We start from the raw sequence: 57,876 nt of genomic DNA on the forward strand, positions 1-57,876 counted from the left end.
CTTTGAATTATGACTACAACGTGACGACACGTAACTTTAGGCAACTCTTTGATGTTAAACGACCGGAACGTAATACTAGAAAAACGTATTTGGTTATTTTTATTATTATTTACTTTTTTGTTCCGTTATACTCTTCTGTTCCGATCTTTTAAGGATCAATTTTTAAAACTAGCAACTTTTATTTAGATAATTTATTTAGGTGTCCACTGGGCTTCATGCTAATATTCTGGATTCCAATCTTAAGTAACTGTTTTAATCCATAAAAATCACAAGATTATTGACGTCAGAAGGCAGCGATTGCCAATTTGCAACGTGGGCAAGGTTGCATCATCTCCGCTTTGCGCAACTGCTTATAAAAGAACAAACACATTTTCCTTTTTTCTTTCGCTCTTATGTGTATCACGTGTTTGAAGTTGAACTTCGTGCGATCCTTTCGTTTCACGACTCGTTGGCAAGTGGTTGCTTTATTTTTGTATCTGTCATAATCGGGCTTTTGTCGAGTAAAACTTGGTGTTGTTCTGTGTTGCACGTCGAATTTATTATTTCATAAATGCGTAGTTATAAACAACTTTGGTGAATAATCACCAAATCGCCATTTGGCGACTTAAGAACCTCGCTTCATACGTAGTTATTCTTAACTTCTTACAATTGTTGTAGCCAAAACCAGTTCAACTTCAGCCAAGCAGTTGATTAAAATTCGACACAATGGCAAAAGAAATAGCACATATTAACATTGTTGTCATTGGACATGTCGATTCCGGAAAATCGACCACCACTGGTCGTTTAATTCACAAATGTGGAGGAATTGATAAAAGAGCAATTGAAAAATTTGAGAAGGAAGCCCAGGAGGTGAGTTAATATTAAGTAGCAATAATGTGTTCACAGTGGCCAAAGTTTTAAGGATAAATTGTTCAACTTTCTACAAAGTTATATGTTATTTTTACAATCCCGGTATTTTTTGACTTAAAAGGATAGTTCAGTGGCATTACTGGTTGATAGGAAGTACCATTTACTCCAAACAGCATTAAATTAAGATTTAAAAAACTACTGTAGCCCATTCTTATTACATCAACATCTTACAACATTTATTGAACTTGCACATAACAATTAGCTGCCATACGTTGGTAATTGATCATTGTGCAACTACCGCATACCAAACCCTCAGTTTCTTTGACATATTGACATTCGAAAAACAGAGAATATGAAACGCAAGCTAACTGTAGTAAGACAGCTGTAAGTTTTTGCTGTCGAGAAAGAGCATAATTTTCAAAAAAAAAACATTTTTTTTAGAAATGATTCTCTTAAATATGATTAAATACTGTTTTTAGATGGGCAAAGGTTCTTTCAAGTATGCTTGGACAAACTGAAGGCAGAAAGAGAACGTGGTGTACTATAGCGGTTGCGGTATAATTTGTGCAAATTTCGAAATTGTAGCTTATGTAATTAACTCGTTTTAACTTGCAAGCTCAAAATTCGCAAGGAGGTCAAAGATTGCAAAGGTTTTATTCAACTGTATTGTTTGAACTTTGAAATATTTCCTCTCGCAGTAAATTAGGATGTAGATGCGACTTTTTAATATGGTGGTTACGCAATTTAACTTGTGGTTGGACACTGCTTTGTGTGGTAATTGTGCAAGAGCACGTGTATGCGATTTAACGCCTTTACCCGGAGTATATGTATAACACCGCACTGGTTCATCTCTATCTGTCCCTCTATTTCTTCTTGGTGTCTTTCAGAAGTAATAAACAAACGAACCGAAGTGCAAGACATTTGTGTGGAGTTTCCTGGACTCCGGTCCTGACAAGCTCTGGAGCTTGGGAGGTTAAGGACGGTGGTATACCTCTTTAATTTGTAGTGACGTGGTTACAACATTGAGACACATTAGACCTTAAAATAGGATTGAATTATCCGGATAACTGGTTAACCGTTTAACCGAAGAGCTTTTTTACTATCCGATATCCGTATTTTTTTGTCGGTTAAACGGATAAGAAAAAAAAGTGCTGCGTATGCGTTTAAAGCATTTTCACACGATTTTAGCAACGACGCAGTTAATGTGGAGTGATAGATTATACCAATGTTTATCCTAATTATTACGAATAATAAAATTCACGATAGAATTGAAGTCATATTATTTCACACATAAACACTAATAAATGTATGCATTGTAAGGTGGTTCATTTGAAAAGATAAATTAATAGATTCTGAACTTGAATTTATACGAATTTTAAAAAAACTTTCAAAGACAAAACAAATGTTGGGACCCATTTTTGTTCAAAAAAATGGCTGGAAGGCAAAATCAGAAAAAAGTGATGTATTATGCTTCATTAGAAATACACTACTGCAGAAGCAGTGAATGTTATTAATGCGTAACTTTGATATATGTTTGATTTTTGTAAACACTAAAATAAAAAATATGTGCCACAGTTTGCCGATGTTTTAATAGACTTTCTATTAACCGTTTAACTGCATATCTAAATTCAAAATACCCGTTTTCCGGATAGTAGAAATTATTGATATCCGAACCAAACCTACAATATAAATCGATCACTACATTACAGTTGATATAGCTTACAGTTGACATGTGGAAACTTAACACTGAAAAATATCAGGTCACAATCATTGATGACCCTGGACATAGAGATTTCATCAAAAACGTGATTACAGGAACCTCACAGCAAATGTACTCATGCTGATAGTGTATGTATAATGTTGCAATATTTTGATGTAGAAAAACTGTTACTAAACAGGCGGAATGTGCTGCGCTTATTGTGGCTGCTGGTGTTGGAGAATTTGAAGCTAGTATTTCCAAGAATGGGCAAACAAGAGACCTGCGCTACTGTAGGACTGTTATCAAATAAAGGTTTTTAAATATTCAAATGATCAAATATTTTTTTTCCTTTTAAATCAAATAGTCAAATAATTCAAATAAATCAAATAATTCAAATAAACATGTTTGATTCAACTTGTTGCATTTTACGTTCTCTTTGGGCAGATGAACACTAATTTGTACTGGAAGTTCTTTTGTGAACATGGTAATGTCGACACATTTAAGGAAGTTTTATAATTTTAAATCGGCTTTATTTATAACATTACGGACAATGTGTGATTTTGTCCGTCGAAATGAGAATGGCCAGATGAAAAGTTTTATAAAACATACTAAACTATTCGACCGAAAGTATCGTGTTCTCCTACAGATCAGCAAGTTCGGGCTATTTTTAGGGTATGTGCATGTAGGAAATATTTGGGTTGTCATATTTCCACATCATTATTGTTAGTGTCGGGTTAATAATTTGTTGCACTTTTCTGTTTTATGTATAGGCTACTCTGGGAGCTAATACCAGTTATAATTTACTTTAGTCCGAAGGCCATCAAATTACAACTTTTTCACCTGGCCCTCGACAATACGTATGAAACACAGTTGTTAGTTAGGTTTGTAAAGCAATAAAATTTGTTTATTTCTTTCCGGTTCCGATATTTTTATTTCGTTGCAGTTTATCCGAAACAACGTTTTTTGGCTTTTGCTCTGAAGAAAAAAATATCTCTTCGAGGTGTTTACAACTCTTAACCAAACAACAATTATTTTCGGCTATTACGTCGCATAGCATTTGTCATTTGTCAAATTAAACAGATGACACAAGCAGGAAGTGGAACAGAAACTGAACTCTAACCAGTGAACTGGTTTAAGCGCTTTAATTCAGAGAAACAAAAATTAAGCAAACGGAATCTTAATTAAGCGGTTTAAAAACTGAAAACCGGTTCCTACCGGATGATTTGCCCGAATCGAAACAAAACCAGAAAATGTACTTTTAAAAAAAAAACTGAAACGAACCCAAACATTTAAAGACAATAAATAGTGAACCCGTAGCGAACCAAACCTTAAACGCATATGACAAATGCGGTTTATACTTCCTGGGCACAACATCGTGGGAGCCATAGGCGCCTAGTAGGCGGTGGCTTTGAGTTTGTCTTGTAGTTGCCGTGTCAGTGACGTCTCATCAAGTGACGTCATATTTTACGGCCGCCACCTTGCATTTTTTGTGAAACTCGGCGCCTATTGGAGCTTTGAATTATGACTACAACGTGACGACACGTAACTTTAGGCAACTCTTTGATGTTAAACGACCGGAACGTAATACTAGAAAAGTGTATTTGGTTATTTTTATTATTATTTACTTTTTTGTTCCGTTATACTCTTCTGTTCCGATCTTTTAAGGATCAATTTTTAAAACTAGCAACTTTTATTTAGATAATTTATTTAGGTGTCCACTGGGCTTCATGCTAATATTCTGGATTCCGATCGTGAGTAACTGTTTTAATCCATAAAAATCACAAGATTATTGACGTCAGAAGGCAGCGATTGCCAATTTGCAACGTGGGCAAGGTTGCATCATCTCCACTTTGCGCAACTGCTTATAAAAGAACAAACACATTTTCCTTTTTTCTTTCGCTCTTATGTGTATCACGTGTTTGAAGTTGAACTTCGTGCGATCCTTTCGTTTCACGACTCGTTGGCAAGTGGTTGCTTTATTTTTGTATCTGTCATAATCGGGCTTTTGTCGAGTAAAACTTGGTGTTGTTCTGTGTTGCACGTCGAATTTATTATTTCATAAATGCGTAGTTATAAACAACTTTGGTGAATAATCACCAAATCGCCATTTGGCGACTTAAGAACCTCGCTTCATACGTAGTTATTCTTAACTTATTACAATTGTTGTAGCCAAAACCAGTTCAACTTCAGCCAAGCAGTTGATTAAAATTCGACACAATGGCAAAAGAAATAGCACATATTAACATTGTTGTCATTGGACATGTCGATTCCGGAAAATCGACCACCACTGGTCGTTTAATTCACAAATGTGGAGGAATTGATAAAAGAGCAATTGAAAAATTTGAGAAGGAAGCCCAGGAGGTGAGTTAATATTAAGTAGCAATAATGTGTTCACAGTGGCCAAAGTTTTAAGGATAAATTGTTCAACTTTCTACAAAGTTATATGTTATTTTTACAATCCCGGTATTTTTTGACTTAAAAGGATAGTTCAGTGGCATTACTGGTTGATAGGAAGTACCATTTACTCCAAACAGCATTAAATTAAGATTTAAAAAACTACTGTAGCCTATTCTTATTACATCAACATCTTACAACATTTATTGAACTTGCGCATAACAATTAGCTGCCATACGTTGGTAATTGATCATTGTGCAACTACCGCATACCAAACCCTCAGTTTCTTTGACATATTGACTTTCGAAAAAAAGAGAATATGAAACGCAAGCTAATTGTATAAGACAGCTGTAAGTTTTTGCTGTCCAGAAAGAGCATAATTTTCAAAAAAAAACATTTTTTTTTAGAAATGATTCTCTTAAATATGATTAAATACTGTTTTTAGATGGGCAAAGGTTCTTTCAAGTATGCTTGGACAAACTGAAGGCAGAAAGAGAACGTGGTGTACTATAGCGGATGCGGTATAATTTGTGCAAATTTCGAAATTGTAGCTTATGTAATTAACTCGTTTTAACTTGCAAGCTCAAAATTCGCAAGGAGGTCAAAGATTGCAAAGGTTTTATTCAACTGTATTGTTTAAACTTTGAAATATTTCCTGTCGCAGTTAATTAGGATGTAGATGCGACTTTGTAATATGGTGGTTACGCAATTTAACTTTGTGCTTTGTCCTGTGCTGTGGTTGGACGCTGCTTTGTGTGGTAATTGTGCAAGAGCACCTGTATGCGATTTACGCCTTTACTTGGGGTATATGTATAACACCGCACTGGTTCATCTCTATCTATCCCTCTATTTCTTCTTGGTGCCTTTCAGAAGTAATAAACAAACGAACCGAAGTGCAAGACATTTGTGTGGAGTTTCCTGGACTCCGGTCCTGACAAGCTCTGGAGCTTGGGAGGTTAAGGACGGTGGTATACCTCTTTAATTTGTAGTGACGTGGTTACCAGTGGCGGCTCGTGCCTAAAATTTCTGGGTGTGCTGCTCCAATTTTTAGCCTTTATTGAACAAATATAAGTTGGCAATATATAGAAAAGCCACATTTCTAGTTTTCTAGTCATTGTTTTGAGTAGAAAAACAAGTAATACAAATCTTAATTAGCAACTCCATTGTGACGTAATTTTTGTTACGCAATAATGTACACGAGTGTAAACAGCAGACGGTATCATTCGGGAATTTTGTTTACTTGCACAGCGACGGGCCAAACTCAATAACATGCACTAATAATGTGGCACAAAAACACACGTGACACAGACTCGAAACCAAGCGGTCGTAAATACGGTAAAACACACAAAAAATAGTAAACGAATAAGTTATAAATGAGTCGAAAAAGGTCGAAGTATTTCAGTTGGACAACATTAAAAAAATGGTCATGTTTCACTGAAGTAGCTTATAGTCACAGTCAGCGTTTTCAACACAGTCTAAGACACTTCACAGATTATTGCCACTAAAAAAAACTAGCCATACAGCTTTTTATTGGTATCATAACTGACAAATTTAACAACCACATTAAATAATTTTTGTGTACAACTATTAACTGTTTGTAAGTTTCTTAACTGCTAAACTTGCTGCTTTATTTGGTGGCATATAGCTTATAATTCCTTTTTTAAGTACAAAACTCTGCAAGCTTTGAAAATTACAACACTCACACTTAAATCATATTATTAAACCTTGTGCTCAGGGCTAGAAAAAAATGCAAATTTCCCGGGAAGCCACCAAAATTTTCCGCCATTTTTCGGTAAATCCCCCAAATTGTTATACGCAACCGGAATACTAAACCAACGCAGCTTATTTCACCTTTCCAACGTTTCAATTTTCGCACACAAAGAGTCATCCAACCTTATTTATGCGCTTTCGTTGCTTTCTACTACGCTATTCGTAAGTGTTCAAAAAAACGAAACACTGAGATGCAGTATATTTTTAAACTCAATAATTAGTCTGTCAAGTTCTAAAAAAAATTCCAGCTGATTTGTAAAGATTAAAATTCGTAACAACGATGTGTACTATTACTACTGTGCGTCTGGATTTAACTTTGTTTTTTCATTCATGTTGCTGCTTGTTTTTGTTTCGCGTCATTACTAGTATAGGCCTACTTGTCGTAAAACAAATGCGTATTGTTGTGCTCGTGCACATACACACACGCAATGCGAACAAAGACACTCAGCACCTTGTGTGTTGATCTATGTGTCGTAGCGGCTTACTTACGTCACGTTCGTTGCATCGCCGGTTGTAACCAGTAACCCCGTTTACATGATCGAATCCAAATATATCTTCAATGCGCATTCTATGACGTCACATGCGAATTGTACTTCAATGCGCTAAAGCATTGTGTTTACATGGTGTTTCTTTGCGCAAGTGGCATAGTACGTTAGGTAGCAAAAAATGTATGAAGCAGCTATTTATCTGTTAATGAAATTAGTTATGGAAGCATGTTTCCAAATGCTGGAATTTGAAACTCGCGCACAAAGTAGGCGAATTCAACTGCTCTGTAACACCCTGCAATTCATTAAATGCAAGCCTGATGGCCGAAGTGGACGGATTTGGATGTATGCAAGGTATACCAACATTAAAAATAGTTTAGAAACTGCTTGTTATGTGTTTGAAAAACAAACTTTCGTAGATTTGGCCAGTACTGGGAACAGGACGTTCTGAAGTACAATGATGCCAAGTGGGTGGAAAATTTTAGAATAAACAAAAATACCTTCAAAAAATTATGCGAAACAGTAGACACAGACATGAAGCCAGGTAAGATTTTTCGTTCTCGTTAAACAATAAAGCACTTAAGACTATATTCGTTCGTTAGATGATATTGTAGTGAGACCTTCCATACCTTCGGACAAGCGCGTGGCCATAGCGTTATACAAATTGGCATCCTCCGCCGAATACAGGTCGGTGGCCAACCTTTTTGGAGTAAGTAAGCCTACAGTCTGCAACTGTCTGCATCGGTAAGCTGCATGTATAGTGGGATTTATTAACTTTTTCTAAAGTTAATCACTCATTCAGTTTTTGCAAAGCAATCAACAAAAGATTGCACATTTTTATACACATGCCATCGGATAGTGAAGCGACAGAAATTGCACATAGAATAGAAACAAAACTTCATTTTCCACAGGTATGTAATTTTTGGTTGGTTTCTTTTTTGTTATGTTGACTACAAATTATTGGTATCTTAAGGTGTACGGGTGTATAGATGGTAGCCATATTCCTATAACTGCACCAAAAGATGGAAAAAAAGACTATACAAACCGCAAGGGTTGGGATTCTTTGGTTTTGCAGGCTATAGTAGACGACAAATATATGTAAGCTTAAACAGTTGTTTCAAAGCGCTAGGTAGAAGTGATTTTGCTTAATATTTTTTAAATAACACACAGGTTTCGCGATATAAACATACGCCAGCCCGGATGTGTCCACGATGCCACAGTCTTTAAGCAATCCGGAATTTACAGATACTCACAATACTTGCCGAAGGTAGCTTAGCTTGTTTTGTTAAAGATACTGGTTAACCTAATCACCGCCCGTTACTTTGCAGGGTTCAATATTTCTGGAAGAAACAGAAATACCACTTTTACTACTTGGCGATCCAGCATACCCCCTTTTGCCCTGGATAATCAAACCATTTATTGGCTCTGGGCTAACGTCCGACCAGGAATCTTTTAATTGTTATCATAGTGGCGTTCGCATTTTCGTCGAAAATGCATTCGGTCGTTTGAAGGCACGTTGGCGGATTCTTTCGAAAAAGATCGAGGCTGACATCGACTTTGCACCTTACATTATTTCAACTTGCTGTGCATTACACAACTTCTGCGAATTGCACAACACACAAGTGCCAGAGCAGTTGTTTAGTGCCCAAAATCATACTACGTTCTCTCAACCATCCACACGCCCATGTGACATGTCATTAGGCCACGGTGCTGAAGTTCGACTGGCAATTATGAGACATCTCTCCTCCACACAGCCGCGACGAACCTCTTCGCGATTTTTGTAGTTTAACTTGTACCAAACATACGAAAATAAAGGATACAAATAAACGTTGGAGTATACTTTTATTCATGATTGGGTTGAAAGGAACCACTTTCCATTTGAAATACAATGGGTTCTGCCTGTTGGTGCTGTAAAAGCATCTGCAAACCGCTGGTAAATGTTTGGGCCATCTCTGTCATAATTTCACGACGAGATTGTCGGTCCTTTTCACACTGGGTCTCGAAAACGTTTGCAAGAATCTGAATTCCATTTTCCCAATCTGGTTAAAAATGCACTAAAAGTAATGACATTTCACTAAGTCCTAGCAGTATTTATACCTCTCCTCTTCTTGCTTGTAGTTTCAGAATCTAAGTGACATCAAAATTATTACATCTAAGGGTTGCATTCTCATGCACAGATAAAACAACACTCATACAAACTAACATATTCTTGTGTTAAGTTCTACAAGACTTTTCACCATACCTTTTGCTTTACGTTTTCGGCCATGGTCAGGATTATCTGCAACAGAACAGAAAAACCAACAAAGATGCTTTCGTTATGTACCAATGGCAGTATTTAAGTAATACATGAAAACTTACCTAACTCTCCTTCTTCATTTTCCAAATTTTCATTTCCCTCTGTAAAATAGTAAATAATGAATGCAATAAACATTTCTAGTTATTTGGCGGTTGCTTACCATTATGACTCGTGTCAGCTGTACTGCCTGGTGTTTCTAAAAGGTTAAGAAATAAAAAAACACATATAAGACTGCATAACATTTAGCTGCACCTACTCAACATAGTTGTGTATCACCAGTTTTTAGAACTTACCAATACCATCTTCAGAAATGCTGCTGTTGCTGGTGTCTTGTATGTCATCTAAAAATAACTGCATACATTTATACTACTGCATACCATTCGACTACTATCACTTCTTGACTTGTCATTCCTAACTATTTTTGACTTAATGTTTTGATTTGTATTTCATCTTCAAAGTAAAACCACCTTATGACTGACCTTTCTGAAATTGCTGCGAAAAAGTATCTATGCCCTCTCCTTCCATTGCCTGCATAATAATTTTTCAAAAGCAAGCAGCTAAAAGAGTTTAATACATAATACAAGAGATTTAAAAATAGCTTTTCACATCCTCATATTTGTTTGGTGGCAAGACAGTCTGACAGGCATGGACCATACAAAAGCTTGTACCTGTGAACGTGGACGACTTTTCAAAAGGTTATACATATCTTGGTATAAGGGCCAATTAATGGCACCTGCGCCTGACTTCAAACTTTCTTTATACACCTGAAAGTATTGGGCCTTCAGGTTTTTCCACTTGTTTCTGATTTGTTTCCTGCACACGAAAAGTAAGTCTAACTGGTCACTACAAACTATTACAATGAGTGCAAAATATATACCAATCATAACTCATTCCACGTTCCCGAAATTCCTTTTCCAACTGTAAAAAGATCTGCTGATTTCGTTGTGTTTTTCCGTCTATTTTTTCTAATATTTTTTTTTCATTAATTAGCTGGACCAAAAGGGAACATTCTGAGATGCTCCAAGAACCCCGCCTAAGTCTTTTATTATCCATTCCAAACTGTAGTTAAAAGTAGTGTTTTTAAAGGTATATGACAACACGTGCTAGCAACAGCTAGACTAGTAGCCCTCTACCAGCAGCCTTTACCAACTCAGCCTTCGTTGCCAGCAGCCTACAAGCTCAACGCGCATCGCTCAAACCAACCGATACGAGCGAATTGAACATCCGACAGGTTCAATTCGCATTGCTTTTTTCTAAAATTTCAAAACGAGAGAAGCGAATTGAAATAGCGAATCCGAATGCGCATTAAGTCGTCATGTAAACGGGCTTAGTGATAAAGACTGGCGCTGTTGCGTTATTTCACCGCCAAACCTATATTCGACTTTTGTGTTTGCTTTTACACAAAGAGCTAAAAATTTCCCGCGAGTGGGACTGATTTCCCGGGATGGAGCATCCCCATTTCCCCACTTTTTCCCGCCATGCTTGTGCTTCTATTTTACAACCAAAATGAATCATAAAGCTATAGTTTAAGCAAAATAATTGATAACTTCTTCCTTGATTTCCAAATGACAACCAAGAAACTGTTTTTTTCTATGCTATCACTGCAAGTGCAAGTCTTTTTGGAAATATTGGTGTTCCTTAGAAAAGTTTGCAACCTTTTCAGTGTTGACAAGAACCGTTTTGCCTTTGAGAGACTCATGGAAATTGCTGGCTAACTGGCTTTTCCTATAAAAGTTTCAGTAACTTTTCTGACAACATGATATGTTTGGTGGTCACTACTATCTCCCCTGTAGAATGTTCATTCTTAAGAAACATTTCCTGTGAAGCAATTTAGCAGCTACTGTTTACAGAAACATAACATGTCCATTATATCAATACACAAGATTGCACTTGGTTGCAAATACTGTCCACATGGTGTGATAAGAAACCAAAACTTGAAATTGTCATCACTAAGGTATTTCAAAATTCCTGTTGCTTGTGTTGTCATCACTAAGGTATTTCAAAATTCCTGTTGCTTGTGCAATTGCTTGTTCTGCATTTAATATTGCCTGAATTTCAGTGAGGCATTTAACTTCACAGTCACAAAGCTATTTTTTCTTTGTCAGCATTAAAAACTAAAACTGAGTAGTTCTTGTGGTTGCTTATTCCTGCATGACATATTTGGAATAGCAGATGTTTTATTCCAGTTTTCTTAACTTTTTATTCAGGTTTTATTATAAAGGTTAATCGTGACTTTTCAAAGTGTTAGATGACCTTTTTCTTTTTCAAGGTGGTAGATACACTGTATAACTCAATGATAACCGCAAAAACTGAAGCCCACTTACAGTAATCTTAAAAATTCACGACTAACCTTCAAACAAATAAATTCAAAGACGGCAAAATAATTATTTACCTGTACTCACTGTCGAACCATAGATACTACATACCCAAGATATAAAGCAAATTTCTATGTTTCTCTGTGAACCAATTAGATATTGAGTTGTCACTATGCGCCGCTAGTGGTAGCGGTACACTTGTCGAGATTTTTGCGGTAGAGCTATTAACACCAACCGTTTCTCCTGATCCAAAAGTGCTTAATTTTCGATAGGTGACGTAAAGAGCTGAATTATTTATTTAGCGGCTATAAATGGGTTGGGCTGGGAAATATTTACATAAAATTTTTGCATTAGTAACTAATTTTTTGGATTAGTTTTATTGAATTTTGAGTACTAATACCTTACCCCAACCCTAATAGCCCTAACCGTTAGCATTTTTTGAGATATACCGTTTTAAATGAAAAAAGTGCTCTTTGCGCCACCTGTCGAAAATTAAGCACTTTTGGATCAGGAGAAACGGTTGGTGTTAGTAGCTCTACCAGATTTTGCAGACAGCTTAGTGTAGCTTTAGTTAAATAAAGTTTGTTTCAGTCAAATTTTATGCTTATTGTATCGTGTAATGTAGTATAACACAGTGACAACAACTATAGCGCGGTAATAACCAACTAAAACTGTTTCAAATTCTTCATTGCAGTGAATAAAAAGTCTATATTCCTAAAACAGATTTCCATTTGCGAGAGGATTAGAGATTTTTTTCACGACGTTTTGCGTAAATTATCAGTTTTTAACTTATTAAATTGTGTGCATTCAGTTGTGAAATAACTGACAAATATATTTTCTACATGTTGTTTTGCAGCATTCTTTATTTTGTCAAGAATTGCTTTTTTTCTGATAAGAAGATGTAAATTTTTGTGTTTAGCATAATGTTAAATTATTGTATAAATTACCTATCTGTTTAAATTACTATTTTTAGAAAAACATCTGTTTAAAAATTGCTGTGTTTCTTGTAAAAGTTTGACAAGGCTGCAACAAGCTGACCATAAACCACCATGATTTCTCTCTTGATATTTTGCAGGAAGCTTGCCACTGCTCAGTGTCTTAATGAATTGCCTTCAACGTGTACTAATGGAAAAATATGGTTATATAAATTGGATTTAAAACAAATCTTTCAGTTGAATATTGGTTTGGTGATAAAGTTTTCTCAAAATTCTTCCACCAATGTAAGAAATTATGTCAATTTGTTGTTTGCCGACAGATTTAGAGATTTTGTCATATTGTTAAACTTGTAGGTTGCACATTGTTTAACGGTAACCTATGTTGCCTATTGTTAAACCTATGCTGCACTTTAATAAAGTAATGTTACACATAATGTGCCATACACAGATTTACTTAAGAAAAACATGGGTTGCACATAGATTGGGTTTTTATGGGACAACATTATTTGATGTATATATTGCTAATTAGACTATATGTTTTTCAATTGACTATGTAAACAATTTTGACAATTTTTGACCTTTTCTAAAAATTTCGACAAATTTTGAATTTTTTTTAAAGAAACCAAAAAATAATCACCCTAATGATAATCTGCAAAAAAGTTATTAACAATCTATAAGAAGTGTGTCATTTGTCAACCCTGGAACTTTCCAACAAAATAAAGAGCTAAATTTCCATGACTTGATGAACCATTTGATGAAGTCTTCCCCTTGATATTGTGGAATTAAGAGGTAAGATATTTACACAAAACAAAGTGTATTGCAGGTGCCCCGAAGTTCAATGCTGTCATTAATTATGTTGTTTCAGATTGCTGAATGTTTGAATTAAAGCCACAAAGTTGGATTCTAGCAAGCCAATGGAAATGTACTTTCCAAGTATTTCGTGGAGCCTGCAAATAGCAAGAAGATGCTTTTACAAAACATTCTAAATAATCAAGGTATTTTTTAAAGGCGTGTCATTGCCATTAATAATTGCTAACAACTTGACATCTGTAAGATAAACTTGAGCGTATTTTTACACATATATATGTAAGGTTAAAAAACTACATTACTGCCATCATCACCACTACTTGGAGGTGTTATAAGTACAATGTAATGATCATCAATATATTGAAAACTGTCAGTAACCAGACATTATTATTATTAGTTTCTTGGGGTCAGGTACTGGATATACATGTAACCAATGTGCTTATTTTTAAAAATTATAGTAAGTGTGTACCACTTTTTGCAGTGTGGATGTGACAGATGCTGGAGATGATATCATACAAGTTGCACTGGGATCCCAGAAAGTTTTGCTGCTTCTGTATGCTGGCCAAATCCTGTTTGATTTAAAGAGCTTTTTTATTGTTTACTTCCATTTCTCATTCTGTGTAATAAACAAAATAGCATATTACTGTTTTTGTCACACATAGGTTAACATGCAGAAGCGAGAAGCAAAAATGACTAAAAATCTAATTTTACTAAATTTGTTTAGCAATAATAAGGATAATTTTGTGTGTTTAAAGGGAATGCCAAAAAAACTATGCATACTTTGTAAGCTGTAATTTTCACAAAAATTGCACTGTCGGTGTGTTCCCGTTTTTTGTCAATTTCCACCTTGTTTTAAAACTGATCCTTACTCTGAGTTGCTGTGTCTTCAAACTCTGAAATGAATTTACTTAGTATTTCAATACAAAGATTACTTTCCTTAGATCTTCTGGTAAAAAAATAAATATAAAACAAAAATTACCAGCAGGTCCAGTAATATGATAATATCCAGTTTTGTTGTGTCTTGCATGTATTGCTGATCTGTCATGAAATGTAAAACGTTTTTTCCTTGCTGTTCAAACACTAACTAAAACTTGACTAAGTATTACAGGAAACAGCAGCAAAAGTATTTTTTTCCAAGTGTGGAGCTGTAATTCTTGACTAAGATTAAAATCAGTTCATTCTGGGTGATTACTTTCTCTAAGTATTACTTATATAAGATATAAAACACGTCTTTGATGCTTCATAAAGGTTAGTTTCAAACAAATTAAGATTCACAAAAGCGGCAGATGAAGTGGTTGACATTTTATAGCCGAATTAAAACAGTTGCGACCGATCTATATCAATCTACTCAGTAGCCAGGAGGAACAGACAACGCTAAACTGTACCGCTACCACTAGCGGCGCTACGTGCCAACTCAATATCAATGCGCTTGCCATCTTGGGTAAGCACTTTTTTCCAAGGAATGCAGCCTGACTACCATGAATAAACATGTACGCATTATGACGTCACATACCGTTGTAAACAAACTGGCGCCAGTTTGTGTTCTTGGTTTTAGGTAGGTAAGTTATAGTGTGTACGCTCTTAAAAGGAGTTTATGGTACTTTTTAACTTTAAATGCGTAAAAACGCTCCCATATAAAAGTTCACTGTCCTGTTTAGTTTTAATATATATACTCGAACTATTTTTTCAACATCAATTTTTTAACACAGTTTGGAGACCCAGCCTTACTGCGACTTAAATTACTCCCAAAACGAAACTCTTCTCCCTTTTTAAATGGAAACGTTTTCTGAGAAATGAAGACCACAAAGCTGTGCAAATGCCTTTTTATTTTTGGTATAAACTCCACCCAGAACCTACTACACGATACACAATGTTTTGATCATGCATTAATATCCTAACATAAAACAGTTTACTGACTAGTTTGAAGCGAACATGTTTGCGATTTTCTTAAAAAAGCATTTAATCATACAATTGTAATTACTGAAGCCATATTTTTGTTTTAAACAAAAAAATCAATTTTTCACATTTCTGTTTTGTAACATTTTAGTGTTTGTGCCAGTGCATTGCAAAAGGCTGTTTCATTCATAAATTAAACACACATAAAATAAGAGTCTTGAGTTATATAGAGTACAAGCTGTCATTAAAAAGGCAAATTAGGTAATCAAGTTGATTCTGAAATTGTATTGTAAAATGAATCAATAAACAATCATCAGTTTTTCACAAACTTCAGAAAGAAAATAAGGAATATTCATTTTTATTACAATATTAAACTGAAAGTATACAATTTGATTGAAATAGGTACAGTAAAATGCGACCGTTGTGAGAAGGTTTTCACCAACAAAAATACCAAAAACACATTTGCTGAAAGGTGTGGCAGGTTCCTCAATTAGAATAAAAACCTCAAGTTCATGGTATATTTAGCTCCTGATGTTAATTCCACCTTAACTGAGTCTTCCTCACAACATGGAAAAATAACCCAATAGTACCAAGAAAAAAATCTGCACTCAGCATGCATAAAAATAGCTCAAACTATCTTCAAATGTCATTTGTGGTAAATATCATACAAGGACAAAAAAAACTGTTTGTATTACTGTATTTGACAACCAAGTTCTAATTGGCTGGAGGAATGAATAATTTATCAATGGGTAATAACCAACACCCAGACAACATGTAATCTTTATTCTGACTGCCTGTAGAATGTACACCAGTGGTTCTTAACCTTTTTTTCGCACCCCCCTGGGTTTTTTAATTATATAGAATAGATCTAACCAACCTTAATGATTCAGCATCCCCGCACCCCCTAGGAACAGTTCTCACACCCCTTGGGGGTACGAGAACCCTTGGTTAAGAACCCCTGATGTAGACATTGCTAAAGAAATACTAAACCTTTTCAACAAAAATAAAACTACCATGGCAACAGATTTACATATTGTATGAGCAATAAATTTTGTACATTGGAAGAAAATTTAGTATAGCCATATACACTGCAAAAATACCTGCGCACAATTATCAGCCCGATAACACAGGCGTGCATGCTGGAGATTTTATGTGAGAGTGGGTTGCACAGAAAGAAAGTGTACTGCAAGTCTGCAACCAACAAAATCTGTATTAGAAAATAGAAAAAAAATGTTTTTAAGTATTTCTAGAAGTTGCACTTTTTTCAGTCATAAACACCATGCACTCACTGGATGACAATAGTAACTGACCAAATTTCTTGTTGATGCTATCATCTTGTGTAAACATCACCTCATTGCAAGAAGCATGAGTATTCATTTTTTAAGGCAAGGGTCTTTGGTTAACTGGACATTTTTAATGAAGCCAAATCCTTTCAAAAATTAGGGTTTTTTTCTGTTAACTTGTTAAGTTTCTGTTATTTATGTCTGTTCTTAATCTGACACAAAAAATATGTTTGTGTTCTGCCATCTGATACCTACCTCACACTTATTGGTTGATTTCTTGCCCCTGATTTCAACACCATTTTGTTGCTTTTGTAATTGGCAGACAAAATTGTTAAAGTTGAGCAATATGTTCCCAATGGTGATGGCCATGGCATGTCAGTCAGGAAAAAAGGTTTCGCCCATCAGAACCAAATGCTTTCACCAGTGGCTGACTTGATGACTTTAATGCTGTAGACTTAAAGGGCACATGACCTGTATTATACTATTTCAGTATACTATAAAATATTTTAAAATTTTAGTAAACTATAGTACAGTGTAGCTGTTCTTTATACAGTCTTTCTAAAAAAAAAAAAAAAAATACATTGTGTGATATTAAACAGGTTGCAGACGATGTTCGCGACTTTGCGCAAAATAAATTATAATTCAAAATGTTATCCGTAAAGTTCTTTTAACAAAAATAGTTGGTGCAGACTGCAGACTACATATCACATTATAACAAGAAGCCACAAAACCGGTATCACCACGCGCCAAATTGAAACCAACTACCATGACGGAAACAATCACCTGGCTATAGTTACCGTAGTCAGGCTGCATTCCTTGAAAAAAAGTGCTTACCGCCATCTTGTGTATGTAGTATCTATGGTCGAACTTAGAATATAGCAAACGGGTTTGGTTTTGGAGCACAATATAAACCCGGAACAGACAACACAACTACAGCGGCCGGTTCACACGCTACGTGATTGTTGGAGCTGCGCGAGCAGCAGCAACCTGTCGCCTATTTCACCCGGCATGTAGCTTTTCCAAGTGCGCATGCGCACAAGTGCAAAACGTCATGAAACGTCACGATTCGTCATGAAACTGGAGCTGCAGTTCCACCATAGATAACATATTAATGTCATAATTTTTTTTATGAATGAAAAAAATGCCGATCAAGGCGAAAATTATACTTATAAAGATTATACTTAAGAAAAAAAAATAAGTATCATGAAAGTTATCTGTATTGTTGTGGTAAGAATATTAGGTGAAAATATCTAGGGGGTGCTGCAGCTCCGCAGCACCCTAGCACGAGCCGCCCCTGGTGGTTACAACATTGAGACACATTAGACACCATTAAAATAGGATTGAATTATCCGGATAACTGGTTAACCGATTAACCGAAAAGCTTTTTTACTATCCGATATCCGTATTTTTTTGTCGGTTAAACGGATAACAAAAAAATAGTGCTGCGTAGCCTATGCGTTTAAACTTTAAAGCATTTTCACACAATTTTAACAACGACGCAGTTAATGTGCAGTGATAGATTAAACGAATGTTTATCCCAATTATTATGAATTTTCACTTCATTGTACGTATTTCCAACTGCGGTTAAAATTCACGATAGGATTGAAGTCATATTATTTCACACATAAACACTAATAAATGTATGTATTGTAATCTGGTTCATTTGAAAAGATAAATTAAGATATGTTTAATTTTTGTAAACACTTTTTGTAAAACAATAAAATATGTGCCACAGTTTGCCGATGTTTTAATAGACTTTCGGTTAACAGAAAAGGCCGTTAACAGGCGAATAATTTGTCAAATGTCAAAATAAGCAACAGCCATGTTTGATTGCAAACAAACTTTCCGGAATAAAATTGATTTGAAATCTGACTGATTTTAAATTAAATATAATATATCCCAATAATGTGTGGCAATATTTGTTACTCACTAATTTTAAAAATAAGTAGGTACAGACTTTGTCCACCAAATAACTTGAGATACACTTCGTAAAAACTTCTACTATACGACACAATTCGTTTTAAAGCCGTAACAATTTGCACTTCCAATTAAAGATGATATTTAGTCTTTCAAATTTTTTGACTTGATTCAAAATTTAAGTATTGGTCATGGGGCGCCTTTCCTGACTTTTAACGTAAAGAAAAATTGGCACACTTCGCTTACATGCAAATTTTCTGGTCACAGGCTGCACAAACGGACCAGCAAGACAAGACAAGCCCAAGGCGAAGTAGGACCGTCAGCAAAGGGGCAGAAAGTGACCAAAAATCAGAAGATCCTCAAGAAGACTTAAAACCAGACGAGACTCTGGACGAAATCGAAACAAAACCAGCAGAAACCAGCGACGAAAGAGCACAGACTCCTGACAAAGAAGTGGTTTCGCCTGAAGACGATGATTTGCCTCCGAAGGATGACGACTATCAGCAGGATCCAGGCGCAGATGCTCCTCCTGAGGATAATTCTGAGACTCCGAAACCTTTGGATGATGACGCTAATAACGAAGATGATGGTCATTCCACGGATGACGAGAATGTTCGAGATGAACTCACTGTCGGTGACTCAGAAGACGGCCAAGCTGACAAGGTATCACGTGATCCTGATGACTTGAACTTGCTCACACCGTCGTCTCCTCTACCGGGTGGAAAGCAAAAGTCAGAGACAGACAATGCTGACAAAGAGGAAGATGAGGATTTATCCCGATCTGCCGCAGATGGTGAGGCTTTTGCAGGATCGCCGCGTCCTGATAAGATACCAGGGGCGGAAGACGACGCAGCTTTAGGCATAACGGAGAACAATAATGATGCCCAGCCCCTTGATTCGGAAAGGTCCAACCCCGGCGAAGAAGCGAGGTTTGTCATCTCTACCTGATCGCACCCATAAGCATTTATATAGCATCCATATGAGAGTACCAAAGCTAAATGCACCTGATTCATAACCAATCAGTCAAGAAGGTCTATCCTTTTTATTGAATACAAGTATATGAGTTTTAGGTCATACCAAGCCTAAATATTACTTTTGCCGTGTGATCTTGAGGACACAAAAGTGTTTGACATCATAGATTTATCTTCTTTGTACGTTTTCAGACCTTACTCGAACGCCCTGACTGTGGACGGTGACACCAAAGCACCCACTCCGAGCAGCATTCCAAACGGCACGGCACCCGGCGTACAAGAAGTACAACCATGATTTCCAACTTTATGCTATTAATCCGTAGAAGGTGTACGTCCACAGTGGCCATCTGCGGAAAAGGCGATTTTCGTCTTTTGCTTGTTCAAATGGAATCAATCGTGTCGCAATGTACCGTTTTTTTAAGTTCCGATATCACAGTATTATAACCAGTAAAGCGTTGTAAGCGTTATTTTTAACCGTCGTGCGTTCGGCTTTGCAGTTGATTGTCGTGCAAGTAACCAACAGCGAGTCAGGTATGCGTTAAATTTTGAAACTTGTTAATTGGTGTTGTGAATCGATCTGTGATCATCGAAACTGTTGTGATTTTCCCGTTGTGTGCTTTGGGACAAATAATAATTATTACACAGTTTTACAGAAAATTGGCGAGAAACATTTTCTGTTCCCAAAGGTTTAACTTACACAAGTAGTGACTCGGTATAAAACCGTCCTAATCAAACGTCTTCCAATCCGTTTAACCTCATATCGAGTTAAAAAAAGAAGCAACGAACTATTTTACAGTTTGTCATGAACGCACACACCTTTAAGCGGTTACCTGTATTGAATGGCCGTTTAAGACGCAGTACATGGTTATGTACGAAATGTGATGTCATAACTCAGGGACGACATCTAGCGATAAATACATACATCACAACTTCCCCTTGTTTAAATTGAACTTAACTGACGTCTCGAAGGGTAAGGATTCACAATAACATTCAATGGACGTAAATGAACACGATTACGCCGATACAAAACACCATCACTAGTTTTTACCAGATAAGAGCGATGTTTTTCTACAGTTCCTTGTTGATCCCATAGTTTGTTTTGGGTATTGTATAGTTTTACAGGAGTGTTGACTTGTAATTGCAGCATGATTCTTGTTCCCCTGTCATAATACTTCTTTTGTTGTTTTCTTTTTTTTCCATACGGACGGCAAGTTGAATTTTTTAACGTTACGATATCCAGGGGCATCGTGTGTCTGATTTGCCGACCCATGAGAAGTTGTGATGTATGTACCAGACTCAAGTTCTGGTCTCCGAATGGAGGCGTGGGTTCGAATCCCACTTCTGACACCATGTCATGAACGCACAAACCTTTAAGCGGTTACCTGTATTGAATGGCCGTTTAAGACGCAGTACACGGTTATATACGAAATGTGACGTCATAACTCACGACGACATCTAGCCACGACTGGCATTTATTGATGTCTTGTAACACGGCATCTCGAGTCTCCAACATGCAAACCGTCCAAGTTTCTTCCATTTGTTGTTTACTCTGCACCCGTATTTTCCGTATTTGGTATTATAGTAGCAAGCGTTTGCAATGTCAGAGCGTGTATTACGTTCTGTAAAGTGTAAATGCTGTTAACTAATTGAAATCACTGTACATGGAGATGCTGTACAACCTTCTTAAAAGTTTATGTATTTTCATAAACACCTGCTAAAACTCTTACAATATACTATGAATGTACAATACCCTCGCTGTACCAAGTGTCCCAATCGCACATGCTTGCATATATGTTGTGGGTGTCTGTTGTCGTTCCTTAAAGATTGTTACGTATTTTCGCATCTGTTTGAAGCGTTGTCTCAAAAATATCGTATTAGAGCCCCTAAATGCTTTACAAATATCTCGGTCAATGCCTGGTGGTGTTCGCGTTGCGTCGTCGGTTAACAAGCCATATATATGAACGAAAACCAACTAAACACCGTGTTGTGTAATATTCGTGTACTCGCTACCCGTCAGAAATAAAAAATATCCTGTCAACTTGATTTGGTATGTTCGGATTTAGAATAATCAAGCTCGTTTATGGTCATTCATTACTGTTTCAAAGTGATTGCAAATACAACACCATAAAACAGCTTTTTACATTAGTAATATCAAATCTATCGGCTTTATACAGCACGATTCCGGTTCGGCGAATGTGCAATATCCCGAGTGACTTCCTTCAAAAACTATTAGATAAAAAGGCATTATATACCTTTTTTTTCATTTGAAATACTGTATGCTGCGTTAGATAGATACAGTCTAGGTTTAAACGTGAAGTCAAGTGGTACTGTATGCATGCGTACAGTATTATGATTAGGCGGAGCTCAACAAACACCAGAAGTAAAAGTTTAATGGAACACCTGTTGAACCAACAGTTTGTGAAACAGCAAGGACACAAAAACAATAGGTTATCGAGTTAAGTGTCCTATTCAATTATCAGAGTGATGTTTGGAGTGTTATGGATATGTTCTGCCGTAGGATCACAACTGAACGCACGAACCTGGCGGGGTACAGCCGGTTGCATATTTAGGTAGTTGAACCCACAGGTTCTGCTAGCCAAGTGAAACGCGCCTATAAGCATAACACCCTATCGGTTCTTAGAATGTTTGCTGAGATGCGATAGGCAGACCCGGGTTTTCCGAGGCCAGTCATTGTCATTGATAGTGATGATGGAATGTTGATCCGTAGCTGTTGTCGCGCAACTTCTCTGCTTTGATAAGATCGATTGCGGAATTCTCGAATGGACTCCATTCTCTATTTGTTTTTGGTGAATTTTGGTATAAATTGTGAACACAAGAAGGACAAAATAAAGTAAGCACTGCGTAATAACTGTTTTTCCTGTAAATGCATCAGGTAAATAATAAAATAACGTAAATCTGTGTGAAAATACGGCTGTAGCAGTAATTTTGCTTTTTTTCGCGCAGTAATTGCACGCCTTTCTGGTGCGGTAACTAGTAAACGGTATTTGCGTCGCATAAGTTATCAAGACCATAACATCCCATGGAAACGCAATGTAAATAATGCACCAATAAACATGGTGTAGTACATGACAGCTGCACAGCAAATTTATGAAATAATAGGCATGTGACTGTCACCAGTATAAGAGATTTGCTGTTGCTCATAAAATCGTTTAAGCCAGTTTTTTGTCGGTTATTTTATTAGGTAGTTTATGCTAAACTGTGGTGCACTGGTATCTAAGTGTTTTTTGGGCTCGACTTGATGGAACTTGTGAAACGAAAAGTTTTGTGTTGTAGCACCTCTTGATGCGTGTTTATGTATTGATGATGTAAAAGTGAAAAAGTTAGAGATAGTCTTTTATTTATAAACTGAAACTCAAATTTTGCCAATTCCAAGTCGTGCATGGAATATAATTTTAAAATGTTAGTTTTTAGTTAACTTGTTGGTTGAGGTCCGAAAGGGGCTATTAGTTATGACGCTGTGGGGCTATCTATACGTTAAAACTTAAGGATTTTTTTTTCAACGACCGTATAGTTTTGTCGCTAAAACTATGTACCAAATGCAACTACCAGTTTGCGAAGAGGAGGACGCCATAAAACTTACTCAGGCGTTGTATGGATTTGTGGATGTCAAAGCAACTAAACTTTACGGTTATGACGATAAAAACTTTCTTATCAGAACTCCTGATCACCACGACTATGTGCTGAAAGTAGTTAATACATTTGAGGCGAAAGTACCAGGTATAAATACTAGAAGATAAAGCAATACAACACTCCCACTTTTTACTCGTTGAAAAACTACTGTTAGCGAGCATAGATTTGTTTTTTAAAACACTAATTGCTCAGCCTAAACTCGTAAATTTAAGTCTTATAAACTATTGTTTTCTGTTAATTTAAGCGGTTTAAATCTTCAGTTTTTTTCAAAAAAACATTGGCGACGGTTCAGGAAGCTAAGGCCCTGCAAAGGATGTTTTTATTTCCGATTTGCGCGCTTTCACACATATTTTGTTATAGAAAGATACACTGAAATGTGTGACACGCTGCAGGCCTTATATCAGCGCGGCTTTACTGTTCCATGTCCAATTAAAAACCGATGGAATTCTTGGATTTTACTGAAGTGCATGGGTAAGACAGTATAATCAAATAAGCAATTATACTATGCATCAAAAATTTTACAATGCGATCGTTTAAAAATGTGGAATATTATAGCAACGCATTTCAAAACAGTAGGAAACTCATGTTATTTTACTTCCTGGACCAACTAAGTTAAATCACGTTTTGATCGAATGTTATATTTGCAGGCAACACAGTGGACCCGAATCTTATCTTCATGCTGTCGTTTTTACCAGGAAAAACTACGGACGCAGTACATTTTAGCGAGAAGAACTTCCATGGACTGACCACAGATCTAGCTGAATTTGTGGCTAAAATCCATTTAGAATTGATGGTAACATATATTAACTGTCTTATGGTTAAACGGGAATTCGTAAAAGTAAAACATAGTGCACGCAAAAATCTACAACGTTTGTACATGCGCTTGACCACAAATGGTGAAGTATAGCCTTTTCCCCACGATGCTACACAGCATTGCTAAAAATTGCAAATAAAATTTAACATGTACTGAAGGATCCAAACACAACAACAAATAGTAAAGTAACACAAGATAAATGAGACACAGGATAAGTGACGTGGCAACTACAATTTCAGAAAAATTGAATTCAGAATTTTGCTAATACTTTTCTCGTGTTCAAAATGAAAAAATCTTCATGATTGTGTCTACAGAAACACAACTACAAAGGTTGGGATGTTTCAAATAACCTTTGGAGAATGGAAAGCATCACTACTCGAAATACAGCACCCATTCTCTGCCTGGTGAAAGATTTAAACCTGCGACGAATATGCAGCAGGGTAGTGGAAAAGTTCGAGTCGACAGTTTTGACCAAACTTGATCAACTGAGGTCAGGTAAGTGCAGTTTCCACAACCATCAGGGTAAAATTCGTGACAAAACCTTCGACAAACAGTCGCTTCCAATTGCGACGTACTGATGACTAAGTAGGTATAGAGCTATTAACAACACCCCTCACAGCAGCCGTACATTTAACTAAAAAAAACACGAACACTAATGTTAAACAATGTTAATCTCTAAAAACTCTGAAAGTTTGGGCTATTTCGGTCGGGATAAGGTATTATTAATAACACGTATTTCCTTCTGGACAATTTTCAAAACTTACTTCCCAGCCCTCCCCCTTTTAAGCTGCTAAATGAAAAATTAGCGCTTTGCGCTATCTGCTAATTTTGCTGAATGTGTTGCTGGCATGAGCGATATTGTAAGTAGCTCTTCCGATTAAATCAGACTAGATCGACAAACCTCCCCCAGAAAGTTTGCAATTGTAAAACCAAACTTGCGGATGAACCTTTTTTTAAATGTTATTTTCTCTAGGTGTTATTCATGACGACTTGAACCCAGCAAACGCCGTTGTGGAGAAAGTTGAAACAATCAATGGCACAGATTTTTACAAACTTTCAGGTATGCCGATAAGGTATATTCAAAAGGTAAATAAACAATGTCGATTACTTTTCTAAACTCATAAAATACATACGCGAAAACTAGGCTATATAAACAAAATTTACTAACTTATGTTGGAATTTGGCCAGGAAAAAGTGCAATACAAATTATTATCACCTTTAGGCTTGACTTATCGTAGTGAGTAACGAGTCATAAGGATAGATGCATGACCTCCTCTTATTTGCAGGTCTTATTGATTTCATAGAAATGAAAAAAAGTAAACTGGTTTTCGAGGTAGCAACAATGATTGCGTTTTGGATGTGCCTTGCACAGAAAAGAAAGTTCAATAAACAGTTGGTCATAAAGCAAGTTCTGGAAGGTTACGAACGGCACTTGTGTTTGTCGGATACCGAGAAACAATGCTTGAACTCTTCTGTGATGGCCCGTCTGGTCAGTTACATTTGCAGTGCAACAAGCAACCTGAATAACCGCGACTCTGACATTCAAGATTCAAGTTATGTTTTGCGCATGTTTGATTCAACTTGTTGCATTTTACGTTCTCTTTGGGCAGATGATGACTAATTTGTACTGGAAGTTCTTTTGTGAACATGGTAATGTCGACACATTTAAGGAAGTTTTATAATTTTAAATCGGCTTAATTTATAACATTACGGACAATGTGTGATTTTGTCTGTCGAAATGAGAATGGCCAGATGAAAAGTTTTATAAAACATATTCAATTCAATTTTTCAATTCAATGGTTTATTTGTCACGATTTCGTGTAACAGTAACAAAGAAAATTGCACAACAAGTAACTACGTGACAGGTCAACAAAAGGCCAATCATTGGCCGCCAAGTCATTGACCCATTATCGTCTATTTGGAATAACGATAAAAAAAACGAAGATCGGCAATTAGCAGTTAGCAGTCACCTGGAAAAGTGATTGCTGGGGCAAAATTACAAGGTAATGCAGTAGGACGGTAAAAAAACAAACAGTAATAATACAATACAATGTTTGCAATGTAATTCAGTACGTAAAAGAAGAAGAAGCAGAAACGCAGTAACAACACAATTATACAATAAGCGAAAATGCAAGGATATTTTTGAACGAATCGTTGTGTGCGCACGATCGAACAACTAGCTGGAGGGCAAATTAGCGACAAGAAAAGAAGGCCAGCAGCAGTGCGTAGGTTGATTGTGTGATTGGGCACAGTTAATCAGTGCAAAAACAACGTAAGGCATGTTTACAACAGCACGTGGGCGGGGGCAGCATGTAATGACGGAACCATTTTTTTTTAAATGGAGCATATCTGCTAACAAGAAACTGTTTTACTTTCTTTTTAAAAGTGTGTAAGCCCACATGTTTAATGTTTTCTGGCAGAATGTCCCACATTTTAGAACTGGCAAAGAATGGTATTTTGTGCTCGTTTGGTCGAAACGCGGTGCAAAAAGTATTGACCTCTTGATGCCAGTCTGGTTGTGTTGGTGAATGTGCTGGATTGGTGTTAAAAATTGGTGAAAAGTTTCAGGTAATGCCATGCTTTTAAAAAGAAACACAAATTTAACTACCTCTGTGAAGTGTATATCTTTCAGCTTTACAATGTTTGTTTTTTTGTACAGGGGAGCTGGTGATGTCCGATATGGGCTATGAGTAATGATTTTTAAAATCCTATTCTGAAGGGATATTAATGGCTGCAAAGTAGTTTGATTAGCAAAGCCCCAAGCTATTAATCCATGCAGGAGGTATGGGTGTACCAATGAATGGTATATAGCTCGGAGGGTTGGAAATTGCATGAGATGTCGTAGCTTTGCAAGTATGCCAGCACTGCGACTAATTTTTTTGCGAAGATATTGTATGTGGGGTTTGAAATTTAAATTCTTGTCAAAAAAAACACCAAGGTATTTCACTGCTTGCACCTCTGCAATGGAGTCATGTCCGTATGTTATTTTGAAAGCGGAATGAAGAATGTGTTTGGTTTTGGTAAATATCATAAACTTTGTTTTTTTGTAGTTTAATGACAATTTATTCGCCCGCATCCATTGGTCAACCTTGCCAAATTCATTATTTACATTTTTGCAGTACAGAGGAGTTGCTGTCTGACATCCAGAGAAATGTGTCATCGGCAAACAATCTTGTATTAAATTTTGATGCTGTCGGTAGGTCGTTGATGTACAATATAAAAAGCAAAGGACCCAAAATGGATCCTTGGGGAAGGCCACAAGTTGTATTTAGACAGCAAGATTTGTAGTTTGGATGGATGTAAGTGATTTGCTTCCGATCTGTCAGGTAACTTCTGAAAAATTCCAGTATGTGACCTCTAAAACCATAGCAACTTAACTTTTGCAGCAATATAGAATGGTCAACAGTGTCGAATGCTTTTGCCAAATCCAAAAAAATTCCACAGGTGATGTGATCATTGTCACAATTTAATACAAGTTTGTGAATTTCTGCTATAGTTAAATTTGTTGAGTGTTTGGGTCGGAAGCCATTTTGGAACTTAGTAATCAGTTTAAACTTGTTCAGGTAATTTGTCATTCTGTTGTATATTAGTCTTTCAAATACTTTTGACACAATTGGTAAGAGGGATATTGGCCTGTAGTTGGACATTTCCTGGGAATTCCCACCTTTGAAACAGGGAATGACCTTTGCCAGTTTGAGACAGGATAGACACCGGAAAAGACACATTCATTGAATATGTCACAAAGCAAGGGAGATAAGTATGGGGCTGCAAGTTTGAGTAATTTAGCAGGTATATTATATGGCCCCGGTGCCTTCCTTTCATTTAGTGCCAATATAGTATTATACACCTCATTTGTGTCTATAGATATAAATGAAAATGAATTGGATGTTGGATGGGGAAGAAATGATATTGGGGATTGTGGTGTAGACAGAATTTTGCTTGCCATGTTGCTGCCAATTGTCGAAAAGTAAGTGTTGAATGCATCAGCTATCAATGTGGGATCTGTAATGTGTTGTGAGTTATTAATAACTTTTGTGATGTTGTTGTGTTTTGTTTGTTTGTGTGAGGTGATATTGCGTATTATCTGCCAGGTTTTTTGGGGATTGTTTTGGTTAGCTGTAAAAAGGTTTGTGTAGTGAAGTTGTTTAGATTTTGTTATAACATTTTTAAGCATTTTTGCATAAAGTTTGTAAGTTGTTTTGATGTTTGTGTTGTCCGAGTGGATTGTTTTTTTGTACATTTTGTTCTTAGTGTTAATGGAGTTCAGAATTGCTCTTGTGATCCATGGGTTATGTTTGCGACGATTTTTGGGAGGCTTAGCATATGGTGCATGTTTGTTTATTACTTCTTGCAAAAGCGACATTATTTGAACCATTGTTTCTTCAACAGATGAAGGTAATATGATGTTGGCTTGGATTTGCAGTATATCTTCACAATAGCTTTCTAAATTGAAGTTTTTATAGGTTCTGAATTTCCTTGTTGTGGTCACTACTTTGTGTGGGGTGTGTTTGACAATGACAAAAATTGGAAGATGGTCGGATATATCAAATTCTACTAAACCAGGTATGAGTTGCCCTATGTCATTATTTGTATATATATGATCTATGGCAGATCTTGTGAGGGAAGGAGCTATGTGAGAGTATGTATTGATCAATGATTTTACATTTAGGCTTGTCAGCATTTCCTTGTAATTGTTGCATTGTGTATTGCTAGCACTTAGGTCAATATTGAAATCCCCAAGAATGTAAAAAACAGTTTTCTTTTTATTTAGAGTAAACAGACATTTTTCTAAATTTGTTTGAAATTCAGAAATGTTATAACTTGGATGTCGGTATACTATCCCTATGATCACATGTTTTGTATCCTGAAGTTGTAGCTCAACCCAAAGGTTTTCACATTTTGACATTGCAATGAAATATGTTTTGGTAATATTAAATGTAAATGATTCCTTTATGTACAAACCAACCCCACCAGCATGTGTTTCAGAATTATGCTGAACAAAGTTGTATCCGGATATGCTAACATTTAAAGAGGTTTGATCATTAAGTTTGGTTTCAGAGATTGCAATGATGTCGGGCTTTAAATTACAGGTATCAATGAACTCCATCAAAACATCATAGTTTTTTGTCAAGCTTCTTACATTAAAATGAATTATCACAATGTCATTACAAGAGACAGTTGAAAGTAAGGAATTATAATCAGGAAAATCATAATATGTTGCCATTCCAGTCATTTAAATGTAGTATTCATTTGAGACAGTGTAACAACAAGTAAAAAAGGAAAAAAACAATCATAATAATTTATCACCAGGACAAAAGCTGTGAATCTATACATTACTTGTCAACAATCCTTGAGGCTTCTACATCATTCCATGGAATGTTGTGAAGTCTCATGTCGTCTATATTCCGAATAGCAATGGTTGCACTTTCATCATCCTTTTTCAAGAGAATTGTTCCATTTTTTGTCCATATGTACTGAAGATTTGCCGATTTTTTGTGATGCAGACAGCAGTTAAACAGCTTTCTGTTCATTTTTGTTAAACTTTCATTAATGAAGATTTTTGATTTGTTGGCTTGTCTAACTTGTCTAAGTTTCCCCCTGTTGCTATATATTTCATCACGAACTTTTCTTGTCGTGAATTTGGCAATAATTGTTGGGGGATCTTTGCGATGATCATTCTTAACTACTCCAATTCGATGTGACACACTTATGTCAGCTTTTGTTACTTTTACACCAACTTGTTTGGACACTGCAATGATAATCTCATCAGTACTTTCTTCTTTGTTGTAATTAATTCCTTTAAATTCCAGACAGTCCCTTCTTCCGTATTGTTCCAATGCATTTGGTTCATTTTTGCTTTCATTTAGTAGTTTTTTCATTCCTTCAATATCTTTCTTCAGTGTCGCATGTTCTGTTTTTACTTTTTTTATTTCCTCCTCATTTGTTGTTACCTTTTTTAGAATGCAGTCATATTTTTCGGACAGAAATTGCTGACGTTTTTTAATGATTTGAATCTCTTCCATCATTTCGTTCATTTTTTCGCTGTTTTCCTTTGTTTGGTTTAATACAGCATCAAGTTTGCTATACTAAACTACTCGACCGAAAGTATCGTGTTCTCCTATAGATCAGCAAGTTCGAGCTATTTTTAGGGTATGTGCATGTAGGAAATATTTTGGTTGTCATGTTTCCACATCATTACTGTTAGTGTTGGGTTAATAATTTGTTGCACTTTTCTGTTTTATGTATAGGCTACTCTGGGAGCCAATACCAGTTACAGGGTTGGTTAACGAGTCCTATCAGTCGAGTCCCAAGTCAAGTAAAGTCAGTAGGGGTTCGAGTCACAAGGGGTTCGAGTCTCAAGTCGAGTCAAGTCAAATGAGGTTCGGGGCCCTGGTTAGGAACCACTGGTTTAAGGATTAGATAGTTAATATATTTGAATGAATCTTCGCGACTTTTTTCCCTAAAAACGGACACCCCTTGATCACAGTGAACATATCCCATCAACGTCCCTTTCTTAAAATAGGGTCAACTGTAATGCAACACGTTAATTGACACTCATTAAACAGCGTGGAAAAGAACGTCAATCTGTTCAAAGGAGTTTTTCAAAACCAAAAATTCATATTTTACTGCATGCGCTAGAGCGTTTGTTCGGTAATATAAGCGCGTATAAAAGCGAATACTTGGCCTTGACATGTACTGCATTCGATTACCTTAACCCAAGCAACAGGTACAACGCTTAATGCCAGCGTAAGAAAGTTTGTGCATGTAGCAGCGACTTTGTCACGTTAAAATTAGGCAAAAAATTCGCATAGCACATTAAATTGCTGCTGTTGTTTGGCTGAAGCCAACTGAACCCGTAATCCATTACAAGAAATTTCCATTTTGTTGGTGAAATAACGAGTCCGCGAGTCCAAGTCGAGTCTCTACTAAGACGAGTCCAAGTCAAGTCGAGTATTTTCACAACTGAGACTCGAGTCAAGTCAAGTCTTTTAAAAAGGTGACTCGAGTCGGACTCGAGTCGAAAAGGTGACTCGAATCGGACTCACTGACTCGAGTCTCCCCATCACTGACCAGTTACCACTTGCTTTAGTCCGAGGGCCATCGAATTACAACTCATTTCACTTGGCCCTCGACAATACGTATGAAACACAGTTGTTAGTTAGGTTTGTAAAGCAATAACATTTGTTTATTTCTTTCCGGTTCCGATATTTTTATTTCGTTGCAGTTTAACCGAAACAACGTTTTTTTGGCTTTTTGCTCTAAATAAAAATATATCTCTTCGTGGTGTTTACAACTCTTAACCAAACAACAATTATTTTCGGCTATTACGTGGCATAACATTTGTCATTTGTCAAATTAAACAGATGACACAAGCGGGAAGTGGAACAGAAACTGAACTCCAACCCGTGAACTGGTTTGAGCGCTTTAATTCAGCAAATCCGAACCAGTTACCCTTAACATTATGTTTGTATGGATTTTGGCTAAACCCTATTTTTGTTCGTTAAACCTTAACTGAAACTAGAACCTGTGTTATTTTTTGTGATCTCAACCACAAAATTGTAAATTTGAGAATAATTCAGCCTACCAAGAAACACGTGAGGTGAGATAACAGCTATGAGGGCATGTCAGAAAAGACAACGTGTAAGGCAGGGGTCTCAAACACACGGCCCCCGACTTAATTAAAAGTTTGTTTTTGGCCCTCAAAGCAGTTTGAGTTTGCGACCCCTGGTGTAAGGTGTCGCGCAGTGCACAGTCGAAATCTTTTTTTAAGATTTTTAAGGCTCCGTAAAGGGTGGAAACAAAAATTAAGCAAACGGAATCTTAATTAACCGGTTTAAAAACTGAAAACCGGTTCCTGCCGGATGATTTGCCCGAATCGAAACAAAACCAGAAAATGTACTTTAAAAAAAAAAACTGAAACGAACCCAAACATTTAAAGACAATAAATAGTGAACCCGTAGCGAACCAAACCTTAAACGCATATGACAAACGCGGTTTATACTCCCTGGGCACAACATCGTGGGAGCTATAGGCGCCTCCTATATTTTACGGCCGCCACCTTGCATTTTATGTGAAACTCGGCGCCTATTGCAGCTTTGATTTATGACTATAACGTGACGACACGTAACTTTAGGCAACTCTTTTATGTTAAATGACCGGAACGTAATACTAGAAAAACGTATTTGGTTATTTTTATTACTTTTTACTTTTTTGTTCCGTTATACCCTTCTGTTCCGTTCTTTTAAGGATCAATTTTTAAAACTAGCAACTATTTTAGATAATTTTTTATTTAGATAATTTATTTATGTGTCCACTGAGCTTCATGCAAATATTCTGGATTCCAATCGTAAATAACTGTTTTAATCCATAAAAATTACAAGATTATTGACGTCAGAAGGCAGCGATTACCAATTTGCAACGTGGGCAAGGTTGCATCATCTCCGAATTGCGCAACTGCTTCACATAAAAGAACAAACACATTTTCCTTTTTTCTTTCGCTCTTATGTGTATCACGTGTTTGAAGTTGAACTTCGTGCGATCCTTTCGTTTCACGACTCGTTGGCAAGTGGTTGCTGCATTTTTGTATCTGTCATAATCAGGCTTTTGTCGAGTAAAACTTGGTGTTGTTCTGTGTTGCACGTCGAATTTATTATTTCATAAATACGTAGTTATAAACAATTTTGGTGAATAATCACCAAATCGCCATTTGGCGACTTTGCTTAAGAACCTCGCTTTATACGTAGTTGTTCTGAACTTATTACAATTGTTGTAGCCAAAACCAGTTCAACTTCAGCCAAGCAGTTGATTATAATTCGACACAATGAAAGAAATAGCACATATTAACATTGTTGTCATTGGACATGTCGATTCCGGAAAATCGACCACCACTGGTCATTTGATTCACAAATGTGGAGGAATTGATAAAGGAGCAATTGAAAAATTTGAGAAGGAAGCCCAGGAGGTAAGTTAATATTGAGTAGCAATAATGTGTGCACAGTGGCCAAAGTTTTAAGGATAAATTGTTCAACTTTCTACAAAAATATATATTATTTTTACAATCGCGGTATTTTTTGACTTGAAAGGATAGTTCAGTGGCATTACTGGTTGATAGGAAGTACCATTTACTCCAAACAGCATTAAATTAAGATTTTAAAAACTACTGTAGCCTATTCTTATTACATCAACATCTTACAACATTTATTGAACTTGCACATAACAATTAGCTGCCATACGTTGGTAATTGATCATTGTGCAACTACCGCATACCAATCCCTCAGTTTCTTTGACATATTGACATTCGAAAAAAAAGAGAATATGAAACGCAAGCTAATTGTAGTAAGACAGCTGTAAGTTTTTGCTGTCGAGAAAGAGCATAATTTTCAAAAAAAAAACATTTTTTTTAGAAATGATTCTCTTAAATATGATTAAATACTGTTTTTAGATGGGCAAAGGTTCTTTCAAGTATGCTTGGACAAACTGAAGGCAGAAAGAGAACGTGGTGTAGCCTACTAAAGCGGTTGCGGTATAATTTGTGCAAATTTCGAAAAGATTGCAAAGGTTTTATTCAACTGTATTGTTTGAACTTTGAAATATTTCCTGTCGCAGTTAATTAGGATGTAGATGCGACTTTGTAATATGGTGGTTACGCAATTTAACTTTGTGCTTTGTCCTGTGCTGTGGTTGGACGCTGCTTTGTGTGGTAATTGTGCAAGAGCACGTGTATGCGATTTAACGTCTTTACTTGGGGTATATGTATAACACCGCACTGGTTCATCTCTATCTATCCTTCTATTTCTTCTTGGAAGTAATAAACAAACGAATCGAAGTGCAAGACATTTGTGTGGAGTTTCCTGGACTCCGGTCCTGACAAGCTTGGGAGGTTGAGGACGGTGGTATACCTTTTTAATTTGTAGTGACGTTGTTACCAGTGGCGGCTCGTGCCTAAAATTTCTGGGGGTGCTGCTCCAATTTTTAGCCTTTATTGAACAAATATAAGTTGGCAATATATAGAAAAGCCACATTTCTAGTCATTGTTTTGAGTAGAAAAACAAGTAATACAAATCTTAATTAGCAACTCCATTGTGACGTAATGGTTGTTACGCAATAATGTACACGAGTGTAAACAGCAGACGGTATCATTCGGGAATTTTGTTTACTTGCACAGCGACGGGCCAAACTCAATAACATGCAGTAATAATGTGGCACAAAAACACACGTGAAACAGACTCGAAACAAAGCGGTAGTAAATACGGTAAAACACAACGACAGTATATAGAAAAAAATATTAATAAATGAGTCGAAAAAGGTCGAAATATTTCAGTTGGACAACATTTAAGTAAAACTGGTTATAACAAGGACTACTAACTAACACACTTGCTATTCAGTCATTATTATGGTCATGTATCATTTAAGTACCTTATAGCCACAGTCAGCATTTTCAACATATTCTATGACACGTCACAGATTATAATTGCCACACAAAAAATAGTCATCAAGCTTTTTATTTGTATCATAACTGACAAATTCAACAACCACATTACATTTGTGTCAGAACTTGTTCATTAAACATTTTTTCTTAATTTTTGTGTACAACTATTAACTGTTTGTAAGTTTCTTAACTGCTAATCTTGCTGCTTTATTTGGTGGCATATAGCTTATAATTCCTTTTTTAAGTACAAAACTCTGCAAGCTTTGAAAATTACAACACTCACACTTAAATTTAAATCATATTATTAAACCTTGTGCTTCTATTTTACAACCAAAATGAATCATAAAGCTATAGTTTAAGCAAAATAATTGATAACTTCTTCCATGATTTCCAAATGACAACCAAGAAACTGTTTTTTTCTATGCTATCACTGCAAGTGCAAGTCTTTTTGGAAATATTGGTGTTCCTTAGAAAAGTTTGCAACCTTTTCAGTGTTGACAAGAACCGTTTTGCCTTTGAGAGACTTTGGCTAATTGCTGGCTAACTGGCTTTTCCTTTAAAAGTTTCAGTAACTTTTCTAACAACATGATATGTTTGGTGGTCACTACTATCTCCCCTGTAGAATGTTCATTCTTAAGAAACATTTCCTGTGAAGCAATTTAGCAGCTACTGTTTACAGAAACATAACATGTCCATTATATCAATACACAAGATTGCACTTGGTTGCAAATACTGTCCACATGGTGTGATAAGAAACCAAAACTCGAAATTGTCATCACTAAGGTATTTCAAAATTCCTGTTGCTTGTGTTGTCATCACTAAGGTATTTCAAAATTCCTGTTGCTTGTGCAATTGTTTGTTCTGCATTTAATATTGCCTGAATTTCAGTGAGGCATTTAACTTCACAGTCACAAAGCTATTTTTTCTTTGTTAGCATTAAAAACTAAAACTGAGTAGTTCTTGTGGTTGCTTATTCCTGCACGACATATTTGGAATAGCGGATGTTTTATTCCAGTTTTCTTAACTTTTTATTCAGGTTTTGTTATAAAGGTTAATCGTGACTTTTCAAAGTGTTAGATGACCTTTTTCTTTTTCAAGGTGGTAGATACACTTTATAACTCAATGATAACTGCAAAAACTGAAGCCCACTTACAGTCATCTTAAAAATTCAGGACTAACCTTCAAACAAATAAATTCAAAGACGGCAAAATAATTATTTACCTGTACTCACTGTCGAACTTAGAATATAGCAAACGGGTTAGGTTTTGGAGCACAATATAAACCCGGAACAGACAACACAACTACAGCGGCCGGTTCACACGCTACGTGATTGGTGGAGCTGCGCGAGCAGCAGCAACCTGTCGCCTATTTCGCCCACTGATCTCTATAAACCCTGGATTGCGCTACTGGCCGTGGACCCCTTTAAAACATAAAGTATCGCATGTATCGCATGTATCGCATGTATAGCATGTATAGCATGTATAGCATGTATAGCATGTATAGCATGTATAGCATGTACAGTTGTACACAGCGTCTATACTAAATCTATCGCATGTACCCGGGACTTTCCCCAACTTGTATTGTAAGTAACCGCATGTACTTTACTACGCAGTTGCAATGCTATAACTACATGAGGTACGAGTTTTTTGTCTTTTGTCTTGGTCTGCACTGCAGTTGACTGATTTATTGAGTATGGTTTAGGCTGAATGTAACAGTCTTCATGTGCTCTACTGCTGCAATTGCAACTAATATCTAAAGACTTTTGTCTTACAGGATGTCTATTACATGTGTTAGGCAAGCAAGGGTATAGAAAACTAAAGCAAGCAGTGTTTTATTTCAACATCCTTTATTGAAGAATCAGTTTACAGTTGCCGATGCAAAAACAAGCAAACAACAAAATGAATGAAATTCAAATCTCAGAACTCTAAAACATTCATTTGTGTTTTCCTGGCTTTTTATCAGCTTGTTTTGGTGGCAATTTTATGGTCATGGTTCCTTCAGAGAATGTGGAAACAAACTTGGCAAAGTTTGGTCCATTAAAGTTGGATTATACAAAGAAGTGTGATGATGACTTGCATTGGAATTTGGCTTTAAAGTTTGTTGCTTATCAGTCTCAACTTTTATCTTATTTTCTAATTGATTGTCAGCTGGCAAAGATTAGTGCATTAGAATGGAGAAGACGCAGAAGTCTGGTCATCATTGATGATAGGTTCTGGAAGTTGGTCAGTGTGATAAAATATGATTTTTTCTATCCTTGCTGGTCCACAAGCAAGAAATGGTTTGGAATGCATATGCTTTAAGCAGTACCTAGTATTGTCTATAATTACAACAAAATAGGTGCTGCTTTGTTGTGCATTTGATAAAGTCCTTTTTGATTCAGTAGTTCTGCGGCATATATATCAACCTCTATCTGCTGTGTTTCACCTTTTTCTGGTACTAATGGTTTATGATTGTCAAAAAGTATTCTTTCCTTTATCCCCACTTGTTTTACCACATTATTTTCCACGTCTGCTAACTAAATTTAGTATGTTTTTGATGTGTATTTGGTATTTTTTACTGCACCTTCTGACTAAAAATTGAATAAATTATATTATTACCTATCTGCACGTCGTTTATGATTTTAATGCACTGACATACTAGTGGACATTTTTTGGAATTTTCTCCTGTCAACTATTCTGCATTGTTATATAGTTCAAAACCCGTTCAGCATCTGTACAATACTTTCCACTTATGGACAACTGATACATTATGCAGTCATTAGCTGATGTTCTGAAATTAAATTTACCCTAGCCATCTGTGCAGTACTTGCAAACCTAATTCAAGTTTCCAACAAGTATTTTAGGTTTTTAATTTATTTTAATTACAATTTAGTCTTTGGGGTTACAATAAAAAAATACAAAGAAGCACCATAAAAAACACAAAATATTATTGATAATGTCAGCAAATGAGTAAACAGTACAATCATAATTCACAGCTGGAATCTTTGTACTGCTACTAGGACAACACTGTCAATAAACTAAAACATGATAACCAAATATGTTTTCAGAAAAACTGTTGGACTTGTCTAGCAGTAACTTTTTAAACATTTATCTTGAAAGTTAAGCTGAAAAATGGAATCATGAATTAGTTCAAAAACATATAAATCCTGCACCAGAAAGCATAGTAAAGTGTACACACTATAATTAATACAATTAAAATTAACACCACTCTGTTACGAATCTGCTGCATGAAAAACAATGAGACTAAAATACCAGACTTTTAAAATGAAGTTAATAAAATGACTGTCTGAACTTGTGCAACAAAAACAGCAACAATGAATGATTTACTATTGATCGCAAAAACTTTACCAATCTGCAATACAAAATGTAACACAGAAAGTAGTACATTTTATAAAGTAAAATTGTGCCTGCAGTGGAGCATTGATCAGTTTCGTAAAGCAAGAGGTTGCACAAAGTACTGACTTTAAACCAATTACAACCACTTCACCAGTCAAACTCCTATCAATTTTTATCTTAATTTTGTTGTTACACACCAATTAAACTAGTGACTAGTGAGCCTAGGTCTTTTAACTGCAGGCACATTTTAACAACATTACTTTGTACAGTCTACTTCTACTCACATTTAATTTTCTTACAACACAAGTTAGGGAAAGTCCCGGGTACATGCGGCAAACGATTATACATGCTATACATGCTATACATGCTATACATGCTATACATGCTATACATGCTATACATGCGATACATGCTGTACATGCGATACTTTATGTTTTAAAGGGGTCCCTGGCCGTCACGGTTGAAGCAAATTGAAGCGTAATGGCGGCTGAAAAGGAAGCCCCAAAAATGCATTGCGGGCAATGGGGAGAGAGTGGAAAAATGACGATAATTTTTGTTTTAGGCATTTGTATAGCGATTTTTGCAGATATGATTTGTAGATTAATAGGACGCATGTATTCCAGTGTGTAATAACCTATAAATATGCGTAGATTGACTGTGATGTGTATTAGTGTAGGTGTGCTGGATATACGTTATTAAGTTAGTGTTGAAATAAATCATTACTAAGTGGAAATAAATGTTTTATTATGCAATATAAGTGGTTTGCGTGCTTTTTAAGGTATTTTAGACATGAATCCAACAAGATGGCTACTTCCTTCACACAAGATGATGTAATTCTTTGTGTGACATTACCTTGTGCTATTCCAAACTGTTGTTTTTGACTGTTATCAAACTTCAGGAAATTGTGACCAACATGTGGAATAACATTTTAATTAAAATCACAAAAAACTAAAATAATATTTCAACTATTTTAACACTTTTTGACTTTTTTTCTCGATTGAGTGCATTTGGTTTTGGTCTTTATTATCTTGCCATGGTGATATTATGAAATTTTGCAATTCCATTTTACATTTATGATAAATTTGTTTCCAAACATTTCAGACATAATAGGGTTTATATTTCTTCAATAAGCAACCTTTATTGTCTCTGGTAAAATTCCACTGGAATGTTTCAGTCTCCTCCCAAACCCTCAAGCTTTATGACACTGCCAGATTACAATCCAGCCTTTTTTGACAACAAATACACTACAGAGGGATTGGAATCAGATTAAATATTTTTTGTGTGTATACTGTTCTACTTCCACTGTGTATGTTTTGTAATCATTTCTGACACTGCCTGTAACATGATATGCTGCACATTTTAAACTTAAACAACTTTGAGGTTGTTGTTTTTTTATTTTGTGAATGCACCATCTGTTATAATGGTGATCATCTAACAAAAAATACAGGATATCTGTATAAACTTGGCTGGTGTATTTGTTGCCTTCAGTCCTGTTTCGCAAGAATTTAAGTGATAACTGGTGTACAGGTGTGTTTTTGCAGAAAATTGCTTATTAAGTAGAATAAAAACAATATTTCATGATTCTGACTGAAATAGTACATAAATAGGCAACTCATTTGAGTAGTTAAACTCATCCACCCTAACTGCTATGATGTCTTAAATGCATTTATATGCACATGTATCTCTTTGAGATATGAGATTTTTATTAAGAGTTTTAGTTTGAGAATTCACAACATTAGAAAAAATTTATTCAACACATGTTGGTTGCAAACAGAAAAAGGGTAGATTAAATGAGCTAATTGTGAGCTTACTAGATTTATGGTTTGTAACATAGAAGGAAAATAATGTTAAACCTACTACAAAAAACTTTTAAACAGCCATATTTTAGCTCCAAGACCTTGCTTACAATCAAAAACAGCAGTTTGGATCAGCACAAGATGATGCTAAATAAAGTATCACATCGTCTTGTGTGAAGAAAATAGCCATTCTTGTTGGATTTGTGCCTTCAATATTAATAAATGCATGTAAACTACTTATATTGCACAATAAAACATTTAGTACCACTTAATAATGATTTATTTCAACATTAACTGAATAATGTATTCCCAGCACACCTACACTAATACACATCACAATCAATCTACGCATATTTATTGGTTAGTACACACTGGAATACATGCGTCCTATTAATCTACAAATCATATCTGCAAAAATCGCTACACAAATGCCTAAAATAAAAATTATCGTCATTTTTCCACTCTCTCCCCATTGCCCGCAATGCATTTTTGGGGCTTCCTTTTCAGCCGCCATTACGCTTCAATTTGCTTCAAAAATCACCCAACCGTTCAACGGAGTAGCGCAATCCAGTGTTTATAGAGATCAGTGATTTCGCCCGGCATGTAGCTTTTCCAAGTGCGCATGCGCACAAGTGCAAAACGTCATGAAACGTCACGATTCGTCATAAAACTGGAGCTGCAGTTCCACCATAGATAACATATTAATGTCATAATTTTTTTTTAAATGAAAAAAATGCCGATCAAGGCGAAAATTATACTTATAAAAATTATACTTAAGAATAAAAAAATAAGTATCATGAAAGTTATCTGTATTGTTGTGGTAGGAATATTAGGTGAAAATATCTAGGGGGTGCTGCAGCTCCGCAGCACCCTAGCACGAGCCGCCCCTGGTGGTTACAACATTGAGACACATTAGACACCATTAAAATAGGATTGAATTATCCGGATAACTGGTTAACCGATTAACCGAAGAGCTTTTTTACTATCCGATATCCGTATTTTTTTGTCGGTTAAACGGATAACAAAAAAAATAGTGCTGCGTAGCCTATGCGTTTAAACTTTAAAGCATTTTCACACAATTTTAACAACGACGCAGTTAATGTGCAGTGATAGATCAAACGAATGTTTATCCCAATTATTATGAATATTCACTTCATTGTACGTATTTCCAACTGCGGTTAAAATTCACGATAGGATTGAAGTCATATTATTTCACACATAAACACTAATAAATGTATGTATTGTAATCTGGTTCATTTGAAAAGATAAATTAAGATATGTTTAATTTTTGTAAACACTTTTTGTAAAACAATAAAATATGTGCCACAGTTTGCCGATGTTTTAATAGACTTTCGGTTAACAGAAAAGGCGGTTAACAGGCGAATAATTTGTCAAATGTCAAAATAAGCAACAGCCATGTTTGATTGCAAACAAACTTTCCGGAATAAAATTGATTTGAAATCTGACTGATTTTAAATTAAATATAATATATCCCAATAATGTGTGGCAATATTTGTTACTCACTAATTTTAAAAATAAGTAGGTACAGACTTTGTCCACCAAATAACTTGAGATACACTTCGTAAAAACTTCTATTATACGACACAATTTGTTTCAAAGCCGTGACAATTTGCACTTCCAATTTAAAGATGATATTTAGTCTTTCAAATTTTTTGACTTGATTCAAAATTTAAGTATTGGTCATGGGGCGCCTTTTCTGACTTTTAACGTAAAGAAAAATTGGCACACTTCGCTTACATGCAAATTTTCTGGTCACAGGCTGCGCAAAGGGACCAGCAAGACAAGACAAGCCCAAGGCGAAGTGGGACCGTCAGCAAAGGGGCAGAAAGTGACCAAAAATCAGAAGATCCTCAAGAAGACTTAAAACCAGACGAGACTCTGGACGATAGCGAAACAAAACCAGCAGAAACCAGCGACGAAAGAGCACAGACTCCTGACAAAGAAGTGGTTTCGCCTGAAGACGATGATTTGCCTCCGAAGGATGACGACTATCAGCAGGATCCAGGCGCAGATGCTCCTCCTGAGGATAATTCTGAGACTCCGAAACCTTTGGAAGATGACACTAATAACGAAGATGATGGTCATTCCACGGATGACGAGAATGTTCGAGATGAACTCACTGTCGGTGACTCAGAAGACGGCCAAGCTGACAAGGTATCACGTGATCCTGATGACTTGAACTTGCTCACACCGTCGTCTCCTCTTCCGGATGGAAAGCAAAAGTCATAGACAGGCGATGCTGACAGAGAGGAAGATGAGGATTTATCCCGATCTGCCGCAGATGGTGAGGCTTTTGCAGGATCGCCGCGTCCTGATAAGATACCAGGGGCGGAAGACGACGCAGCTTTAGGCATAACGTAGAACAATAATGATGCCCAGCCCCTTGATTCGGAAAGGTCCAACCCCGGCGAAGAAGCGAGGTTTGTCATCCCTACCTGATCGCACCCATAAGCATTTATATAGCATCCATATGAGAATACCAAAGCTAAATGCACCTGATTCATAACCAATCAGTCAAGAAGGTCTATCCTTTTTATTGATTACAAGTATATGAGCTTTAGGTCATACCAACCCTAAATATTACTTTTGCCGTGTGATCTTGAGGACACAAAAGTGTTTGACATCATAGACTTATCTTCTTTGTACGTTTTCAGACCTGACTCGAACGCCCTGACTGTGGACGGTGACACCAAAGCAACCACTCCGAGCAGCATTCCAAACGGCACGGCACCCGGCGTACAAGAAGTACAACCATGATTTCCAACTTTATGCTATTAATCCGTAGAAGGTGTACGTCCACAGTGGCCATCTGCGGAAAAGGTGATTTTTGTATTTTGCTTGTTCAAATGGAATCAATCGTGTCGCAATGTACCGTTTTTTAAGTTCCGATATCACAGTATTATAACCAGTAAAGCGTTGTAAGCGTTATTTTTAACCGTCGTGCGTTCGGCTTTGCAGTTGATTGTCGTGCAAGTAACCAACAGCGAGTCAGGTATGCGTTAAATTTTGAAACTTGTTAATTGGTGTTGTGAATCGATCTGTGATGTTCGAAACTGTTGTGATTTTCCCGTTGTGTGTTTTTGGACAAATAATAATTATTACACAGTTTAACAGAAAATTGGCGAGAAACATTTTCTGTTCCCAAAAAGGTTTAACTTACACAAGTAGTGACTTGATATAAAACCGTCCAAATCAAACGTCCTCCAATCCGTTCAACCTCATATCGAGTTAAAAAAGAAGCAAAGAACTATTTTACAGTTAACCACGACTGGCATTTATTCATGTCTTGTAACATGGCGTCTCGAGTCCCCAACATGCAAACCGTCCAAATTTCTTCCATTTGTTGTTTACTCTGCACCCGTATTTTCCGTATTTGGTATTATAATAGCAAGCGTTTGCAATGTTAAAGCGTGTATTGCGTTCTGTAAACGCTGTTCACTAATTGCAATCACTGTACATGGAGATGCTATACACCCTTCCTTAAAATTTATATATTTTCATAAACACCTGCAAAAATTCTTTACAATATACTGTGAATGGACAATACCCTCGCTGTGTACCAAATTTCCTTATCGCACACGCTTGCATATATATTGTGGGTGTCTGTTGTCGTTCCTTAAAGTTTGTTACGTATTTTCGCATCTGTTTGAAGGGTTGTCAAAAAAATATCGTATTGGTGACCCTACCATGTATACCAGGGGTGGGCAACATACGGCCCGCGGGCCGGATCCGGCCCGCGACGGGATTTTGAGCGGCCCGCGGACAGTTTCCGGTCTTACATGATAATGTGGCCCGCGGCCACAGTCTGCCGCAATCTCCCATTACTTGCTTACTACGTCAAATTACAGTTGTAACGCTCCCCAATAGCCAAAAAATTTCCCGCCGTTGTTACCATTGCACCATACGTCCATTGTTACGACATAACCACCAACCTTGTGTGTGTCCTACTTTAACGGTTTTCTTTGTTTCCACACGTATAGCCTAGTTCAGGGGTGGGGAACCTGCGGCCTAAAGGCCACATGCGGCCTTTTAGGGCACTAAGTGCGGCTTTCGATGGCAAAATACATTTTTAAGATGTTGATATAACCGACTGCACCAGGCGCTGAAAAAAAATAGACAGAAACGTATTTTTGACTTTATTGCAGATTATTTTTTGATTAGTTCCAGGGCAGCGGTTTTCAAACAAGACCCATGTGGTCCCATAGTGGTACATAAAGCGATTTCCATAGTTAGGACTACCAAAAACTCCAGGTTCAGCAATTTCTAGGTTAAATAAATCCTGAATGTTGTAGTGAAGATGAAAATGTAGTGAGGAATTTTAATTAGCTGGGACCGTAAGTCCTACAAACTACGAGGAAATAGCAAAACGACCATTCTGTAAGTCAAAAAGTTTGAACATCACTGCCCTTGGCCTGGAAAATAGTCTATGCGGCCTACACGAGTGTCGATAAATCGTTTGGTAGCCTTTATAAACAAAAAGGTTCCCCACCCCTGGTTTAGGTGGTCAAAAATCCGTTTTAAATCACTGGATAAATACGCGATTAATGTATCGATTCAGGAATCCGGCCCGCCAAGTACTTCATTTTCCCATATCAGGCCCGCCAACTGGAGAAGTTGCCCGCCCCTGATGTATACGGTAAATGCTTTACAAATATCTCGGTCAATGACTGGTGGTGTTCGCGTTGCGTCGTCGGTTAACAAGCCATATATATGAATATGGCTACCAAAACCAACTAAACACCGTGTTGTGTAATATTCGTGTACTCATCACCCGTCAGAAAAAAAAATCCTGTCAGCTTGATGTGGCATGTTTTGCTGTCAGCTTGATGTGGTATGTTTGGATTTAGAATAATCAAGCTCGTTTACTGTTTCAAAGAGATTGTAAATACTACACCATCAAACAGCTTCTGACATTATTGATATCAAATCTATCGGCTTTATACAGCAACAATACAACTCAAAATATTTGTTGACTGTTAGCAACTTTACCATAGAGCCATCGCTTATCAGACGATTCCGGTTCGGCGAATGTGCAATATCCCGAGTGACTTCCTTTGAAAACTATATTGATGAAAAGGCATTATATACTCGTTTTTTCATTTGAAATACTGTATGCTGCGTTAGATAGATACAGTGTAGGTTTAAACGTATTGTCAGGTGGGGCTCAACAAACATCAGAAGTAAAAGTTTAATGGATGGTAGGGATATGTGTGATAAACAAATCTGTTTAGAACACCTGTTGAACCTACAGTTTGTGAAACAGCAAGGACACAAAAAACATAGGTTTTCGAGCCAAGTGTCCTAAAATTATCAGAGTGATGCTTGGAGTGTTATGGGTATGTTCTGCCGTAGGATCTCGACCGACCACACAAATAACCCGATTGGTTCTCAGAATGTTTCCTCAGATCCGATAGGATAGGCAGACCCGGGTGTCCCGAGGCCAGTCATTGTCATTGTTAGTGATGGGATGTTGGTCCGGTAGCTGTCGTCGCGAAACTCCTTTGCATTGGTAATGTGATTGCGGAATTCTTGAATGGTGGTTTACGGTGGAAATTGCTGCACTATCCTATCCCTGATTTGTTGATCTGAAAATGCCAAATCCTGCAAACGTTTTTTTCTCTTGGAGTGTGACTAACTTACTTGTTAAAAAACTTTTTGGTATAGAGCAGTGGTTCCCAAACGGGGATCCGCGGCACCCTGGGGTGCCAATTGCAATGTTCAGGGGTGCCGCGAGATATTGATATTGCAATACTGAGACCCATTCTTTACTTTAACTTTCACCCGGTAAGTGCGGAATTTACTTCTAACCGAGTTTCTGTGTGTATTAAGTTTCGCGTCTCGCAGTTTTCCTGCTCCATTCTGGAGAGTCGCTTCGTGGGGAAGTCGCTGGCGGTTAAGTTTATACTTCGCGGTAAGCTTTGTTTTCTCGCCCAGGAAAAAACAGAGTGAAAGAGATTTCGACTCGTTGCGTTTCTTTCCATAAACAAGTTTGAATAGAATAACGATGGAAAATTTAAGCGTAACGATGGAAATTTTAAGCTGATGCACAAGCAGAAGTCTCTCGACGCGCATAAAAAATGAAAATGAATATCTTTGCGTTGGAATGAAAGCTATTGTGCTTTTGTTGCAGTTTTCCTCGTCATACCTATAGTGAGAGTGGATTTTCCGTATCAACGAACATAAAAACTAAAAAAACGAGAACGACTACTTATAGTCGAGGAAGAAATGCGGGTGGTTTTATGGAATGTGCCCTCACATTAAGGGACTTTGTGGAAGAAGCCAATCCCAAATTTCACACTGCTTTTGAATAAATACATTTATTTACACACGCTATACTGTACAACTCATTCTGTGTTGTTTCATACAGTTATTTGAAATACAGAAACCTCATAAAATTGGTCCAGTTTTGCCAGGGTGCCGCAAACTATTTATCTATTTGATAGGGTGCCGCAAGGTCAAAAAGGTTGGGAACCACTGGTATATAGCATAATTTTTAACAAACACGACCTTATAGTTTTGTTGCTAACATTATGTACCAAATGCAACCACCAGTTTGCGAAGAGGAAGACGCCATACAACTTACTGAGGCGTTGTATGGATTCGTAGATGTCAAAGCAACTAAACTTTACGGTTATGACGACAAAAACTTTCTTATCCGAACTCCTGATCACCACGATTATGTGTTGAAAGTTGTTAACACCTTCGAGGCCAAACTACCAGGTATGAATACTAAAGTATAAAGCAATACAACAATTCCACTTAGCAAGTAAAGATTTGTTTTTCAAAACACTAATTTCTCAGCCTAAACTCGTAAATTTAGGTCTAAAACTATTGTTTTATGTAAATATAGACGGTTTAAATCTTCAGTTGAAAAACAAACAAACATTGGCGACGGTTTAGGAAGCTACGATTCCGCAAAGGATGTTTTTATTTCCGATTCGCGCGCTTTCACATATATTTTCTTACAGAAAGATACACTGAAATGTGTGATATGCTGCAGGCCTTATATCAGCGCGGCTTTACTGTTCCATGTCCGATCAAAAACCGATGGAATTCTTGGACTGTATTGAAGTGTATGGGTAAGATGGTATAATCAAATAAGCATTTATACTACGTATCAAATATTTTACATTGCCACAAATACAATTACGTTTTTTTTGATGACTGTAAAAGGAACGTATTTCAAAACAGTAGAAAACTCACTTTATTTGCTTGCTCAACCAACCAAATCACTTTTTGGCCAAATATTATATTTGCAGGCAACACAGTGGACCCGAATCTTATATTCATGCTGTCATTTTTACCTGGAAAAACTATGGACGCAGTACATTTTAGCGAGAAGAACTTCCATGAACTGACCACAGATCTAGCTGAATTTGTGGCTAAAATCCATATCGAATCGATGGTAACATATATTGACTGTCTTATGGTTAAACGGGAATTCGTAAAAGTAAAACAAAATGTGTAACACGCCTTTTTTCTGTTCGGTATAGACCTGCAATTGTCAGTTGTTGCAATCTTCATTGACAATATAAAAACCGGCATATCAAATCCAGACAAGAATAACACGGTCTGTCTTGCATAAGGACCAAACACGACTACCACGTGCATTCCCTGCCACGTCGGGTATCGCCACGTACAGAACAAACATTGGGGACGCCACAGACCACACGTGATGTAATAATTATGTAACAAATGCACGGAAAAAGATACAGCGCTTGCACATGACCAACAATGGTGAAACATAGCCTCTTCCCTATAATGCTACACATCATCGCTAAAACTTTTGAATAAAACATGTTCCGAAGGATCCAATTAAGTTTAAAGAGCTCTTCTGGCAAATGTGATTTTATTCCGACGTTTCGACGTCCTATACAGGTCGTCTTCATCAGGGTAAACGGTGTTATTTGCCAGAAGAGCTCTTTTAAACTTAATACTTTTCTTGTGTTTAAAATGGAAAAATCTTCTACAGACACACAACTACAAAGGTTGGGATGTTTCAAATAACCTTTGGAGAATGGAAAGCATCACTACTCGAAATACAGCACCCATTCTATGCCTGGTGAAAGATTTAAACCTGCGACGAATATGCAGTAGGGTAGTGGAAAAGTTCGAGTCGACAGTTTTGACCAAACTCGATCAACTGAGGTCAGGTAAGTTCAGTTTCCACAGCCATCAGGATAAATTCGTGACAAAACCTTCGACAAACAGTCGCTTCCAATTGCGATACTGGTGACTAAGTAGGTAAAGCAACTATCACCATACCTCACGGCAGCCGCACACTTAACTATTGCGATTGGTAGAGCAAAAAGCACGAACACTAAACTGAAACAATGTTAAACTCTAAAAACTCTGACAGTTTGGGCTATTTCGGTCGGGATAAGGTGTTTTTAATGAAACGTAGTATTTCCTTCTGGACAATTTTCAAAACTTAATTCCCAACCCCACCTTTTTTAGCAGCTAAATAAAAAATTAGCTCTTTGCGCTATCTGTGAGAATTTTGCTAAATGTGTTGCTGGCACGAGTTCTAGTGCAAGTAGCTCTACCGATTAAATCAGACTCGATCGCCATACCTCACCCAGAAAGTTTGCAGTTATAAAACCGAAATTGATGCGGATGAAACTTTTTTAAATGTTATTTTCTCTAGGTGTTATTCATGACGACTTGAACCCAGCAAACGCCGTTGTGGAGAAAGTTGAAACAATCAATGGCGCAGATTTGTACAAACTTTCAGGTATGCCGATAAGATATATTCAAAAGGTAAATAAACAATGTCGAGTACTTTTCTAAACACTAAACACAATACATACGCGAAAAGTAAGCTATATGCACAAAATTTACTAACTTATGTTGGAATTTGGCCAGGAAAAAGTGCAATACAAATTTTTACCTTTAGGCTTGACTTATTGTATTGAGTAACGAGTCATAAGAATAGATGCAGGACCGCCTCTTATTTGCAGGTCTTATTGATTTCATGGAAATGAAAAAAAGTAAACTGGTTTTCGAGGTGGCAACAATGATTGCGTTTTGGATGTGTCTTGCACAGAAAAAAAAGTTCAATAGAAAGTTGGTTACAAAGCAAGTTCTGGAAGGTTACGAACGGCATTTGTGTTTGTCGGATACCGAAAAACAATGCTTGAACTCTTCTGTGATGGCCCGTCTGGTCAGTTACATTTGCAGTGCAACAAGCAACCTGAATAACCGCGACTCTGAGACTCAAGATTCAAATTATGTTTTGCGCCTGTTTGATTCAACTTGTTGCATTTTACGTTCTCTTTGGGCAGACGAAGACTAATTTGACCTAACAGGTTACAGCAAGTTCTTATGTTTACATGGTAATGTCGACAAATTTTAAGCAGTTTTATAATTTTAAATCGGCGTTATTTGAAACATAACGTACAAAGTGTGCTTTTTTTCTGTCGAATTGAAAATAGCCAGTTATTTAAATTTTTTACAAAACATACAAAACTGCTTTACTAAAAGCATCGTGTTCTTCACCAGATAAGCATATGTTCGGGCTATTTTTTGGGTATGTGAATGTAGTTTCCAATAATCTTGTCCAAAGCATTGCAATATAATAGACCGTGACTTCTCGTTTCAAACCTGTTACATGTTATTTGCCAGTAATTGCCGATTTCTTTAAATTTTTCCCAAAGGCTGGTTTAACTTTACTTCAATCGTAATATTCATCCACGAGAGAGCTTGACTTTGAACGCCTTGTTTTTGTGATCTGCAACAGTTGTTGAGTTTGCAGTCTATATAAGTCAAATTAGCCTAATTTTCTGTGTCTTTTTGTTTGTATTGAAATTAGTAATGCTAACAGCATTGGTTGAAGGGCTAAATTGTCATTTGTGGAACCTATAGCCACAGGCTAATACAGCCCTGGTTACCCAACAGTTGATACGTTTATGTTCTTATTTCATTTCTGTTTACCTTGTATTATGGTATACAAAACGTAACTGAAGATATTATCAGTAATTGGAATTGGAAATTGGAAATTTTATGTAAAATGTGACCGATTAATGAACATTTAATTGGAGACTTTCGTGAATTGTCGCCATGACGTCATAATGGTTACGTATGACTGATGAATATTATTTTGTGATTTACAGAAAAACCGTTACCGTCGCTGTTGACGTAGTCGTCTTGATATTATTCGTCAGCGTTGCCTTTAATCGCTCAACAAGAACATTCGTTGCTCATGCAAAAGTGGGTCGTCTTGGAGGACTGGCTGTAGGGCTGGCCCGTTTTACAAAATGTGTGTCTAGTGCGACGAACGGCACAGGGCCATGGGGTCGTTTTTCAACTGGGCCTTGATCACAATCTGCAGTTGAAGTCAAGTTTCAAACCTGTCGGGGTACAGCCGGTTGCATATGACAGTGGTAAACCCGTAGGTTCTACAGGCCAAATAAAATCCGCCCAAGCGTTAAAACCAATGGTGAGATTTAGCGGGTCCGGTAGCTGTCGTCGCGCCACTCATTGGCTTTGTTAAGATCGATTGCGGAATTCTCTAATGGTGAGGTACAGTGAAAATTGCTTCCTGGTCCCGATTTGTTGATCTGAAAATCCCAAAACCAAATGAAGTTTTTTGTTCTTTGAGTGTGACTAAATTGTTTGTATCTTTAGTTTAAGTGACTGAACTAAACGATAAAAGAATAAAGATAAAAATAGTAAAAATAACACACTAAGATAAAACTGGACGAAAGTAAATGAAAAAGGATCTAGTGAGAGGGAAAAACGAAGTTGTATTAAAATTAGTGTGATTGGGTCAGGGCACGGTTGCAGAGGTGTAGTTATAAGGAGCGTGAGTGAGACTTGATATCTGGTTGTAGCCTATTTCTTCCCCTACGTTTGGGCCTCGATAGGAAATCGACCTCGATATTATACTGTCAATCAATCAATTTTATTTGTTTCAGCGCCCAAGTATAATAATAAGACAGGTGACACACGGGTAAACATGTGAAATAAGCAAGCTGTTGCTGCCAGGCATAGTATCAAGTCTATAGAGCTCTTCTGGCAAACGTATTTTTATTCCGACGTTTCGCCGTCAGGTCGTCTTCATCAGGGTATACAGGTCGTCTTCATCAGGGTAAATAACACTGAATGCGACTAGAACAGTGCACGATAAACAAAGGAAAAAAGAATGAAACGCAAGCACGTCACAACGCAACGAAAACACCGCGCGATAACGAATGATTGGGCCTCTAATCTTTGAGCAGGTGCCTGTAGCACGCTGAAAGCATCACGTCTGTTTTGATGTTCATTGTGTTGCCCCGTTGGTGAATATTCCATGACTCAAGAAATAGTCTTTTCCTGTAGTCAGGCTCCCGGGCCACAACAGACGCCGCATTGAAATCAATACGGTGGCCTTGTGATACTGCGTGATTGGAAAGGGCCGACTTCTTCGCGTCGTTGTTGGCAACATCCCGTTGATGTTCTTTTCGTCGGGTGTTGAGTGACCTTCCAGTTTCCCCGATGTATATTAACGAACAATCGGCGCAGGGAATGGAATATACAACACCTCGTTGTTCAAAGGGGTTGATTGGATCTTTTGGGTGACTCAATAGCTTGCGGAGAGTATTGGCAGGTTGGACGCCAACCGCTATGCCGAAGTCACGCAACATACGCCGTAAAATATCCGTCAGTTTCGGTATGTACGGAAGTGTCACAAAACCCTCTGTTCTTTGATGGGTCACCTGTTCTGGGCAAGTTGCCTGTCGATCGCGGAGAATCCAGTTAGGGTATAGCCATTAAATTTCAAGGCTTTGCGAACATTTGCTATTTCTTGAGTCATGGAATATTCACCAACGGGGCAACACAATGAACATCAAAACAGACGTGATGCTTTCAGCGTGCTACAGGCACCTGCTCAAAGATTAGAGGCCCAATCATTCGTTATCGCGCGGTGTTTTCGTTGCGTTGTGACGTGCTTGCGTTTCATTCTTTTTTCCTTTGTTTATCGTGCACTGTTCTAGTCGCATTCAGTGTTATTTACCCTGATGAAGACGACCTGTATACCCTGATGAAGACGACCTGTATACCCTGATGAAGACGACCTGACGGCGAAACGTCGGAATAAAAATACGTTTGCCAGAAGAGCTTTATAGACTTGATGTGAAATAAGCGTTAAAACAAAAATGCAGCTGGAGCCACAAATGGCTATTTTTAAAAGCTGAATTGCGAATATAAGACGAGAGTCAGAGAAAGAAGGCAATCTGTCCGGTTCGCTGTAGTATGAAAGCACACGATAACGGTAGTGACAGAGGCCGCTACAAACGTAGGCTATATTACTGTTTTGGGTGAATTTTTGTATAAATTGTGAACACAAGAAAATGAAATAAAGTAAGCACTGCGTAAGAACAGTTTTTCCTGTAAATGCATCAAGCAAATTATATGTTAACATGATTGTGTGTGAAAATGCGGCTGTGACAACAAGTTTGCATTTCTTTGGGCAGTAATTGCACGCCTGCCTGGCAAGTCAGTGATCGGCAACCGGCAGTCCGCGAAGAGTTCGTTACCGAGCCGTTTATATTTTCAGGTTAAATGCTTTACCATATTTTTGTCAATGCATCCGGGGACGATAAACTATTTTTTGCGTTTTCATTGCTGAATATTTGAAGTTTTGTGAAGACCGGTTCGTTGTCAAATTTCAGGTTCAAAACAAATATGTTGCCGGTATAAAAGATTTGCTGTTGCTCATGAAAGCTTTTAAGCCAGTGTTTTGTTTGTATTTTATTAGGTAGTTTATTACAAACATTGGTGCACTTGCATCTAAGTTTATTTTGGGCTCGACTTGATGAAACTTTTGGAAAGAAAAAAAATTGTGTTGTAGCGCCCCTTGATGCGTGTTAATGTATTGATGACGTTTTAGTAAAGTCGGAGGTAGTCTTTTGTTTATAAACTGAAATGCAAATTATGCCAGTTTCAAGTCGTGCATGGAATATGATTTTAGAATGTTAGTTCTTATGTGTAACTTGTTGGTTGAGGGTCGAAGAGGATTATTAATTATGATGCTGTGTGGCTCACTATACGTTAAAACTTAAATTAATAACTAACTTATTTGTTAAAAACTTTTTCGTATAGGGCATAATCTTTAACGACCTAGTTTTGTTGCTAACATTATGTACCAAATGCAACTACCAGTTTGCGAGGAGGAGGATGCCATAAAACTTACTGAGGCGTTGTATGGATTCGCGGATGTCAAAGCAACAAAAGTTTACGGTTGGGACGATAAAAACTTTCTTATCAGAACTCCTGATCACCACAAATATGTGTTGAAAGTAGTTAACACCTTCGAGGCGAAAATACCAGGTATGAATACTAAAGTAAAGCCCGAATCCCACCGAAGGCTAGATTTTTCTAGCCTGTGCCATGCCATATGCGAATGCTTGTGGTAGACCGGCTGATTCGGTATAACGCCTTTAATAGGCCTGGCGTACTTTGATAAAGTATAAAGCAATACCACACTCCCTTTTTTACTTGTTCAAAAACTTTACGGTTAGCGAGCATAGATTTGGATCAAAACAATAATTTCTACGTCTAAACACGTAAAGTTAGGTCTAAAACTATTGTTTTCAGTAAATATAGGCGGTTTAAATCCTCAGTTTTTAAAAAACAAACCTTGCCGAAGGTTCAGGAAGCCATATATCTACAAAGGATGTTTTTATTACCGGTTCGTGCGCTGTAACATTTTTTTCCAGAGAGGTACACCGAAATGTGTGATATGCTGCAGGCCTTATATCAGCGCGGCTTTACTGTTCCATGTCCGATTAAAAACCGATGGAATTCTTGGATTTTATTGAAGTGTATGGGTAAGATGGCATAATCAAATACACAATTATGGTATGCATCAAAAATTTTACAATGCAACAAAGAAAGATTAAGTTCTCTTTTTTGGTGACTGGAATTAAAAATGTTTTATAGAAACGTATTTCAAAACAGTAGGAAACTCATGTTAATTTGCTTTCTGGGCCAACTAAATCACTTTTTGACCCAATATTATATTTGCAGGCAACACGGTGGACCCGAATCTCATCTTCATGCTGTCGTTTTTACCTGGAAAAACTATGGACGCAGTACATTTTAGCGAGAAGAACTTCCATGAACTGACCACAGATCTAGCTGAATTTGTGGCTAAAATCCATATAGAATCGATGGTAACATAATGACTGCCTTGTTAAACGGGAATTGATAAAAGTAAAACAATATGCACGTAAACACCTACAGCGCTTGTACATGACCAACAATGGTAAAATATAGCCTCTTCCCCATAATGCTACACATCATCGCGACACATTTCAAATAAAATTCAACATGATCTGAAGGATCCAAACACTACAAGAAATAGTGAAGTAATTAACACAAGATTAATGAGACACAGGAAAAGTGACGTGACAACTAAAATTTCAGAAAATTCACATCTGGTTTTAGAATTTTGCTAATGGAAAAATTTTCAATACCGTGTCTACAGGCACACAACTACAAAGGTTGGGATGTTTCAAAAAACCTTTGGAGAATGGAAAGCATCACTACTCGAAATACAGCACCCATTCTTTGCCTGGTGAAAGATTTAAACCTGCGACGAATATGTAGTAGGGTAGTGGAAAAGTTCGAGTCGACAGTTTTGACCAAACTTGAACAACTGAGGTCAGGTAAGTTCAGTTTCCACAGCCATCAGGATGAATTTCGTGACAAAACCTTGGTCAAACAGTCGTTTCCAATTGCGATACTGGCGACTAAGTATAGGTAGAGCTACTATAACACCATAACTCACGGCAGCCGCACATTTAACTGAATTGCGATAGGTAGCGCAAAAATCATGAACACTAATCTGAAACAATGTTAAACTCTAAAAACTCTGACAGTTTGGACTATTTGGGTCGGGATAAGGTATTATTAATGAAACGTAGTATTTCCTTCTGGACAATTTTCAAAACTTACTCCCCAACCCCACCCTTTTTTAGCAGCTAAATAAAAAATTAGCGCTTTGTGCTATCTGTGAGAATTTTGCTAAATGTGTTGCTGGCACGAGTTCTAGTGCAAGTAGCTCTACCGATTAAGTTAGACTCGATTGCCATAACTCACCGAGAAAGTTTCAATTGTTAAAAACCGAACTCGTTGCGGACTTTCTTTAAATGTTATTTTCTCTAGGTGTTATTCATGGTGACTTGAACCCAGCAAACGCCCTGGTGGAGAAAGTTGAAACAATCAATGGCGCAGATTTTTACAAACTTTCAGGTATGCCGATAATATATATTCAAAAGGTAAATAAACAATGTAGGGTAGTTTTCTAAACTCATAAAATATACACGCGAAAAGTATAGGCTACAATTCAGGGGTCACCAAACTACGGCCCGCGAGGTCATTTCATCCGGCCCGCGATCACATTTTTTGGTTTGCCAAATCGTATTGACTTTGTAACATTCAAAAATTAATCTTCTCCTTAAGAAAGTTTTCCTGTCGGGATATATAGAATTGATATTACCTAGTTACATAGGATTACAACGCCCAGAATTGATCCAAAACCAGTTTGTTACGTCACAAACAAGTGTTAATTGTGCGCAAACAATTGCCTTCTTTGGTTACTTGTGACGTAATATACAAGCTTTGCTCTGAAGATAAGACTAACTATACAGTTTAACAGTCGCAATACCAGATTTTATGGGTTTGTAAAAAGACCTTATCTTGGTGCCCCTGCCCTGTATAAATCGCCTCGCGGGTTATGTTTCGAAAGACGGCGCTAGGGCATGCAAACTATGCGGCCCGCGCGAATCATTATTAAACTTATCCGGCCCGCAGTGAAAAAAGTTTGGTGACCCCTGGGCTACATGCACAAATTCTACTAACTTATAAACTGATTGGCATTTGGCCTGGAAAAAGAGCAAAACCAATTATCACTAGTGATGTACCGAATCGGCTAAATTTTGATTCGGCCGAAACCGAATATTCGGCGGTTTTGCCGAATAAATTCGGCCGAATCAACCGAATCATTTATGACGTCACGCGAAGTCGTACGCCACGCGTTTGACGTGAAAAAATGTTTATCTACCAGGCAGCCAGTGCAAAATAGTTGTGTTTCGTCCTTATTTCAGTTCTGTGGGGTTTAAAATTGCCTTAAGCATGATTGGCACCTGCCAATAAATTACTAATTTTTTTGACTACCGTGGGAAAAACGATAATGTGTTGAAAAAGATAAACATTGACGCAATTTTCGTTATGTTTGGGCTTTTGAAAGATTGCATGGACCTTAATAAGCAGAAAAGACACGTTTAACGCTTTAAATTTGTGTTCGTAAAAGATTCGGTTTCGGCCGAATCGCAACAAATTATTCGGCCGAAACCGAATCTTTGCAAAAGTGATCGATTCGGCCGAATAAATTCGGCAAACCGAATATTCGGTACATCTCTAATTATCACCTTTAGGCTTGACTTATTGTAATGAGTAACGAGTTACAAACCTAGACACACGATCGCCTCTACATGACCGCCTCTTATTTGCAGGTCTTATTGATTTCATAGAAATGAAACAAAGCAAACTGGTTTTCGAGGTGGCAACATTGATCGCGTTTTGGATGGGTCTTGCACAGAAAAGAAAGTTCGATAAAAAGTTGGTCATAAAGCAAGTTCTGGAGGGCTACGAACGGCACTTGTGTTTGTCGGATACCGAGAAACAATGTCTGAACTTAACTGTGATGGCCCGTCTAGTCAGTTACATTTGCAGTGCAATGAGCAACCTGAATGACCGTGACTATGACACCCAAGATTCAAATTATGTTTTGCGCATGTTTGATTCAACTTGTTGCATTTTACGTTCTCTTTGGGCCGATGAAGACTAATTTTACCTAACAGGTTACAGCAAGTTCTTATGTTTACATGGTAATGTCGACAGATTTTAAGCAGTTTTATAATTTTAAATCGGCGTTATTTAAAACATAACGTACAATGTGTGATTTTGTCTGTCGAATTGAAAATAGTCAGTTACTTGGAATGCCTGGCTCTGCGCCGTTCGTCACACTATAGAGCAGTGGTTCTTAACCTGGGGTTCGCGAACCCCCAAGGGGTCCGTGAGATGGTTTCAGCGGGTCCGAGGGAAATATGTTAAGTATCATTAACCAACAGAAGAATATTTTTAAGTTTCTCAACCGTTTTTACAATCCTGCATACGAGTGCACGCTGTTTATTACACCTTAATTATGCCAAGAGCAAATACTTTTGTGATTGTCTTCCCTATTGTGACATCATAACGCACATGGACAATAGACTTTATAGGACAAGTGATTTGTGAAGTTGTACAAACCAGAAATATTATCAATTCGATGCGTTGGCCACTACAATACAGAAACGTCATTGATTTTAAAGGACTGTGAAGGCGGATTTAAATGCTTCCAAAGCATGACAGGGTATAATGCAAGAAACGTGAAACATAAAAGGACTTACGGTAAATTGCGTTGGGGGTCCGCAGACTTACAAAATTCATAAAAGGGGTCCGTGACTACAAAAAGGTTAAGAACCACTGCCATAGAGTTAGACACCCTTTTTGTGAAACGCGCCCGTCATCCAAGACGACCCACTCTTGCATGTGCAACGAATGTTCTTGTTGAACGATAAAAGGCAACGCGAATGTCTTTTTGAACAACATTATGACGTCGTGGCGACAATTCACGTCGTACAGTTTGAACAGTACACAAAAGTCGCCAATTAATTCTACACTAATCGATCGCATATTACGTCAAATGACTTCCAATTACTTAAAATAAGTTCAGTTACGGTTTAGTATACATTAATACAAGGTAAACAGAAATGAAACAAGAACATAAACGTACCAACTGTTGGGTAACCAAGACTGTACTAGCCTGCGGCTATAGTTTCCACAACTGACAATTTAGCCTTTTAACCATTGCTGTTATCATTACTAGCAGAGATTAGGCTAAATTCCCTTATCTAGACCGCAAACCTAACAACTGATGCAGCTCACAAAAACGTGGCGTTCAAAACACATGCTGGCAAATAAGATGTAACACTATTCGACCGAAAGTATCGTGTTATCCTCCAGATAAGCATGTTCGAGTTATTTTGGGGGTATGTTTTCTAAAAAATGTAAAAAGGAAATGAGTAAGTTTTTTCACATCACTTTTGTTAGTGTTGGGTTAACAATTTGTTTTGCTTTTCTGTTTTATGTACTGCGGGAGCCAATACCAGTTATCACAAGTTTTAT

At 37.1% G+C, this 57,876-nt stretch overlaps 7 protein-coding genes, 3 long non-coding RNA genes and 1 pseudogene across 32 annotated transcripts; 7 read left to right on the forward strand and 4 right to left on the reverse strand.

The window, feature by feature from the left end:
* The first annotated feature begins 652 nt into the window (after positions 1–652).
* Positions 653–1,765, forward strand: LOC145238514 (elongation factor 1-alpha 1-like). The gene is given in 3 exon segments (XM_080101708.1): positions 653–849; positions 1,329–1,356; positions 1,359–1,765. Coding segments are annotated over 3 exon segments (210 nt in total). The 5' UTR covers positions 653–705; the 3' UTR covers positions 1,397–1,765.
* Positions 1,766–4,651: 2,886 nt separating this feature from the next.
* On the forward strand, positions 4,652–5,572 carry LOC145238515 (elongation factor 1-alpha 1-like). Its single transcript, XM_080101709.1, is given in 3 exon segments — positions 4,652–4,909; positions 5,388–5,415; positions 5,418–5,572. Coding segments are annotated over 3 exon segments (210 nt in total). The 5' UTR covers positions 4,652–4,765; the 3' UTR covers positions 5,456–5,572.
* Positions 5,573–9,022: 3,450 nt separating this feature from the next.
* Positions 9,023–10,300, reverse strand: LOC145239561 (uncharacterized). The gene is made up of 6 exons (XM_080102915.1): positions 9,787–10,300; positions 9,654–9,689; positions 9,556–9,594; positions 9,440–9,475; positions 9,295–9,324; positions 9,023–9,236 (listed from the first exon to the last, which is right to left on the reverse strand). Exons 1-6 carry the CDS (start codon positions 9,848–9,850, stop codon positions 9,040–9,042), a joined length of 402 nt encoding a protein of 133 aa, XP_079959041.1. The 5' UTR covers positions 9,851–10,300; the 3' UTR covers positions 9,023–9,039.
* A 3,166-nt stretch (positions 10,301–13,466) lies between these two features.
* On the forward strand, positions 13,467–14,193 carry LOC145239493 (uncharacterized). The gene is made up of 3 exons (XR_013862320.1): positions 13,467–13,532; positions 13,609–13,738; positions 14,032–14,193. It is a non-coding gene; the product is annotated as an uncharacterized LOC145239493 (long non-coding RNA).
* On the reverse strand, positions 13,539–14,899 carry LOC145239492 (uncharacterized). Of its 3 annotated transcripts, none has more exons than XR_013862319.1 (4): positions 14,530–14,896; positions 14,331–14,443; positions 14,020–14,119; positions 13,539–13,690 (listed from the first exon to the last, which is right to left on the reverse strand). It is a non-coding gene; the product is annotated as an uncharacterized LOC145239492 (long non-coding RNA). The 3 variants fall into 3 exon arrangements; XR_013862318.1 differs by having other exon boundaries at positions 14,020–14,166; XR_013862317.1 differs by lacking the exon at positions 14,331–14,443 and having other exon boundaries at positions 14,530–14,899.
* Positions 14,900–15,711: 812 nt separating this feature from the next.
* On the reverse strand, positions 15,712–16,807 carry LOC145238634 (uncharacterized). Its single transcript, XR_013862156.1, has 2 exons — positions 16,736–16,807; positions 15,712–16,653 (listed from the first exon to the last, which is right to left on the reverse strand). It is a non-coding gene; the product is annotated as an uncharacterized LOC145238634 (long non-coding RNA).
* Positions 16,808–23,165: 6,358 nt separating this feature from the next.
* Positions 23,166–31,376, forward strand: LOC145238439 (hydroxylysine kinase-like). 19 transcript variants are annotated; one of them, XM_080101614.1, is made up of 9 exons: positions 23,635–23,739; positions 23,916–24,061; positions 24,397–24,577; positions 25,056–25,142; positions 25,369–26,650; positions 26,742–27,102; positions 27,202–28,645; positions 29,069–29,115; positions 29,173–31,376. In XM_080101614.1, the coding sequence occupies exons 1-5, from the start codon at positions 23,643–23,645 to the stop codon at positions 25,701–25,703; spliced, it is 846 nt and encodes a 281-aa protein (XP_079957740.1). In that variant the 5' UTR covers positions 23,635–23,642; the 3' UTR covers positions 25,704–26,650; positions 26,742–27,102; positions 27,202–28,645; positions 29,069–29,115; positions 29,173–31,376. The 19 variants fall into 19 exon arrangements, with proteins under 19 accessions (XP_079957745.1, XP_079957740.1, XP_079957729.1 ...); XM_080101619.1 differs by adding an exon at positions 23,166–23,355 and having other exon boundaries at positions 23,629–23,739; positions 27,202–31,376; XM_080101603.1 differs by having other exon boundaries at positions 27,202–29,266; positions 29,393–31,376.
* LOC145238440 (uncharacterized) lies at positions 29,416–30,117 on the reverse strand. Its single transcript, XM_080101620.1, has one exon. The coding sequence runs from the start codon at positions 30,115–30,117 to the stop codon at positions 29,416–29,418; it is 702 nt and encodes a 233-aa protein (XP_079957746.1).
* Positions 31,377–32,416: 1,040 nt separating the features above from the next.
* On the forward strand, positions 32,417–33,906 carry LOC145238957 (elongation factor 1-alpha 1-like; annotated as a pseudogene). The gene is made up of 2 exons (XR_013862217.1): positions 32,417–33,044; positions 33,525–33,906. The product of XR_013862217.1 is annotated as an elongation factor 1-alpha 1-like (transcript).
* Positions 33,907–44,756: 10,850 nt separating this feature from the next.
* Positions 44,757–50,059, forward strand: LOC145237400 (hydroxylysine kinase-like). Its single transcript, XM_080100247.1, has 6 exons — positions 44,757–46,383; positions 46,632–46,742; positions 46,923–47,068; positions 47,636–47,816; positions 48,311–48,397; positions 48,624–50,059. Exons 1-6 carry the CDS (start codon positions 46,194–46,196, stop codon positions 48,956–48,958), a joined length of 1,050 nt encoding a protein of 349 aa, XP_079956373.1. The 5' UTR covers positions 44,757–46,193; the 3' UTR covers positions 48,959–50,059.
* Positions 50,060–52,717: 2,658 nt separating this feature from the next.
* Positions 52,718–56,608, forward strand: LOC145237399 (hydroxylysine kinase-like). 2 transcript variants are annotated; one of them, XM_080100245.1, is made up of 6 exons: positions 52,718–52,974; positions 53,364–53,474; positions 53,674–53,819; positions 54,134–54,314; positions 54,814–54,900; positions 56,163–56,608. In XM_080100245.1, exons 1-6 carry the CDS (start codon positions 52,785–52,787, stop codon positions 56,495–56,497), a joined length of 1,050 nt encoding a protein of 349 aa, XP_079956371.1. In that variant the 5' UTR covers positions 52,718–52,784; the 3' UTR covers positions 56,498–56,608. The 2 variants fall into 2 exon arrangements, with proteins under 2 accessions (XP_079956371.1, XP_079956372.1); XM_080100246.1 differs by having other exon boundaries at positions 56,181–56,608.
* Positions 56,609–57,876: the final 1,268 nt, after the last annotated feature.

The sequence above is a fragment of the Phallusia mammillata genome, chromosome 7 (assembly GCF_965637545.1).
Source record: "Phallusia mammillata chromosome 7, kaPhaMamm4.hap1.1, whole genome shotgun sequence".
Taxonomy (NCBI): Eukaryota; Metazoa; Chordata; class Ascidiacea; order Phlebobranchia; family Ascidiidae; genus Phallusia; species Phallusia mammillata.

Bases quoted from the DNA above. Each gene is read 5' to 3' on its own strand.
- LOC145239561 (XM_080102915.1), bottom strand. From the start codon at position 9,850: ATGCAGTTATTTTTAGATGACATACAAGACACCAGCAACAGCAGCATT. The intron at 9,595-9,653 runs GTAAGCAACCGC...ACTATTTTACAG, and splicing joins AGCTGACACGAGTCATAATG to AGGGAAATGAAAATTTGGAA. The intron at 9,325-9,439 runs GTATGGTGAAAA...GATGTCACTTAG, and splicing joins CCGAAAACGTAAAGCAAAAG to ATTCTGAAACTACAAGCAAG.
- LOC145238439 (XM_080101619.1), top strand. From the start codon at position 23,166: ATGTACCAAATGCAACTACCAGTTTGCGAAGAGGAGGACGCCATAAAA. The intron at 24,062-24,396 runs GTAACATATATT...TTGTGTCTACAG, and splicing joins AAATCCATTTAGAATTGATG to AAACACAACTACAAAGGTTG. The intron at 25,143-25,368 runs GTATGCCGATAA...TCTTATTTGCAG, and splicing joins AGATTTTTACAAACTTTCAG to GTCTTATTGATTTCATAGAA.
- LOC145238440 (XM_080101620.1), bottom strand. From the start codon at position 30,117: ATGAACGAAATGATGGAAGAGATTCAAATCATTAAAAAACGTCAGCAA.
- LOC145237400 (XM_080100247.1), top strand. From the start codon at position 46,194: ATGTACCAAATGCAACCACCAGTTTGCGAAGAGGAAGACGCCATACAA. The intron at 46,743-46,922 runs GTAAGATGGTAT...TTATATTTGCAG, and splicing joins GACTGTATTGAAGTGTATGG to GCAACACAGTGGACCCGAAT. The intron at 48,398-48,623 runs GTATGCCGATAA...TCTTATTTGCAG, and splicing joins AGATTTGTACAAACTTTCAG to GTCTTATTGATTTCATGGAA.
- LOC145237399 (XM_080100245.1), top strand. From the start codon at position 52,785: ATGTACCAAATGCAACTACCAGTTTGCGAGGAGGAGGATGCCATAAAA. The intron at 53,475-53,673 runs GTAAGATGGCAT...TTATATTTGCAG, and splicing joins GATTTTATTGAAGTGTATGG to GCAACACGGTGGACCCGAAT. The intron at 54,901-56,162 runs GTATGCCGATAA...TCTTATTTGCAG, and splicing joins AGATTTTTACAAACTTTCAG to GTCTTATTGATTTCATAGAA.